This window comes from Ammospiza caudacuta, chromosome 11 (assembly GCF_027887145.1).
Source record: "Ammospiza caudacuta isolate bAmmCau1 chromosome 11, bAmmCau1.pri, whole genome shotgun sequence".
Taxonomy (NCBI): Eukaryota; Metazoa; Chordata; class Aves; order Passeriformes; family Passerellidae; genus Ammospiza; species Ammospiza caudacuta.
Genome location: NC_080603.1, coordinates 20,678,694 through 20,750,201, shown reverse-complemented (window position 1 = coordinate 20,750,201; position 71,508 = coordinate 20,678,694). Strand labels below are relative to the sequence as shown.

The 71,508-nt window shown below is 41.1% G+C and overlaps 2 protein-coding genes across 3 annotated transcripts; one reads left to right on the top strand and one right to left on the bottom strand.

Annotated features, from left to right (window-relative positions):
- Positions 1-27,863: 27,863 nt before the first annotated feature.
- On the top strand, positions 27,864-60,368 carry FXR1 (FMR1 autosomal homolog 1). Of its 2 annotated transcripts, XM_058811934.1 has the most exons (17): positions 27,864-28,045; positions 37,317-37,369; positions 41,414-41,507; positions 41,716-41,787; positions 43,952-44,100; positions 44,540-44,633; positions 46,085-46,201; positions 46,302-46,472; positions 49,639-49,717; positions 50,853-50,962; positions 51,601-51,687; positions 52,384-52,591; positions 54,175-54,378; positions 55,060-55,260; positions 56,007-56,087; positions 58,406-58,497; positions 59,348-60,368. In XM_058811934.1, exons 1-17 carry the CDS (start codon positions 27,995-27,997, stop codon positions 59,516-59,518), a joined length of 2,034 nt encoding a protein of 677 aa, XP_058667917.1. In that variant the 5' UTR covers positions 27,864-27,994; the 3' UTR covers positions 59,519-60,368. The 2 variants fall into 2 exon arrangements, with proteins under 2 accessions (XP_058667917.1, XP_058667918.1); XM_058811935.1 differs by lacking the exon at positions 56,007-56,087.
- A 1,644-nt stretch (positions 60,369-62,012) lies between these two features.
- On the bottom strand, positions 62,013-65,584 carry DNAJC19 (DnaJ heat shock protein family (Hsp40) member C19). Its single transcript, XM_058812334.1, has 6 exons — positions 65,472-65,584; positions 65,049-65,100; positions 64,709-64,782; positions 64,308-64,387; positions 63,542-63,612; positions 62,013-62,315 (listed from the first exon to the last, which is right to left on the bottom strand). Exons 1-6 carry the CDS (start codon positions 65,472-65,474, stop codon positions 62,245-62,247), a joined length of 351 nt encoding a protein of 116 aa, XP_058668317.1. The 5' UTR covers positions 65,475-65,584; the 3' UTR covers positions 62,013-62,244.
- Between the last annotated feature and the right edge of the window lie 5,924 nt (positions 65,585-71,508).

Below are 71,508 nucleotides of genomic sequence, written 5' to 3'. Positions count from 1 at the left end.
ATCTCAGCCTGTGTCTCCAAGGTGTTCAGTTGGCACCTCCTGCCAGGGCTTCTAATGCATCCAATGGTCAAAGATTTTACTATAAAAACAGATCTAATGGGTCTAACCTAACCAGTCTCATTAGTCAGATCTAATGTTTCATTTTCTCCATCAGCCCAGCAGAGATGTGAGAAGGAAGCCACCAGGTTCTGTAAGATTTGGGAGGGCTCATCATCCGGTGCTGAAATACTGACTCCACATGCTACAGCTTTCTTTTCAGGATGTCACTCTCCCGCCTCCACACTCACCACCAAACAAACATAGAAATCTACTACTGTTCTCCCCATGCACTCCATTTTCTTCCAATCTGAGAGCCATTTGTGTGTATAATTGAAAATTAGCAGTGCAGCTGTTTGAAGAGAGTAATTTATCACAGCACATTGTTCGCTCCTGACACTTTAGACCTGGCTCTAACAAGGCAGTGGTTGCTGGGGGTTGAGCTGCAGAAAGTGATTCGGCTGTAATGCTGCGTTTCCCCTGCTTTGTTGCTAATTGTAGCCTCTTTTTCCCCATTGAATTGGGAGTTGAGTAAAAGAGCTTGTTTGCTCTGTGCAACGAGGCTGCCAGGGCCGCTTGGGCTATTATCACAAGATACTCTTGATCTTTTGAAAAGCAGGAAATAGAATTTTTCTCCAACAGGGAAAGTAATTTGCGATGCGTCCATTAGTTCTTCATTAAAGCAAGATTAAATTGCACGGCAAATCACATCTGTGTTTGGATGATTAAAGGGTGGCATTTTAGAGGCCAAAACTAATTACTAGCCAAAATGAATGGGAGTGAAAAAACAGTCATGTTTTTACATTAGATAGTGTGGCTTGTAATTAGATTCAAGCTAATTCCACTATTTCTTCTCATTTAATGAGATGAGCCTGTCCTCATCTTTTTCTAGGCCATGCTAACAGCCCCAAATGTATAATTTTGATAATACTGAGAGTTTACTTTATTGAAATTTCTTAGCTACCTGCCACAAGTGACTGTTCTGTCTAGTGGTGCTTCATTATACATCAACACAAGCTACTGTGCATGATGGCCCAAGCAATATCTCAGGCTATCTCTGTACATTTATATACATGCACATTTACACAGCTATAAGTTTGTGTGTCTGTATATGCACACACATATAAATAAAATGCCCATGATATGTGCATGTAGCCTTCTTAGATGATTACAGAATTGTTTGAGAGTATGGAAGAAAGGAAGGGAGCTCTTTCTGTATGCAGAAAGTACAAATCTCCACATAAAATTCCTTTAATCGTGGAGGTTGTGGAGGTAGTTTTTCTTTAGGCATGAGAAGAAGGAGGTAAATAGGGGCATCAAGTGGTGAATGATTGAAATAACACAGTTATTTCCTAAATTTAAAACAAAATGAGGTTCTGCTTGTTTTTACAGTAATAACTCTCAGTAGATCATTGGAACCGATAGCTTATTCTAAGTGGCCAAGAAATTCATTGACGTTAGGATATATTAGGTTTCTAAGGTCAACATTTCTTTTTTCTCATAAAGACATACTGCCAATGAAATGTGGTGCTATTTCTTCTCTTTTTGGATTCCTGTTTTGAGAAGGAAGGAGGTGTAAAGGGCCACAAATTGGATGACCATGACGCCCAGAAGAGTACAGAAATTGTCCCTTGATTATTCTTCTTGGGGATTCTCTTGAAAACAATCAATTTTTAACAGGAGTTTTTAAAAATAGTTACCTATTCCATAAAATTTCACTGCAGTTACTTCCTGAGAGAGAGCCAGGCATGGCCAAGTGTCTGTTCATAGACCTCAGGTAAACACACTGCTGGGGTGTGTTGAGAGGTAGCTGGAGCAAGGCAGAGAAGGAGGAAAAGTTCAAAGACTAATTGATCGTAGGCCTGTTCTACAAAATCTTCTGGCTGTTGGTTTATTTTCGTGAGCTAATTATGGGTATGTTACTACCTTTAGTGTAAGTGTGTAATCAGTCAATTGCAGGGAATTAAGTACCCTCTTTTGGGCATACATTTGATGAATAAGTGGAGTGTGTATTTCCTTTTTATTCCAGTTCCCAAACTGGTTTTTTTGGTTTTTTTTTTAGATATCACCAATGTAATTCTAAAGGGAATTTGCCTTTGTCTGTCCTTACTATTCCCTGAACCTTTGCTGTTGGTCACAGTCAGGAGACAGAACTACAGAACTACTTTCATTCAGTCCAGGCTGGCAATTCTTATGTTCTTGGCACTATCTGGTGGATTAGTCACTGCAGGATGCCCCAAATATGGGGCTGGTGTAAAGGCTATAAACTAATTTATAATGTAGAGGTGTACTTTGATAAAGTACTCACTTGAACAATATCAAAGAGTTCCCACTACCTTCAGAATTCTTTTCATCCTCACTAATATGTTAGGACATTTTTTCCTAATTTTTCTTTCCATGCCTTACTATCTCCTGTGAAACTTAGAAAAGGTCAGTTGTGGTCCATTTGTTGTCTGCATTATTTTCACTGGATCATTGATTTATATTCCCTATATCAGATTTCCATTAAAGATGATACTTCAAAATAAGAGCCATGAAACTGCCTCCTGGCACAATACCACAGAGGTCATTAAGATCACTTCTAATTAATTTTTAGAGACTTGGGGTTTCTTCTAGAGAAACAATGATGTATTCCAGGATTGGCAGTTTCATCTGAATTTATTATGGACATTATGCAAAACAAATTGTGGAAGTAATGCAGAAGGTCCAGCAAAGGAGAAGATGAAATTCAAATTGAAACTGCAAATTTAAAATACAGTTACAGAGAAGTCATCCCCCTTGACCATGGAGTCCTTTCCTTCTTCTCACTGAGGATAAGGAAATTTCCAACAACAAAGCCGAAGTGATTGGCTTCATTGTGTTTCCCCCCATGACAGTTCTTTTCAGAGATTACTTGTAGTTGCATCCCCAGTCTGCCTCCTGAAATTTCCAACATGAATTTGGGTTATTTTCTTAATTTTTTTCTTCTTTGTTTGTTTGATTGATTTTAGTCTGATTAGAATGAGATTTTAGTGACTCAGTTCTCCACTATGTATTGTTTCTGTTTCCCTGGAGATTGGTTTCGTATTCTCAACTAATGAACATGAGACTCATGGCTTAATTTTAAAGATTATTTAATATCAATGTAATAATCAGGAGTTGCATTTGGCAGAATTTTAACCAACATATTAAAGTTATAGTACTATTTTATTACATGCATAATATAATATGCACATTAGATCTTTCTACTGCAATCCACATCGCTCAACAACACAGATGAAAAGCTTTGTATTTTGAGTGTTTCATCTCAAATACTTTTCTCTATTCTTTATAAATTTTAGGGAACCATGCCATTGCACCTGCATTTGAATTCTCCTGATTATAGGGAACTTTGCTTGCTAAAACAGTGAGAGAAATGTGTTCATTTATCATTGCTTGTACCCAGCAGAACTATGACTGACATTGCTACAGGTATTCTGGCAAGCTAAAAGGTTTCTTACAGCTAATAGGAGGGAATAAAATTCATTTGAAGACAGAAGGGTTCTATTTTGCTCTAAAGGCAACTTATATTTTCTAAATTGGGGATTGCAGATTTCAAAACTTTTCTAAGCCCTCTGCTGACCTTGAATACTTCCTGCAATAATGGAACCAAAGTCTGCAATGACAAGCCTTACATACTGCTTCAAAATCACTTACATATTCTGTACTTTTGGTTTCCTAACCTATTCCTTTAAACTGTGCATGCAGCTGTGGTGGTTTAACCCCAAACAGCAACTCAGCCCCACACAGGCACTCACTCACTCACTCACTCACTCCCCTGCAGTGTGATGGGGGAGAGAATCAGAGGGTAAAGGTGACATAAACCCATGGGTTGAGATAAAGACAATTTAAAAGCTAAAGCAAAAGCTGCATTCTAAAGCAAAGCAAAACAAGAATTAATTCCCCACTTCCCATGGGCAGCTGTTCAGCCATCCCCAGGAGAGCAGGGCTCTATCAGCTGTGACCCAGGGAGACAAATGCCATCACACTGATCATCCCCTGTTCCTTCTCCTCCCCCAGCTTTATATGATGAGGGGAGGATATGATGATGCCACATGGCCTGGGGTATCCCTTGGCTCACTGGGGATCAGCTGTCCCAGCTTTGTCCCTTCCCAATCTCTTCTGCCCCCAGAGCCCCTGGCTGTTGGGATGGGGTGAGGAGCAGGAAGGAACTTGGCTCTGTGCAAAGATAAAATATCCCTGCATTACCAGCACAAACCTCAAACACAGCCCCATACAAACCCTACGTTTTGCTTATCAATCACCCAAATCTATGAATGCAAATAATTGTCCTACCTCAGCCTACAGAGGCTGAAAAGCTAAAGAGAGTATGAAATACAAGAAATATTATTTTGTCCATAAACATAGGATCCATAAAAGGTTGCAAGTAAAACAAATAATAGTAATAGACCAGATTATCTTGCTTCTTCATAAATAAAGCTCAATCATCCAAAGTCCCCAGTGTTTCTCATTGTTTTCCAGGGAAAGAATAACTGCTGAGATGTTAACACCACAACATATTACTGTGTGTGTACACATATAATTATAGAAATCATTGTATATGAAGACTTTACAGTCTAAGGGAAGATAAATATATGAAAGACTACTAGATCACTCGATTTATTCAAAAGATTATAAAATCACACAAAGTTACCACATTTCTGATGGGAGGAATAATATAATCATAGAATATACTAATTTGGAAGGGAGATAGCCAACAGAGGAATTGGTAACCATGACTTCTTAATCTTCTTCATTGTCATAAGTATTTGTGTGATTGTGTCTGTAGGATGGTGAGAAGTTTGGTCATAGCCCAAGAAATAAAATACTGTGAGTTGTAAGGGGAAGCTGTAAGAAAAGAGGTTTTATGGCCTGCAGCAGAAGGAAAGGATCTCTGGGCAAAGGCAACAGGAGTGGTAGGAAGAGGTAGAAGAGATGGTGAGGATGCAGCTTTAGCAAGACAGAGACAAGATTTAGCTGGAAGCAAGGAGAGGGAGCCAGCACCATGTGACTCTCCAGCCAGTGTTTGCTCCCACTGGTATTGCAAAAGAAATCTCAGGAATAAAATTCTATTTGAGGCAGAATAATATATCTAAGCCACGATCTTGGCATTTGGTGGAGATACTATAATTATAAAAACTTGATCAGATCTTCCAGTAAGAAATCCTGCACGATGACAAGTAATATTCAGGTCACACTTCTCCTTTGAAGTTTTAATGGCCACTACAATTTTATGTTAGTCACTCACTCATGTTTGAAGTAGGCGTGCAAAGCCTTGGCTGGCTCCATTTGTCTATAACTACTTTAGAAGCTTCTGAAGGCACTGAACTCATAAAACTGCAGGCTTCAAAGAGCTTATTCAAAGATTCCATTCTGCTGCTGCCATTTATCAAAGAGACACTTTTAAAATATATAGCTCTTTATAATAAAATATTTTTTAAAATATAAACCTGACAATGGGGATGATTAAAACAAAATCTCTGTTGGCTTCAATGGCAGCAGAACTGAGTTCCATAGCTTTAAATGTAATATTTATATTTCTACAAATAATGTTATAGTCAAGCAAGTTCCTAATATAATGAAGCACAGTTCATTTTCCCCTCTTTTTATTTCCCCTCCCCCCAATAATTTTTTGGAACTTCACTGTGTGAATAACCTTGAACTTTAAATCAAATTTAAAATTTAACCCCACACTAAAAGGATTGTCTCTCCTAAAGAAAATAGAAACTCACTGTTTCTAAGTAGATTTAATTCCATTTTTTGATGCAAACCTGAAGGGTCAGTAGAATGCTGTGGTTAGATTATCATTAATTTTTAAAAGAAATCCTAATATATTTTATTTTATCCTGTCATTTATCACTTCCATGATAGATCTTTCTGAGTTCTAGTACATGATTCTAGATAAATCACATGACAGTGAGTTATTTTTTATCCCATTTAGACCAGAATAACAATACTTACCTACAGGACATGATCTCCTGTCCAATCCTGCTCCCCAAAACACAGCAGGAGACTTTCCATTGACTTTGTTAGATCAGTCCTTTAACTCCTCATCTCCTGTAAAGAATCATGGCCTGTGGGGAAGGTGGTAGTTAATGTCTATGGGATGGGTTTGGTATCAGCTAAAAATGATTTTAGAAGTGCATCTTTAGGGTTATAAATGCTACTCCTCCCTTAGGCCTGCTCAGTTGCTTATTTTGTTTGCTCCAGGAGAGGACATCATAACATCACATCTGTTGCCATGGGAATGGCTGTGAGTTTGCACATTCAGCTTCGTGTCTTCATGGAATCAGGCAGAACAAAAGAAATGGGCAATAGGGGAAAAGCTGCTGTTCAGGAACAAGGGCAATTTGATTCCAAATTCAGGCCTAAACCCTCTGTCTTTCCTGGGGTAACTCCCCATCAAGCATCTTTAGAAGTTACTCCTTCTCTGCTGTTTCCTACAAGGTTTCCCTGGTTGCTTTGGGAAAGGAATTCCACATCCAGTCTGCTTGAGCACAGCCTGTGGAGTGGCCTGATTTGAGTCTCTGGACTCAAGTAAACAAACATAAAATGCTGATATTGATATTGTAAACACAGGTAATAGCACTTCACCTTTCCCACTCTGGAGTAATTCCCCATCTTTCCAATTACAAATTATTTTATTCTGAAATAATTTCCCTGGTTTGTATAACAATCATTTTTCTAAAATAAAATTATTACTATTTTAGACTAAAATTCCCTATGACAGAAAATAAACTGGAATATCTAAATGACAAATATCTGGTAGATGCTCTGTTTACACAAAATTCAGAATCCGGACTTCTTAAATAGGTGTATTTTTTTTTCTTTTGCAGTAGCATTGTTGCTTTATCTAATTTAACAGAGGAAGAAATTTGAGGATCGCACTACATCTACTAGTCATTGTTTCCAAAGTGTTGGTTTGAATTCCTGGCTATTCCTGGAATACACATGGAAAACCATGACTCTGTTAATGGCCTGCTTTAGAAGTAACACGATTGCCAATCAATAAAAATTGCATAGTTGATATTTGGGAAATACAGACAATTCGTGGTCTCCATAGTGCAGTTCTGAAATATCAGCGTAAATTATGGACTTTCTTGGAGTGTTGTACCAATTTCTGTTTTATCTTTGCAGAACCATTTAGGAAGGTCAAAATAATGATATATTCCTGCACCTAATGTTTTTGACTGGACTTGTGCATCAGTTAAAGAGTTTATCTCTCTCTTGAGATGGATTTTTTTTTTCCTGGATAGAGAAAACTAAATTCCCTGAGACTCTTGCTTTCAAAATCATTTTTACAAACTAATGGAACTCTAGGCCTTTTTTCCTACATACTCTTCTTTCCTTTTATAGTAAACTTGAGGTATTTATTTGAAAATCCAAAGTTTTGAGTTCTGTAATAAGCCATGAAAGGCCCTCTCTGGGGGACTGACAGAATTGTGAATGCTGAGTACCCTCCCCTACTTCCCCTTCTCCGCATGTTAAACCAAAAATGTGCAAGTTTGGTAAACTCTGGGGTACAAGCTCTTGTTACTTTGAGGAAAAATCTGAGATGGAATATATAATTTATTTCTTAGAGAAATTGATGAAAAAGGGGCTTTTTTTTAAAGTGTGGCTCTCCCAAATTTCCTCAGATGTCCTCAGGTGCTCCCTGCAGTTGCAGTGTGATGCTGGAGATGTGGATGTGCCATAGCTGTGCACAATTTCACATTTTCCAAGTTCCTGCCTGAAGATCAGCCTCTGCATTGTGCTGCCTTGGGGGAGCCCAGAGGGCACAGGGGCTGATTCCTTCTCTGCTGCAGTTTAGACCTTTATGGAGTCAGAGAAAGACCAAGACTGTAATTTTTATGTTCATTTCCAGCCTTTGCTGCCAACAATGTCTTCTTCAACTGTTGAATAAGAGCATTGATTCTTATGGTTTGAACCTAATGAATTTGTGTAACATGAGGTTGGTCAGACCAAATATTTATGAACAGAATAATGAGACCAAAGCAATTGTTGCAATAAATTGACCAAATATTTTGAGAGCTACTGAAGAATTCTTCTGTATAAAAGATGGTATTAGCAAACAGGTACAGACTTGAACTGCAGTCCTGAGAAATGTACACCTTGGCACAACTGCAGAAAACAAAAAAAGGTAAAAAGAAGGACAAATAGGTTTTCAAAACTATGGAGCAACTTGAAAATATTTCAAAACAGCTCCATGAAAGGAGGTGCAATAGTGTGTCTAGCTAAGCTGGCATAATTGTATCAAAACTCAGCTTCAGTTTTTCTGTTTATTTCAAGCCCAAAAACACTATAAAGCTGGTTTTCCCCATTTACAACATTTTTTATAGTAAATTGTACCACCTTTCCGCACTTTATATTGTTTACTTATATAATGCAAACGTGCACCATACAGGAAAAATTGTTGAGGTATAAGAGCAAAGGCACCTCTGAACAAACAGCTTGAAGACAAAGCTGTGATGACATGGGAGCAGTGCTCACTGAGGCTCTGAATGCATTTTCAAAGCAGGATTTTGTACCTGATTTAGTTACTGTTTTAAATTTCCAAATAAATATTGGTGTTCAGTGAAAGATAATTACTAAAGACATTATGAGTCTGAACACAGTGTCAAAAGCAAAGGGTGTGATTGTTTAATAATGTGAACAGAATGGGAACCCTTATGTCTGAAACACTTTGAATCACATCATAAGGAGATGAAAATAGCACTTGAAATGATACAACAGGGATCCAGTGTGAATCTGGGTGGAATCTCTGATGCAGAATCAAACTATCAGCTCTGTGTATTGGGTAAACCTTCTCTGCTGATCAGGATTTGAATGCTTTTCTTAAATCTCATAAGCACTCTCTAAAGTTCTTTGTGTGTTTTTAGCAAAAGATAGCACATTGACATAAATTCCATTGTGCTGAACTGTTAACACCAAGAGAAAGCTAAGCTGTCAAAATCAAACTTACTGAATAAGTTCAGACTTCTCCTAAGGTAAAAATAACTCACTGTTGGAAAAAAAAAAAAAAAAGATGAAGACACAAAGATAGTGGCAGATACACTGAGAGCATTTTGAAATGCAGAAATGTTATTTAACTAATAAAAAAAAGGCATTACTCTGAGTAGAACCAACTTAGAAGTGTTACATCCATTCTTAGTAGATATTTTTTCCCATTTTTCTCTTTGGCCTTAAACAAGCCCAACTGTCAAAAACCATCAAGATGCCCTGATCTGAATATTAGAAGAAATTATTATCTCTGGACTGCTTCTGTGAAGTAAAACTTGTCAGTCTCATAGTATGAGAGAGAGCCTGTACTACACATCTCAGGGACCAGGAAAGGATTAACAAACTACACAGAGGTTGTATTCACTGGAAAATATATCAGAGCACCAAAAGGCAGCTGCAGAGGGTGAGCCTTTAAAAAGAACCATTCCATGCTGAGGTACCTGGGCAGCTGCTGCTTTCCCACTCCCATCAGGCTGAAGCTTAGGGACAGGACAACTGGCATGGGAAAAAACCTGTTGGAAGTTACAGAAACAAATTATTGGGAATGCCCAAGGCTTCCCTTTCCTCCATTGTGTCAGACACTATGGATCTCCTCCCAATGCCTGGACATGCCCAGCTCTGATTTCTTCCTTGCAGCCCCACAGGGACTCTTTCCATGCCCACATCACTCACTCTTCATACTTTATACATGTTGGACCTTCATGGCTTCTTCCCTCCGCACTCCTTTCACACCATTATGAATTCTATTTCTACAATGGGAGCACAAGCAGAGATGAGATATTTTGTTGTCACACTGCATGCTGCTAATAGCTTTGATCTGTGGGCAATTACAGATCCTTTTGTAGCCTCTGGGTCAGCCAGCTCAATATCTGAGCTTCATATATTCCCTGTTTAGCTTTTTTTCTCACTTGATTCTGCTTAAATCTGTAAATACCTATGAATTTATTCCCAGGACATTCTTTGAGAAATGGTGAAGCTGATTGGATGTTTTATTCAAAAGTTTCCATGTTCCAGTCTAAAAGCCAAACGACACCAACGTGAGAATAAAACCCTGCTCCATTTGGCTCCCTCAGCAGCTTTCCTGGGGTGAGCTATTTGGAGCATGTACAGAAGCATGTGGCACTTTCATGTTGCTATTAAGGTGAGGCCATTGTGCCAAGAGCTGTGAGGAGTTTTCATATAGTTTGAAAAGACAAAACCAGGACACTGGCTTTGCTTCACATGTGGGTGAAAGAAGGCAAGGGGCACAGCCAGAGGAACTAGGAACCAAGAACAGCCAGCCAGAGAAAGTTCTGTGATCAAAGTCCAAGAAAAGGGGTTTTTTTTTCATGAAATTTGCCATTAGAGATATTGAGGAGGCCTATGTATTAAATTCCTGAGTTTTGAGGCACTGTAATAGAGCTGTCAAACAAAGATATAGAAAGTGCCACTGTTTCCACGAGACATGACAAGCTAAGGATTCCCAACAAAGTCAGACCACCTGAGGAGGGATAATGAAAGTGATTACATCAGCAAAGAGGAAGGAACAATCCAGGTAAAGAGTTGGTGGATGTTTGATCTTGGAGGGTTGCTGTTACCTCCAGTGCAGTCATCCAAAGCTGTCTAAAAATTAAATAGGCTAAAAGAACAAGAATGCCTAGGATTTCTTCCAGGAATTTCTGTAGTTACCTACTAGGTATCAAAGGAGGCTTCTTTTGAACCTTCAAATATACAAGGAGGTCACATGCATTAGTGACTGCAGATTTGGTAACCTATTATTCATTATTTTCTTTTACTGATTGTTTTACAGTCCCCAAGGCTTGTCTGTTGCTTTCTGTGCCACAAAAAACAACAAAAAAAAAAAAAAAAAAACCAAACAGTAAAATCTTGAGCTTTTTTTACAAAAAAACAAGCAGCTGTCTCTCCTTGGTAATGACAATAGCAGAATATTTTTTGCCTATTAATTCTAATTAGGAGGTCTCATATGAATGTTAAGTCAAATTTGTATAATGAATGACATCATGTAACTGGAAAAAACAAGATAGATCGACCTAAGATAATTTCTTATATAAAGATGACCTTTTAAAATGTAAAATTACAATAAATTAATTACTTGGCTTAATCACTTTGTTAATTTTTTTTAAAGAAAATATGATGCCATGCCATACTCGGATTATGCTGGCATCCAGGACAAAGAGACAAGACAAAGCAATGATAAAATTGTGGAAAAGTAAGGTATCACCCAGAGATATAAATAGCCACTAATTACACAGATGCAGTTAGAAAAATAATCTACTTGTTTTATAACTCTAGGTGGCAGCAGTGGAACAAAATGGAGAAAAGTGTATGATTATGATTATACTTGCTCCCTGTTAATACAAAATACATTAATTAAATACTGCTGATGCTATTGCATGGCACAGTGTTACTTTTACACTCTAGATGGCAGCAGCATCACAAAATACAGAAAAATAAGATTATTGTATTCATGCTGTGTCTGAGAATGCAACCCCTTCAAGTTTTTGGAGGTTAAAGTTGGAGAGGTTGAAATGCAGATTTCCTGTAGGCATTTCCCACCACAAAAGAAGAAAAAAAGCCCTAACAGTGATTGTTAAATATCATGTACAATTACAGTTAAATCCCTTCTGAAGCAAAGTGAGGTTTTGCCATTCTGGGTTTTCCCAGTGGAGAACAGATGTGCAGAAAACATAAATGACAGCACCTCTGCAGGTGTGTGGAGTACAGTGATCCTAAAAAATCTGTGCATGTGCATACCTGTCCTGCCTTTGTGAATTAGGGGAGTTACAGCTTTTGCCAGAGAAGGCACCAACATCAACCATAGCATGTATTCAGTCTTTCCAGTGTAGGTTTGTGCACACATCAGTTAACAAGGGCTTCATGTGCATAAGGCTGGGTCAAAAGACTTTGAGGTGAAAAGAAGACATTTGCTGTAGAAGACACAGAGTTTTGGTAAAACCCATTTTGAGTATTGCTTGACTGACTAGAAAGCATTGTAGGTGCCAGCTCAGCAGAAGGCAGCAGGAAGGCCTGGAGATGGAGCCACAAAACCTCATCTCTCCTGATGGAAAGAAGGTCCCAGCTGGATGAAAAGCTCCAGCAGTCCCATAATACCTTCATATTCAAACCATTACCAGCCAGAGGAGGTTATACAGAATTCTACAGAGCATTATTTAAGTATCTGACTCTGTTTTTCATGTTGCTGTGGGTACTTCCCCTGTGTCATTATGCTGAGCTATGGCCAAAAATGCAGGTACCCAGCAGAGACTGTGACCAGCAAGGTAAGGCACCACCAGCTCTGAACATGGGATATCAATGGAGATCCAGGGTATCAAGAGATTCTTTTGGGGAACTCACTTTGTCCAGCTGGCTGCTGCATTATCCTCAGAGGCCTGTGGAGGGTGGAGAAGGTTATCTCCTGCTTCAGTTGCCCTGCCAGGGTCACACCATGGGGGTGGTTCCCTTGCCATATTTGGGGAATGTGCCTTGTCCAAAGGCACAAATCTGTGCTATCTCACTGGGATCTGTTAGTGTGATCCAAGTGTAGGACTAACTGGGGACCCATTGAGTTTTTCCTTTTCTTTGATCACTTAACATTCACTCAATATGGAAAAGTTCTTGTTCTGTGATGCTTAATTTAATAATGGATTTTTAATTAACTGATTATTTTGTTTTAAAAATTGTTATATCTGTCTAGGAAAAAAATATGAAAGCGGGAAACTAAAATTGGGTGGGTATCATCAGTATTAAGCTAAAGCAAAAGTTAAGACAGTCCACTTACTGAGAGAATACAAACCTGAAGAATTTTTTTATCTAAATATATTTATAAGCTATTGGTAAATCAGGTCTGAATTAAATTATCAGATCATCAGTTCCAAAGACTGACTAAAAACTTTAAACAGTTTATTATGAACTCTTTGATTATAAATCCTAAAGAATTTCATCCTGTGAATCTGTAACTCAGAAGTTACATTAATATTTTGATAGGGAACTGAAAAAAACCTTTAGTACCTGAACAAAACTCTGAGAAAGAGATTGAGTTCTCTTTTCAGTTCCTCTGCAGTGGCTAACACCTTCCTTTTCTCAAAAGTAAGCCTAGCCAACTATTGTTTCAGGCTACTTAAAACTTATTGCAAAGCTTTCTGGCACTTTTCCCAGCTGAACTCCAGTAACTTTTAATAAACAGGCCTGACTGCATTTTCAAATCCTAAAATTAAATTTAAAATATTTTGGATGTCTCTCACCAAGAAAAGCAAAGTACAGGAAAAATCGGATAATGAAGACTGCAAAAAATTTTCAACTCTCTCCTCTGGTCCTGTAGTCTCTTGGAAGAAGAAGTGAAGCAACCAAGTGATGCTGCTGGTACTGTGCCCCTCACTCGGGGCCTTTTCCACAGCCCAGAAAGGAGCCCATGCACGGGAGTGCTCAGGCTGCTCTGGAGCTCTGCCAGTAGATGTGCTGAATTTCTATTTTCTGGTGAATTCCAGGTGCCACCTGCACTGTGAGGCATGGGACAAGCTCCCTGTCCTTGGCAGCCCTGCATAACTCCATGGTCACAAGCCAATGATGTGTCTGAGATCTCAGTTTTCTCAGGATTAGGCACAGCTTAGCCCCTGTGCTGTAGGGAGAAGTGCCTGCTGGGAGGCTGTTTCAGGAGAAATAGTTCCATGGAAACAGTAGGTTTTTCCTGTTAGAGTCCTGTTGAACTTAGCACTGTGGCATTAATTTGGCCAGATGTGTATCTGCTCTAGCCAGATTCCCAGACAAAGCTGTTCCACGGTGGGATGAGAAGGCACAGTGAAACAGAGGGGTGTATCTATCTGTCACCTGGGCTAAAGCTCTCTGTCCCTTCTCTGCTTTGAGTAGATTCTTTCAAGGCTTGGACAACTCTTGATAGCAGAGGTCCCATTAGATGGTGCCAGCTAATTTGTTGGTGGGATAAGGGCAAAGACAGCTGCTGCCTTCTCCTTAGTATTAATAATACATGCAGTAATAGTAGTAGTGTTATTTTCTGCCCACCATTAATTTGTCAGGTGAATAGCAGCTACATACTGCAGGAGACCAATCTGCAGGATTCATTGTTTTATTTCCTCATTATTGCAATGACTTTGAATATTTCTTCAGAAGGAAGTTCCTGTGCCTGAGGCCATAATGCACATACCTGCTGTCTGACCCACTGTGCAGTTGCACAGAGAAAGGACCAAAGACATGTTCTAGAAACAATGCCTTGGAGTGGAGCAATGCAGGAGGAGGAATGACACAAGGAGGCTATAGAATGTGTGTTTTCTCTGGAGAGGAAAATGCATTAGGACACAAACATTTGCTGCATGTGCACGAGTGCCTGTCTCAGTGACACAAAGCCACTTCACTGAAGTGCTCTCTCAGCCTGGGAGGCACCAGCGTCAGGCACAGACCTAAACTATCTCTTGCTTTGTGAGCTCCTGCAATGATCAGGTGTGGAGGTGTCTGAATTTACTGAAATGAGACAATGGCTGAATATGCTGGAAAGCACTGCTGAGATTGTCACAGAACCCTTGCAGCAGAACCTGGTTTCTTTGAAATATTCTCCACCATTTAGGTTATTTTTTCCTATACTTTGTAGATCATTCCTGTGGTTTCTAGCACACAGTCCCTCCTCCAGTGCATACTCTCACTGTGTAGGCTACACCATAAATCCTAAAGAAAGTGATTCACCAGCTCATTGGATTGCCTCTGACAGACTTTCTCTAAAATTAGTGCCTTGGAAATACCATTAAGAGCAGGGAAATTCTCCAGCTAATATTTGAATAAAAAAGAGATCTTTGCTTAATAGCATGTGAAGGTTATGTAGTGAGGAGCACTTTTCTGCAGGTAATATAAACTGATCCTCAGTGTAAATGATCATGGCAAGATCCTTCATTAGAAGTCCATAAAATAAAGATAACTCAGATAAAATTGTATCAGGAAGATAACGTTCCATTTGGGTGAAAGCACTGTGCTGAAACAAATAATCTGTCCTATTGATCAGCATAATGTTTCTGACAGAACTGTTCTGCTCATTTGAAATCACCTTCATCTGCTTTTTGCTGTTGTGGGATAATGCAGAGCTGGGCTGTGAGGAGCTGTGAGCTGGATCTGCTTTACAAAGCCCTGTCACACATCCCCCTCCTCCTGTCCAGCTGCAGGCTGTCCCCTCTCCCAGCAAGCAGCTCCATCCTCTTTCACACAGCACTCAAACCTCACCTGGCACAGCTCTCCTGCCCTGCCTACCCTGCCTGAGCAGCCTCCAACCTTTTCCCTTCCACCTGCAGCAGCTCCTTGCTCATCTGCTGAGAGTTCCTCATCACCTCCTCGTGTGAGCAGCCAGACTGTCCCCATGGCTGAGCAGGCAGCTCCATTCCCCCAAAAGGCCCTGCTCTGCTACAGATCCCATTTTCTGTATCCATAGGGAGCTGCAAAGGGTGTGGGCAGGGAAGGTGAATGGCAGGAGCTATGGTGGGAACACCTTATGGACTGATATCATAGGAGCTGTGTGCTGGGCTGCAATGGACTGAGTGTTCTCACACATGGAAAATGAAGTTGGCCTTCTCCAACTGCAGGTCAGATGTAACCTGACTGAGATGATGATCTTTAGCCCATGTAAACATCAAAAACTTCATGCTTTGAACTGAAGAGCTCAAACCTAGGAGAAGAAAAATGTCTCAGCATTTCATACTGAAATCAACTGTTATCTTTGCAGCATGAACAAGCCGCACCAATAACACTCTCAGCTGAACACGCAGATTCTTAGCTGGGTTTTGCTGATAACTAAAAATTAACAATTCAACATAAGTCTAAATACAGGCATGTGTCTGTCTGGCACGTGCAAGACTTTCCTCCGGTACTTCCTCTTTCTTAATGCTGCAAAAATCAGTAACACCAATGACTGATTCAGCAGCAAATACCTTGAGCTTTGGAAGAGAAACTTGGCACCTGAGCCCTACACAGCTTCAAAAGGACAGTACTCCCTTGGAGCTTACCAAGTCTTCTCTCAAAGGTTACATGTCAAAATGTCTCCAGAGCCTTCAGAAAGAGTATGATCAATCAAAGTATGATTAATTTTTTTGTTTATGATGTTTCTACTCTGGTAAGGGGATAGGCAGATTAAGTTTTTTCATTAAAAAGTTAACCCTTTATGTTCAGCCTTATCTGTGGCATTTAAATTGGATTTTACTTGTGCTATTTTTTCCAGACTCAAATAGGTGAGTGAGAGACCATTTTTTTCACCTTTTTTGTCTTGTCAAACTACAACTACATACTGCATTTAATGTATACAATAAATGTATACAAATGTATTTAATGAAACTGGGTAGATGATACAAGCTGAAATTTGAAACAGAGAAGTCTTGACTAACTGGAAGTAAATGCATAAAATATGTATGCACATGATGGAACACTGGAAACACAAGTTCTAACTACAGTTTCAGCTCCAAGGTTATGGTGTCAGGTCTTGGGTTGCAGGTTTTCCAAGCCCAGTGGCACAAAAAATATGTTCTTTGCTTTTTTTTTTGTGCAGAATCATTGACAGACAGCAGCAATACATCTACTCTATACAGAAGAATATGTAGAAAATCAAGTATGAAGTGTAATCTCATTATCAAAGAGAAGACAAAGCTTTGATGTCAACAGGAGTCCTTCTGTAGACTTTGATATAGAATTAATTTCAGTAATCTTAATGATTTTGCCCCAGTCTTAATATCTTTATTGCACCATGAAATTGTGTTTTTCTAGGAGAGAGCAAACAGTTTGGGGATTTTCTTTTCTTTCTTATTCAATTTTGTTTTGGTTTCAGAGGGAGTATTTGGTGTTGGTTGAGTTGCTGACAAAGAAGTCCTGAGGGACAGGAGAGGATGTGTGTGTCTTGGAATGTAGATGTAGGTGGCATCTTGGCCTTATGATGGATGCAGAGAATTGAGGAGTGATAATTCACCCAAAATCCCCACTTGTAATATTTTGATGTATTATGACAATATAATTTTGTGTATTAATAGCAGATTGTAATATGTATATTTATGGGGTAGCCAGATGAGATTTGCTTATGTAAATTGTGCTACCTGTGTTTGAAACTGATAGTGGCTGCAATTTAATGGTGCTCCAGAAAGCACATTGTAGCTTCAGGCTTAGGTGGGACTGTGTGTTTGGAGAAGTCTCTCAATGTTTATTTGTTTCCTCCCTATTCTCTCTTCAGGATTTTTAGAAAAATGTATTTCCTCCAAGAACTCTGGTCTTCTAATTCATGGTATAAATTTCATTTAGTTGTGTGTCCTGTTATGCAGTCTTGATTTAATGTGTCATTTTCTTCTGCCTCACAGAACAGGGATGAGTGAGCAAGAACCAAAACTTTTCTGAAAACAGCAAGAAAGGCTTTATTATATAAAGCTTAAACAGAAAAGCAAGAGTGACAGGATTTTCATACAACTGAAAGATTATCTTCTTTAAATGTGTAACTCATGTTTGCCCTTTATGGGCAGATTGTTAGACTGTATGTTCAGCTCTCTTGTGAGGCATTTAGGACTTCAAATGCAATAATAAATTAGTTTGCAAGATAGAGACAATAACAAGAGATTCGATTTCAAACCAGAGACGTGAAATTTTGTGGAATTCCCAAACACTAAAAAGCATAAATTACAGCTTTATTTACTTGTGTAAATGAGCCCACCAAGGAGGTAAAACACAAGATCAGCAGTGTTAGGAAGAGCAGCTCCTTTTTCCATCTCCAGAGAGATGTGCCTTACGTCAGTGTTATTCCAGCTTTCCTCCACATCACCTGGCTGCCCCAGTCCCCTGAGAGGCCAAGGCAGCAAAGCAGGGGCAGATGAGAGCCCTGGTGTGTGCAGGCTGCCTCCTCCTGAGATAACCCAGGGCACTCCTGGACACAAGCAGGGGGCAGCTGACACCCATGAGCTCAGAAAGGAAACCATTCGTTTACTCAGAGGCCAACACAAAGCCACCAGATGGGAACAGTTTTCTGTCACTGTCTCTCAAGGCTGGAGCACAGCTCTCCAGCCTTCTGTGACATCAATTTTATGCTGAGAGCACAGCAGTCTCAAAAAACACTGAAGAGCCATTTACTTGTGATGTATAAGAAACATCTGTCAGAGGCTAAAAGCGTTAAAGAAATGCTTAACTGTACATTGAGTTGGCAGAATCTTAGGCTCAGACTACAGGAAAAAACATTAGCAGTGAAAGTCCACAAGATTTATCCTAATTTATCAGATTACTTCCTCAGAAAGTCTCCTTTTGAACCGCTCTTCAACAGAAGAACAAATGTGTAGACTTCAATGCTTAATAAAGCTAAAAGCTTCTCCCTGGGGTAATTGAAATTTTTCTATCAAAGGGTAGATAGACCTGGTTGCAGCTGCAACAAAGAAGAAACATATAAAGCCAAGTGGAAAGCAGTTAGACAGCATTGGTGGTGTAGGACCATTGAACATGGTCTTGCTAATTGGAATCTATAGCACAGGACATTCAACTACATGCTGGGCAAATGACCCTGAAAGTTTCAAGTCTATCTAGTATAAAAAAAAAAGTTCAGATGTAAAAATAATCATAGGAATGATGGATTCTGTATCCTTGAATGGGCATAACCAACCAGAGATCTGGGTAACTGGCAAATTTCTTTTTTAAATAAGGCCCTTTGAGTCCCATATATGCATCTACTTTCACAAGCATTTCAAAACCCGTCTTCTAATAATTTCACACAGAGCTTTCAGAGCAGCAATGTTCAAAAGAATGAAAGTAATGAAACACAGCAAAGTTTTACATTTTTATTTCTGTACTTTGGGAAAATTCCTATTGAAGACAGAAGGCAGTTCAAATTGGAATTGCTTTACTGCCAACAAAAATGTGTGACTCTTGATCTAATGAAAAATTAGAGAGATTGAAAAGCAGAAGTAGACTTAGGAAAGATTTCAGTTACAGCAGGATGCAGCCCTTACTGCATTTGTAGTTCAAACTGTGATCTCTAAGGAGATCTAAATTGCTCTGGAGTGTGGAATTTAGGGTATTTGAGACTTTATTTTCTCAGAGGAACAAGTATGGGTAGTTAAGACATCAGGTTTTATTGTCACACATTTAGATAACATATGTCACTTTAATTTAAAATAAAATGTCATTTAATGATGAAAATGTTACATTCTCAAAACTCTTGTCACGTGAATATAAAGTTGCTCAAAATGGTTTCAAGAAGTGGATATTTTTAAATTTTTTTGAAGCTTCCATTCCAGTAAACTGATTTGGATTAGCATACTTTTATTTTATACTGGAAGAAATGTTGTATTTGTGATTTGTGATTATTAGTATGTAACAACTTCTAAATAGTTTTGTCACCTGCTCTGTACCTTTGTGAGCACTAAAGTATTTCTGGGAAGTGAAACAGGTTCAACAGCAAAAGCTGTTATTACACTTCACAGTAACACACAAGGATGCCAAACACTGTGTCTGTGCTTAGGTGCCCCTCAGGGGTGAAAGACCCAGATGGGAGGTGGAGAATCTTACCTAAATAAAAAAGACAGACAATAAACTCAAAATACAGCCTTAAAAATGATATTATGGGGCTGGGCTTCTTCCCATGCAAACACCACTTCATTCCAGTTTATTGCAGTGCCTTGATGGGATGTGGCGTTGACTGGGAGCTCCAGACACGGGCACACAGTTCAGAGAGTGAAAGAACTGCAAGCCAATTCCTGCCCCAGGGCAGCAAAAAGTAGATTTTAACTTGGATGTTCAAAATACCAGTTACCATTATGCTGGATATGAATTCATCTTATGGGTCTCTATTGTTGATGTTTGCAACCATCTCTTCTACCATTATTTTTAGGGAGAAAAAGCATGTGAATATCACAAGTGACCATTGTGTATTTTCATGTGTTCCCCAGAATTGTTCCTTTTCTTGATTTCCCTCATCTATCACTCATTTTAACTAGCCTCCTCTCTTACCTCATGTTTTTTATTCATCAAACTCTTTTTCATGAAATCCTGAATTTGGAACTTTGCTTCCACTGCTGTTTGAACTTTTCTTTCTTCTGTTGTTCTTTTCCCTCTATTCTTGATTTTTTAAATAATTTTTCTCCTTGTTTCTTTTCATGCATACTTCATCCATTTGCACTAATCCTCCTCAGCCCCTCCATTTGACAGATCTAATGTAGTTGCAATAAGCCACTTTTTTCCCATTGTCTAAAGCAGCATTTAAAATGTTGAACAGAGGAATTCCCTTCCAAAATCCAGCAGGAAAATCCAGGGCTGGACACATCACTCCACTGAGACAGAACAGAACAAGCAGGCACATACAGCTGTGGTAAGAGCAGGTCAAAGCAACCTCAGCTCTCCAGGCTCAGCTGATGAGCCAGTGGCAACAAATCACTGGTGAAATCACGTGCTGCAGTGTCTAATACGCCAGACAGCCAACAGCATTTGGCATCAGGGGATCAAACAACTGAAAAAAGGATGTGGAAGCATGCCAAAGGCATGAAATCCTGAGCACCCATGCAATAATTTTACTGATTAGATCAAAAGAATGGTCAGTTTGGCTGTATTTATCAGAACTGTCTGTTTTATCACCAAAGAAGCTTAACGAGTTCCCTTTTTCATCTCAACAGACAGGCAATCTGGGAAAACACTATGCTATTAATAGAATGGTATTTTTAGAAAGATGGAAAAAAGCAAAAGGCAAGAGTCCAGATTTTATCCCACCCTCTTCAATGGCATCTGTGATACAACTGCAGCACACGTACCAGAGGAAGGTCACCTCAGTTAAAAGAGCATTTACAGAAGCCACAGGAAACATTTGAACTTCTTGATAACTCCCTTCACTGAGCTGCTCTCTGTTCCACACTGCCTCACCCTGTCTATCTGCCAGCACAGATAGGCTTGAGGGAACCTAGATTTGTATGATGTGAGTTACCAGCTACTTCTTGCAATCACAAAATGTGCATGCTTAATCCCTTACTCTGAGTGTTAGTATTTAATTTCTTAAATCAGTGCCTATGACTAAAGTAATAGAAAAGGTTCCTCTATTTTTTTGAGGGAGCTGAATGCAATCCATATTGGAGAAAAACTGATGCTGAATCCCAACACATTCTAGTACTTTGTTTGTAAAATGCTTATCTTTGCTCCTGGAGGACCCAGGCTCTGTATTTACCAAGTTTCTTAACATATGCCCATAATGACAAGCATACAACAAATACATACATATGTCATTTATATGTATATGTATAATATATATCTGTTGCTCTGCAGATGGGACTTTTCAGAGAAACCAGAAAATACATATACACAGAATGCTTTACATTATTGTTGGGCCAACACATTTGAAGAAAACTTTCTTCTCAACTCCTTCCTTTCCAGAAGAGCACAGATTAAGGCAACTATTAAGTCATTCTTATATCCCTTCCATTTAGATGCTAAATAAACACCTGTGTAAGTACTTTGCTGTATCAAAGCCTTCAAAAAGTAGAGTGTGTCAAGTCAGAAACCTGCTTCCAGAACTCTCAACAGCAGAGTGCCTTGAGCTAACAACTGATCTCCTTTTGAAATGAATAATTTTATGCTTTAGATTATATCAGGTAATCCTCTAGGAAAATACATAGGTTTTTCAGTTTGTTTGCTGAGTTTCACACAGTTACATTGCTAACTTCTTCCTACCTCTAAGTTCTCTCTCTTCCAAAACTGCATTTCTTCATTGGGATTGATATGTGTCCCCTTGCTGCTTCAGGTACACCTTTGTTTAACTGCTAATGTTTCATGTTTCCATGCCCTGCAGCACTAAATTTCTGTACCTCAGATCATGTATTTATGGTAGCAACATGCCCACTGTCCACCCTCTCTCACAAATTTTGCTCAGGGCTTCATTGCCTCTTTTTTAAAGCAGGCCCTGAATTTAAGAAATGAAATACAAATACTGAGAACCAGGGGTTAAACATGCACATTTTGGTGATTGCAACTCATAACACATAAACCTACATTACCTGAAACCCTGCTCTGGGTCCAGTCCCACATTAGAAATCCAAACATCTCTTTACATGACGCTGACACTAAAACTTGGCCCAGGTGTCAAGTCAAAACAAAGGTAGTCTGGACTTGCCTGAGAACTAAACAATGACCAAAAGTGGATCAGTTATAAAGAAAAACATTGCTTTACTCTCGTGGTTTCCACTGAAAGTATTCAGAAGACAGAAATTCTTTGGGTTTTTGTGGGTGGTAGGAGTGATAGGAAGGATACAACTCCTAACACTTTAGACAAGAATTCTGTGCTTGGACACCTGAAGTTAATTCTATGGCAGGTTTTCCCACACCATTACATCACCACGACTGCAGAGGAGTACCAAGGTCCCTCTGGAGCTCTCTGCATTTACTTCCCGGCTTGGAACAAAATCAGGCACAAGTTTAGTTTGGACCAGCTGCATCCACACCAGCATCCAGAAGAGGCAGATGCAAAGTGATAATGAAAATTAGCAAACAAAGCCAACCCTATGAAAAGTTGGATTATGAGTGGATGAGCTCCCACTCCTTGCACAAAGTCCATTAAAGAGCAGTGTTCTCACTGGAGTTCATTAAAATTTCAGTGAAATGATTCTGCAGTTTCTTTGCACGGTGCCAGGATGAATATTGAGTTTACAGCAAGCATTGTCTAGTGCTTCTTGTTGCTTTTAGAATGACATCAAACTTTAATTTTATTTTCCTTACTTTCCTGTGCTGCTACTGACAAAAAAGGGAGGACCAGTAAAGCAATGGTAAGGCAGAAGTTCACCAGTGTGAAAAAACAAGGTTCATATGTTGTCATTCAGAGTGAAATGACTTTCACATAATAGTCTGTTGCCTGGATGTATATATTTTTCTTTTGCTGAAAATGCACATTATCTTTTGGACTTTGAACAAATGGGACCTGAATGATATTGCTCATCATTACTTCAGCATAAAAACAGACTGTAATCAAAACCATTTTAAATATTGGTTCCTGATCCCTTCTTTATATAACTTAATTAGCTCAGTGACTTTTTCTGTTTTAGACTGCAGTAACAGGAAGTAGACTACAATAGCAAATACCTACTGCATTCTGTGGATTCTTAACACCTTTTGTCCTTCTAAACACAGATTTTTAACCCTACACATGCAAATAATTTTAAGTTCATTTGGTCCACACAGATAAATGTGAGGGCCATCAGCTATAATACACAAAAATAAATTGGCTTCAGAGGTTTTTTCCTTTAAAGGGAGGTGTAAATGACTGCAAAAGTTCATTTACAATAATAGAAACACCTATGATTTATTCTTTCTCCAATTTCCATACCAGACAGAGGGCTTAAAACTGAACTGCACAAAAATGTTTTTACATACATTCACATAGCAACACCTTTTGTGGGTCCTATTTTCAGAAGTGGTGTCTGCTTACAGCACTTGCAGATGTGGCTGGACATGGATGGGGGGTTCAGCAAACCTCCAGACAAACATTCATTCACTGGAAAAGGTCAGGAATGCAGTTGTGAAAGGCTGATGAGAAATGGTAGCAACTCTTCTTCAGCTCAATATTATAATGGGGCAAAAATCACAGTGAAACATAAAACAAAACAAATCCAATCAAACCACAAGCTTTTCTAAAGGAGTCTTCTACAACTGCAGGCCCTTTATTGAGCCCAACAGGATGATCTGTATCGAGGCCATATGTCTTTATACCAGTGTCCTACCACAAGATATCAGATCCTCTGTTCTACTTGCACAGGTTTACTGGAAGTAATTTTACTTCTTTCTGCCGCCCAAGTACAATTCATAGAGCAAAGAAAAGATACACATAAATGAGCAAACTTGGAAGCAGGTAATTTTTCAAAAGAACTCCTCCATGATTTTGCTGAGTTGGAATGTGGTTTTGTCATTTGTTATTGTCATGAGGCCAATATGACCTTATATATTTCAAATATCTACCTATGTTGTTTGTCACCACTAAGAATTAATGATGCATAATAATTTACAGAGTGTGCTTCCTGTTTCCTAAGCTTCTGCTAAGGTTGGAAGTCTGTGGATGGATGCCTCTCACAGTCATCAGCCTTCTGCCAAAATTTCAGAATGAGCAATGGAACCAAAACGGTTTTTACCCACTTAAAGGCGAAGCTAGATTAATTTTTTATCATTATTTTGATTTTTATGGCATGAGTTGCTAAGTGTCAGCACTTCCCTTCACTGAATGGAATGTAAGACCCAGGTTGTTATATTGTAAGAGCATAAGTCTGAATTTAGTTGAGCTTGAGTTTTGCCTATTTATTTTAACAAAATATGCTAAGAGAGGATGGCTCTGGGTTTTTATTTTACTGAAAGGTAGAAAATGTGCTCAGAAAAACAGAGAAATTACCCTTGTTCTGTATCAGAAGAGGCACTCAAGCTATCTGGCAGCAAAATAACTGATAGCTTAAAACTACAACAATTTTTTCAAACTAATTTTCAGGCTAGTATTATCATAAGAGGAATATCAATGTGTCCATTTTTTCACAACTAAAATTACTTTAAGAGATCACTATTCTAAACAGTTATATTGTTGATTTCAGTTGTCTCACTCTTGTCCAAGTATTTGAAAATAGCTAAAATTTTTCTGCTTTTGGCTGAGGTAAACATTAACAGTCTTATGTCAGAAGGTCCCTGAATGACAGGGTGACCTTCAGTTACATAGATGATTCTGTTAATTCATGAATGAGCTAGAGCATAGTAAATATTGATTTAAAAATTGATAGTGATAGGAATCTAAAAAGGCCTGTATATCTTTCCTAGCTGGAAATAGCAGATTTTGGACGAAAAGTCACTATTTCAAAATATGAAAACTCTGCTATGATAGTTTCACTGTGAGTTACATTTTCAGTGGTTTCATGGCTTTTTCCTGGACCCTCTCTAATATTCCACATACTTCCTGAATTTTAAAAAATGGCATTTGGAAGGATAGGAGTGTGGGTTGGTTGTTTACTTGTTGCAATCAACGCTTGCAAAGTTTTCTCTCTTGAAAATTTGGTTTATATTGCTCATGCTATAGCACCACCACAAATGCTTTTTCCATCCTAAATAAAGTAGGCAGGAGTTACTAACTTTCATTAATTCATTCTGAAAGGCTGTTCCTGGAAGTTTTTCAACCTCCCATTGTAAACTTCTTTCCAGACTAAGTTGATTAATGGTCAGTCTATACATTTTGGGGAGTCCTTTTGGTGTTTCTGTCTTTTACAGCCTCAGTCTCTCATGGATCATTATCCCCTCTGTGTTCCTTGACATATTTGAAGACAACATCCTAATCCTTTGGTGTTTAATCTTCACCCTTCATTTTGCTCACTCAAATTAGGGAACCCTTTCTCTGCTCTTTCCAATCAAGGTCCCACGATAAAGGATCCTGCAACTTCTGCCTGAGTGTCCTTCTGGCATGGTGCAGCTGGCTCTGCCTCCTGAGCTGTGGAGGTTTCAGAGAGGACAGAGAAGGGTTCAACCTCATTTACCCAAAGTATGTCCTGGAGCACGTCAGCTCTAGGAAATGGAAGTGGCAGTTTCACTGCGGGTGTTGCAAAATGAAACCAAAAAGTGAAACGAAAATGAAACCTTACAAAGTCTCATGAAACAAAAATATTAAGTAGCTATTATCAGAGGAATTACTGAGTTCTTGAATCTGGATCCAACCTTTTCTTGTTTCAGTAAATGTTTAAAGCAATTTAATTTAGTAGTTACTCATAATTTACATTCAGTGAAAACTAAACTTAGAACAGATTCATCATCTGGCTGATGTGCTGCAAATTATTATGGCCCTCAACCAGCTAAAGCCTTTTTCTACCCGCATTTAACCCAGGCACAGCAGTCTGCCTCAAAATTAACCTGTAAACAACCCTGTCCCTTTAACCACTATCATCCTCACACTTCCAGAAAAACAAACTTTATCAGGCAAATTCAGTTGCAGATTGCATTTGCTCAAGCCAGTCCTCATTATCACTAAAGCCCATAACTGCCCCCCAGTTCTGCAAATGTGGACACCCAGGCACTTCACACAGTTCTGGAGTAATTTTTTTTAATCTACATCCTGTTTTTTTTATTTCTAAGGTCAGCACCTCATGCACAGTTTATTTGTGGTTTGGTTTTTTTAACCCCAGACACCATTTCTTAGCAGCTGACATTGAGTCTCTGTGTCTTGGAAGCCGAATAAATGAACCTGTCTATGCAATCTTGGAGTGATGAAAACTTTAGAATTTTTGTAGCACAACTGTTTGCTTTATATTATCTGGTTCCTTTATCCTGGAAAATACTGAGCGGACTCTGCCAGCAGGAAAGGAGGTACCTTTCTTCAAGAAGTGCTCTCTTGCCCATGTGTGGTCTTGGCACCATGAGCAGAATAAATTGTGGGTAATTTATAAAGGTTAAAACAAAATTTAGAATAAAAGGTACCTGCCAAAATTCATGTGGAATATTATTCAAGACTGGGAATATTCATGCACACAGCATGGGTAAAAACATTCATAAACTGTTGAACTCATATCTTTCCTTCAGTTATGGCACATCAGGACAACAGAACCATAGAAATGCTGAGCTTGAAAAAGACCTCCAAGATCATCAGGTCCAGCCGTCAACCCAGCACTGCCTTGTTCAGCACCAAACCATGTCCCCAAGTGCCACTGCCATGCATTCTTTGACTATTTTGAGCATTTGCACCTCTGTACCCAGTAGCCAGATTTCTCAACAGTCTTTGGCCTTTATTGTCCAAAATCCTCACCCATCCGACAGACATGGCAGAAAAGCAAGATTAACATGAAGAAACTAAAAATGAAAATATCTGATTGGTAAAATATCATCATGGAGTCCTGGCCATTTGGGTCTGATGCCCAATGGGAAAGATCAGCTGAAACAGCATTTGAAAGCATTGCTATTGAAACGGCCTTAGGCTGAGACGAGAGATTCAGATTAGATATCAGAAAAAAAAATGTCACAGTTAGGATAGTCAGGCATTGGAGTAGTGGCCCAAGGAGGTGATGCTCACCATCCCTGGAGGTGTTAAAGAGGTATTTGGATCTGGCACTGGGTGATGTGGTTTAGGGGTCACAATCCTAGTGCTGGGTTCATGGTTGAATTTCATTATCTTAAAGGTCTTTTCCAACCCAAATGATTCAATGGCTCTGTATTTAAAGCTATTGCAAAAACACACGGATTTGGCACAGGTACAGGCCGTTCATCAGGCTCTGCGTGACTAAGCTTATGTGAGCATCCACCTCGCAGCACAATTCGCTCCCCAGTGTGTTGTGAGCGCCAGCACATCCCAGGCAGTTTTTATTTTTTACTGTTTCTGTCGGCAGCAGCACACGGGGACGGGAGGCAGGGCAGGGCAGCCCCGGCGGGGTGTGAGCAGGGCGGGGCAGGGCGGCCGCCCCGGGGCCGGCGCTCCGGGCGCTGGGCGCCGGGCACCATCTTTATCCCCCCGGGCGGCGGCTCGGGAGCCGAAGGTGCCTCCTCGGGCGCGGCCTTTGAGCGGCGTCCATCGCCCAGCGCGGCCCGCCCCGCACCGTGCCCGCACCGCATTGTCTCCGCACTCAGCGCCCGCCGCCCTCCTCACGCGGCCGCACCCGCGCCCCGCGCTCCCCCCTCAGCCCCGCGCCGGCGGGCGGGGAGGTAACGGCGGGGAGTCCTTCCCGGGAGCGTTTTCCGCAGGGCCCGCCCCGCTCCGCCGGCGGCGGGGAGCCCTCCCCGCAGGGCCCGCCCCGCCCCGCCCCGCCCCGCTCCGCCCCGCCCCGCTCCGCCCCGCCCCGCTCCGCTTCTCTCCGCTCCGCTTCTCTCCGCTCCGCTCGGCGGTGCCAGCCCGCCCGGAGGAGCAGGAGGGGCCGGAGGCGCGGCCCGGCGGGCGGGGGGCGGAGGAGGCGGGCGCGCTGCGCTCCCCCCGCGGTGACAGTTTCTAGAAGCTCGTCCCGGCGTCCTTTGCGGCCCCAACATGGAGGAGCTGACGGTGGAAGTGCGCGGCTCCAACGGGGCCTTCTACAAGGTACCGGCGGCGGGGGCGGCGCGGGCGGCTCCGCTCCCGGCGGGGCTGGGGCCGAAGGGCGGCGGGGGAGGGGACGGTGAGCGGGGAAGGTGCGGGGGGAGCGGGGCCGGGGCCGCGGGGATGGAGCGGAGCGGGGCGGCGGCGGCGGGGGGGCGGCGCTGACGAGGCTGCTGAGGGCTGCGCGCAGGGGAGGTTCGTGTGGTGGGAAGGCAGAGCGCCCCGGGGCCGGGGGCAGCCGATGTGCGGAGCGGGGATTCCCTGAGCCTTCGCTTCGGGAAGGGTGGGTGGGCGTGTGGGGGGATTGGTGCTGGAAGATGCAGGGCTTTTGGGTGGGATGGGGTGAACCGGGGTGATGGTAATGATTTTAAAAGATTTAAAATAATTTTTTTTAAGATTTCGAGTTTATGCCTTCAGAAATCTTCCTTCACCATCACCCTCCCTGGAATGTCAGGATGATACAGGATCAATGCAGAATACTCTCAGCTGTTGCCTGTCAGTCATTTTCCCCTAAGCCTGGCTTCAGATGTTTAAGAATCCCAGCTCTTTTTATGGCAGTAGGCTCCTGTCTTCCTCTCCAGAAGGGCTGATTCCAGCCAGTATTGTGAGCACGCAGCCTGGCTGTGTTCTGGGAGGATTTAATCTCGGGACTCTGTTTAGCTATTGTGCCAAAGCACATGCACGGTGTGGCATTGCACAGGCAGTGCTGCCCTTGGTGTGGGGCTGGCCCTTTCCATGCCGCCTCCCCCCTCAGAATTGCCTGTGTGCAGCTGTGGATTTGGCTTGGCAATCATGTGGTGACTGTACAGTATGCAGAGGCATTTGGGTGTAAGGGATTGTAACCAGCTGACTTCAGGAGTTAGGTCTTTCAGCTGGCCAAGACAGATGGGAGATACCCTTATGAGGAAAGAATGCTGGGGGATGAACTGCATCCCTAGTAGGGAACTCTCTGAAATTTCTACCAAAAGGAGTAGATAATAAATTTTATGCAGTGGATAATTTTTTTGTTGAACCTGAAGTATCACACAGCAACCCACATCAGAATCATTTGCGTCCAGAACAGGATGCTCCTAAATAGAATTGATTTTCTTTCCCCCTGAGCATTAAGAAACCCAGAATTTGGAAACACTTTTCTTAGCTTTCCATTTTATACCTTGTGATCTTGGACAACTTTCCAAATGATGAATCAGTTGCTCTTCTGCTTTAGGGGAATGTCAGACACATGGGAGTATGAGGTGTGATGAATTTTTGGACTGAAGGGATCTGTCTGCACAGAATTTGGTACAATGAGCCTGATTTAAAATCTGCAGGGATGACATCTCCTAAATCAGTGAGAATTATCAGCCTTGGATTAGCACCATCATGTGTTTTAGCCCTGTGAACAGTGACTTAAAAAGGCAAAAGTTTTAATTAACAATGGCATAATGGCTTTGAGATCATTGAAGTGGGGATTATGTCCAGTGATGAAGAGGTGGATGAAGGCAGGTTAGAATGATTGGATGCCCAATGATCAAAGCCCCAACTCGGAGTAATCCACTGTTAATGTGGAGGGGAAAAAAACCACACAACCCCCTTAAATAAGGACCCAAACCAAATCATTCAAACAAACACAACTTCAAAGATTATTCTTGTGAGCTAAATGCAGTGAAGTGTGTGTGTCAGTGACTCCATTTTGTGAGTCTTACTCTTGAGGAAGGCAGAGGTTTTGCATTTATTTTGGAACTAGGTAACACTCCTAGGTCACTTGCTGTTTAAAGTGACCTAAAGCAAAGAGGTGTGTCAGTCTCTTTTAGGAAATGTCCTGTTTTGGGCACCAGTAGCATTGATCATTGCAAGATAATGACAAGAGGCTCATCTTTTCTAACCTGTGTGACACTCCATTTAAGGTGACAAAAGTTTTCAGAAGAGAAAAAGCAGAATTTCTAAGAGGGAGTAAGATTTGAGGTTTGCCTTTAGAAGAGTCTGAATTTGGATTAATTAGCAGAGCATAACCCCAGGTAAATGAGATCAGAAAGATCCTGCTATGTCAACAGAGAGAAAAACCAAAATAATTATGTAAACAGAAGCATGAGAGATTTTCTTTCCAGGAGTTGTTACTATGATCTGCAACTTAACTGCAGTAGAACAAATGTAGTGGTTCAATGTGTTGGAGTATTCTAGTGGGCTTTCTAGAGGTATGACCATGGTAAATGAAACTCTTTATTGTAAAGTTTCTTTAGTTCCTCTTCAGTTTTAACAAAGAATTCTTCCTAAGTGCAGGAAGACCATACATGATATATATATACACTGTGGTTGCAATAAATTAGTATGGAAAATTAATATTCTCTATTACAACTCTTGCATCATGAAAAGCATTTTGAGTTTTCCTGTAGCAGTGAGCAGTTATGGTAAATCCCAAGGTAATTTAAAAAAATTATAAGAGCATATTATAATCTAATTTTAAACTTGTGTACCTGAGTCACCAAACTAATTTGTGGTTTCTTTTTTTTCCCATTTGCTTTAAAGAAGTAATATAATCTGGAGAACAGGACAGCATTTACTGTATATTTTATGCAAGGTTCTCAACCATTACACAGCAGAGCCAGTGTTTAGCCACTTCCTGCAGCTGAGGACACTTTGCATAGATCATAATTTTGAGCACGCATTGTCTTTGGAGAAGAGATGGCACTGATGGGACTTGAAATGGTTGTGGGCTTCTGAAAAATGGGGAGGGTTGTGCTGTGGAACAGGGGAGAACAGACAGGCTTGCTGAAGACCACTGGTTATGGGTTTGCATATATTAAGTGTGCTGTGAGGGCTGCCTGAGAGTAGAAAAGTTAAAGCTTTCTAGGTGAGGACTAGGTGGCAGGAAGGTTTTTGTCTTTGGGACATTAGAATAGACTTTTTTTAATATATGGGATGGTAAAAAATACGTGGATTTCTTTGGTTTCTGAATGTGTCGAAGAGAGTGAAAGCTGTGTGCTCTCAGCCTTGTCTTGGCCTGCCTGCAGTGTTTTCAGGATGAGGGTTCACTGTCATTCAGATGATGAAGTCATTGACAGAATCCCAGGTGCCTGAGGCTGGCAGAGACTCTGGGGGTTCACCTGCTCCACACCTGGCTCAGGTGGGGCTGCCTAGAGCCAGGTGCCCATGTCCAGATGGCTTTTGAGTATCTCTGAGGGTGGAAACTCCACAGCCTCCCAAACAGCCTGTGCTTCTGCTTAGTCACTCTCACAGTAGAAAAAAACATTTCTGACATTCATAGAGGAATTTCCATATTTCCATTGTGCCATTTCCTCTGCACCTGGCAGTTGTGGAGGGTCCTGGAAGAACAAGACAAACCCTTCGGTTTCACTCAGTATCTCCATCAGCTCACTTGTATGTGCTCACTTGTATGCAGATTGAGAGCCCTGCTGATGCACATTATTCATGATTTCCCATGGCAGCTTCCCTGAAATAGATTGGGCCTTACAGTAAGACCAAGGTGCATAAATTGAATGCCAGATCAATTCCCCTGACTGAGCCTTTCAGTGGCATTTGAAGAACTCTGAAGATCCATTGTGTTCTTCCTTGTAGGGCTTTGGCTGTGCTGGAAAATGGGCTCTGGTGTGCTGCAGGCCCTTGTGTTCTTTGCTGTTTATGCAATGGTGAAAAAACCCTGTATATTAAAATGGAGCTCAGCCCTTAATTTGCAGGTTCTGGAGTGTTTCCTTGTTCTGTTCCTCTTTCAAGAGGTGCAGTTGTTCTGCTCACAGGGCTAAGCAAAATGCTGGTAGCAGGAGTTGGCATTGGCCTCAAGGCAGGCACAAGCCAAAATATTACTGAGGGGAAAAAATGATGAATGACAAGTACACACCATTTCTTCACTTGTAGAGCCAAAGCTTGATGAGCAACTCTGTGGGAGTGAAGGTTTATGCACCAATGAAAATACAATTATTTTTAAAATTTTTCTTAAAATTTTTAATTAGTGGCTTTGGAAACAACTTGAGTTGCTTTGAGTGGTTTTCAGCTTGATGGTTATTAAAGTAGGAAATTGTCATTAGGAGTGTAGCTTACACACTGTTCATACCCAATTACTACTCCAGGAAACTAACTGGAATGACCTTTGTTTTTTTTTCTTTAAAGATCTTAACTGTGTTGTGATTGTCAGCATTTTTTTATTACATCTAGCCCTACATCTGTATGGGTGGGGAATTTTAGACATTCTAAAGTTGTTCCTGATGAGTTGAAGGTTGTGAAGTCCTGCAAGAAGTAGCTGTTGGTGAGCTGTTTGCTTGAGCCTTTTAGGCTGATGGGAGGGAGAAGCCAGAGGGAGTGGTTATTGATTTTTGAGGTACCTGGTCAGTGGAGGGTGTCTTCCAGAAGTTTTGCCCTTTTGGAGGATGCATATGAAGAACCCAGTGTAAGAAATGAGTCATTGAGACTAACTCAGTGCTGAGGCTCTTGTACAACTGTCAGAACAACCCTTGAATTTACATGTAATTGTGATTGTGGATGGAAATAAACAGTAATGTCATAAATTAAACTGTGCTTGCTAAAACTGATGTGATAGTTCAGGATGCTTCTCTTTCCTGATACCTGCTTTAGTGTTTGTGTTTTGCAGTGAGCCACAGCTGCTTGCTTCTATCAGTTCCTTGTATAAACAGGTGCAGCTGATCACTTATAATGAAAGTAATACCAAGTTCAGTCTTTCTTGTCAAGTGGTGTGTGTATTTACAAGTTTCTTTTGTTTGCTTTATCTTCTTTCTTTTTTTGGGGGGGCGGGGGCTCAGCATGAGAGACATCTTTAGCAATAATTATTTCATGTGTTTGTTACATGAAGCAGTTGTGTTTCAGTGTTAGTTAGAAATACCAAGGGTTCTAGCATCTGAAAAGGAGTGAAAGGCTTGGTAATTGGATATGGGCTGCTTGACCTTTCTGTCAGTGCTTCAGGAGCAGTTTGTGGTACCAGATGCCGAAGTGTTTGCTGTTAGGAGTTGGCTCAGCAGTGGGTAAGGTGATATTAATGCAGTTTTGGTGTGCAGGTATGTGTGACCCAAAGGCCAACACAGTGGCTGTCCCTGGAAACAAAGTTTGCAGCGCCTCATTTTTACCTTGGATCACCCTACTTGGAAGTCAGATAAACTTACTGAAAGTAGGATATGGAGGGAACTTGGATTGCGTCTACCTGTTTTCCAGATTTTGTGACTTTGCCTGGAATTGGATTTTAAAAAGTGTGTGTGCATATACACACAGACATACAGTTCACTGTAAGGACACTTCAGTAAGTCTTGATCCGTTTATGTTATCAGCAGATCCTAATCCTAAATCCATGAGCAAAACGCAGGTAAAAGGGAGAGAGTGTGTGTGGGTGTCTGTTATGAAATGAGGAGGTCTCAGCTGCAGTGATTTTGGTGCAGATGATCGGTTGAGAGTTTCCCGCCCCGTCGTTCACCCTGCAGCCCCTGCCCAGCCCCAGGCTGGATCCCCTGTGCAGGTGCTGGAGCCGAGCGAGTGGCAGAGCCAGGTCTGAGCCCCGTGCAGCACAGGACAGGAATAGGCTGTAGTACAGTACAGGGCAGGGCTGCTCCAGCCAGGGCATACATGGCCTGCCCGGGATCCTCAGTGAGTGACTGACACTCGGCTCTGCTCTGCCTGAATCAGGCTCAGGCAAGATGAAGTCATGACAATTTTGCTTCCCCTCTTGCCCTCTGTGATTTGTGTGTGGTATAAAACACACATAAAGGTTATGTGTAAGCTCACTTGCTGATACTGCAATTCCTCACTCTTTTTGATGCCACTGTGTTTATTGATGATGTGTTTGGTGGTCTCCTGTTAGCTCTGCCTTGTCACCCAAGGTACATGCAGTGATATGTTGGGAACTTAAAACTCTTCAAACTTAGAAACTGGCATTATGTGTCTTAGGCAACACTTCTAAATTAAATTTCAGTAGCAGGGTACATTGTTCATGAGAGCAAAAGTTAAGGTGATGGATCATTACTTAATTTAGTAGAGAATGTTTTTGACACAGTATCAGGCATGACTAGTGCAAATCTATTTATATAGGTTACCTCACAAAGAGCTCCTTCAAAACTCCCTAATTGAAAACCAGGCTATTTAGTTTTCTGGTTTATGTTCATCATGCCTCCTCTGGAAAAATCCTTTTGAATTTATAGCATTTACTATAAAGTCCTTTTTGAATTGTGACATACCAAAATACCCTAATGCCGCAAGTTTTGTTGTAAAACCTTTATTTTTAAATTTAATTATCATAGGCACTATGAAGACTTCTTTAAAAGCTACACTAAATCTCATCCTGACATGCATGAAATCTCTTTCTGTTTTATCTGGAAGTTGTAAGTGACAGCTGATGATATGTATAGGCAGGGTTGAATGCCATACCAGAGCTGTGCTCGGGAAGTTTTGCTTTTAGAAAATGTTCTAATGGTACTTTTGACATCCTTCTTGATGGTAATGAAATGATTTCTTAGAAAACTATTTGAAAGCCATACTGAATTCTCATTATTTCTGGTTTTATTACAAATGGACCGTACAGTCCATAATACCTCATAGACTGCTGTACTTCAGTTGCTGTAAATGTGATCTCATCCCACAGCTGTAGAGAAATTGATAATAATCAGAAGTAAATGTATACAGTGAGACTCTAATTGGAATTTTTTTCGGGCCTCACAACAATAAAATTATTTAATACTAACATAATTTCATTTGATATTTTACATATGTGCCTTTGTGACCCAAAGTGCATACTGGATAGGTATTGTGCTTGATTATAGTAGGGAGTGAAAGTTTGGGAATAGCAGGAGAGAAAGCTGTGCAGGTGATTCCGAGGCAGTTGCTGCCTACGTGTCTGCCAGCAGCGAGTCTGCATCACATTCTGCTGTGGGAGGGAACTGCAGTGTGCACACTTTGAACTGAAAGACTTCCTTCCATGAAGGAGTTCCTGAAACCCACATGGTGTTGTAAAATGTACAGGCTCTTTGTTGGAATTTGTACTTTGGATTTTATTAAAAATTGTCCCTGTGCAGCTGATGTCTGTGCAGTGTCAGCTGTTGGTCTGCTGAGAGCTGTAGCTCTGCAGTACTGCTCCACTTCAGCTTTGGCATTCTTCAGTGGGCCTGAGCTTGACAATTGGTTGTGACTGTTAAACTAACTGTACCTTGCACAGAAACCCTCACTTCACCTGCTCATGGGCTAATTGTCTTAAATCCTCAAAAGGCAGTGCAGTTGGATTCCTTTTTTGTTCTTCTTTTGTTCTATTAATGAAATTCTAGTCAGTGGATTCATGACTTTCTTAACTCTACAGAGCATTGAGTTCTGAATGTTAATCAAATGTTTTAGGATACCTGAATTGGAATCTCTCTTGATTCTGAAGAACTTCAGTTCTTTCTTTCAGCAAAGGAAAGAACTGAATTTAGTTCTGCAGAATAAATTTTTAGCTACCATAGACTTATCTTAAAAACACATTGAGTACTGTGAGAGCACAACAGGAATAGAAGACCAGGTTCATCTATGAAATAAAGTAGCATAAGGAGGCAGAGACTGGTATTGGATCACAGACTCTGGGAATGCAGATAAATGGCTGTCTCTAGTAGGGAGTTCATCTCTCCCTGTAAATACTCCTGTCTGTTGATAAGTTGTCATGTAGCAGAAAGCTGGACTGCATGAAGCTGGTTCTAAGTGCTATGACTTCAGTGTTTTGTTCCTGTGTAGAATTTGGATAAATTGTAGTAGAGAAACTGCTATTTCCTGCACTGTGTGCCATGTTCATTTGTCCCTGTGCTGGGTGGGGTACATTTGAAGGGAACTGCTGGTAGCATAAATTTGGTAGAAGTTCTGCTTTATCTCTCTTGCTGGCTTACACATGCTTTAGGCAGTAAGATTTTATATGCTCTTTGCATCTTTAAATCGATATTACTTTATACTCCCATCCAGTTTCCTTGAAACTGCAAGTCCCTGATTCTGGATGTATTTTACTTTCAACTGTTTCACTTGCTTATCTTTCAAAGGAGGAGATTTGCCTGCCTTCCCTTGCAGTGGCAGGATGGCCTCTGAGAGGGTTTATTTTATTAGGAGCACACTAGGTGGTTCAACAAGGTGATTTCTGGTGACCTGCTTTGTTGAGGGCTACCAGGGTGCTTTCTGCTAGAACCAGTCTTTTGTGTTGCTGACAGATGGGTTTGAGGGGAGCTCAGGGAGCAGAAAAGCAGGTTTGGAGCAAATTCTTTCAGAGCATTGGCTGAGTATGAGCTCAGGTAAACGGAGATTGGTTTTTGTAGGCCCTTTGCAGGCAGCTGTCAGAGTGGGCTCCTTTACTGTCTGTCATGACATGGAGGGATCGACTGTGTCAAAATTTATCTTTCCCTGAGCTGACACATAATACCTCAGTGGTGCTTGCACAGCTGCCGTGTTCTTCGTCCTCCTCAGTTGTCAGTTTCTTAAATGGATATAATCCATTCAGCAGATTTCCTGGAACTTCTTTCTCTGGACATAGCTGTGCAGCTTTCTTACTCCTTTAGAGCTGCAGGGTCCTCCTTGACCACCTCTGCTTGGGAAAACACCAGGCTGGAGCAAAGGCAGGAATAGTGGGTTTATATTTTAATTTTTTACTTCAGCATATCTGTCCTCCTTAATCAAGAAATTTAGCAGCTTAATTTCTGCATGGATACTTGGGTATAACTCTGTGAGATTGATCTTTGTTTTTAAGTTTTCGGTATAATGAATGCCCCCTAAATGTAAGCACAGAAAAATCCATGAAATACTGTATTCTCTTTGTTTTCCTGGGAGGTCCAGCAGGCTTTTGGCCTCATCCAGTCCCCAATTTAGTACCTGAAAGATGATACCATAACTGGCTGTGTGGCAGCCTCTGCTGCCAAATGTGATTCAAACTGACTGCTGGGGGGGGCAGTTGTTTGGGATTCAGTTTGTGTTGGGAGGAACAGCAGCGAAGCACACAGTGCTGTGCACAGCTATTGGAATAACTGTCCTTGCCTGGATCTCTCTCATTCTGTTCCTGTAAATCACCTGTGCACACCTGTGGGTCGAGTAGAAACTCTTGGTAGTGAGTTCAGTTGTAAATGAGCTGGTCAGATGGGAGCAGTCCCTGTGCTCTGCATGTCTTGGAATAGCCAGCTAAGAATATCAGCAACCTCCTGCAAAGAGTGGGAGTGTGTTTGGGAGCTTTCTGAAAATGGAACCTTGGTGTTAGTGATAGTCTTAGCTCAGGTTCAGGCTGTATTGAAATTGCTGCCTTTTTGATTTCACATGCATTCCTGTAACAAAAATATTTTTGTTCTAGGGATTTATCAAAGATGTTCATGAGGACTCCCTCACAGTTGCATTTGAAAACAAGTAAGTATTTTATTGTTAAAAATAATTATTTTAATATTAGGTTATTTCAGTTTAGAGCTTTTGCTGTTTTTTTTTCTTTTGCCTTTAGGATGAAGCAGATTTCATTAGATACAGTTCTAGAAGTACAGGCTCACTATTGTGTTCAGCTTCCATGAACTGCCTTCTTGAATCTGCATCAGACTTCAGTTCTTCAGTTACACAGTCCTGTACATTCTTTGGTGTCTTTAGTGATGCCCATAGGTGTGACAACCAAATTTAATTAACATAGGAATCAGTGGCACAGGCTTGATTCTCTTACAGAAAAACAAGAAATTATGGAGAATACCAAAGTACACAAATGAGCAATTCTGTGTCTGCTGTCTGGAATGCTGACAGTATTCTCAACCAGAGAAAAGTAAAAATATCCTGATGTTTTTTTTCTTTTAACTATTAGGACGATAAATATACATATATATCCAGTCAAAAGACCTGTTGTTTTTGAGAGGAAAAGAGTGCAAATCTGTTAGCAAATCTTGAAAAAGAATTATCCATGAGGTTCATTTCATTTAATGTATAAGCACAGCAGTGCTGCTGGGAACTTGTAGTGGCAAGCCAAGGATAATCCATGGGCTGGTAAAGTACAAATGAGTACCTGTTGTTCAGTGTCTGACTGATAACACTGTGGATTACCTGGGAGATTTCAGTGCTAATTCCAAATACTCTGTGAGCTGCATCCTCTTTCCTGTTTCTCTCCCAGTTACTAGGTGGAGATCCTATAAAATGTGTCACCTTTGATGTGAAAATTGTTATTACCTTTGCCAGCCCTAACCTGTAGATTAGTCTTTGAGCCTTTCTTGAAGAGAGATTGCTGGGTAATGAAGGTAATGCTAGGGAGTGTGGAAGTGTCTTCATAAACAGAATTTATAATCCTGTGACATAATCCCAGGTGTGTATGTGTGTGTACGTATATACATGTGTGTGTGAAAAGAAATCCTTAGAGGGGAGCATAAGTAATCCTGGGGTTTACCTGCAAAACCCAGTGTTTGTTTCTTTCTGACCTATGCTTTCTAGTCCTTCTTTTATGAAGACAGTTAGAAGATGAGGTGGCAACCATAATTTATAGTAACACTGAGGTGGTTATGGAACCTGTTACTGTCTCCTAGGTTTTCATATCCTCACCCCAAAACCCAACAAACACCAAAAAAAATTAAAATCCTTCATTCTGTCCATGGTCTAAGAGCATGTGACAAATCATGAGTCTCATCTTCAGCATCTATATTACTTTCTAAAGAAAAGTAATTGCTTCTCTTTGCATTTAAAAGACGTGCTTTGATGTCAGAAGCTAAATAAGCTAAAGAAGTGCCAGGGGCTCACAGCAGGAGTTGGATTGTTGGCAAATCATTTCTAGTGTTTAGTATCCATATCATCCATGTGTTCTACAGAAAGTCTGGCAGCAGCAGCCATGTTTCAAAAAAGGATGGGCTGCAGCATATGTAGAGTGTTCTGTTGACTAAAAATAGATCTGATCAGGAAGTGTGTACACAGTCAGATTGTTCTGTGACGTAAATCTGATCAATTGGGATGCTTTTTACAGAGTTAAATTCATGAGGGCTTTAGTGGAACCAAAATTGGCAAGAGTGTCCTGTGCTGAGAGCATCAGTGTTGTGATAGTGATAATCACTAACAAATACACACATCTACCCCACAATAGGCAGTCTAAGCTGTCACTTTGCATTTTCTGCTATTGTTAGCCAATCTTTATCTGCAGCTATTGTAAGGTTCCCAAAGTTAAGTGTACCAGCACAGACTGCTAGTGATGATTTTGTGGCCATAGCAACACTCAGTCTCTGGGCAGGTAGCCTTAACTCTTCTAAGAGACATTTTCTGAGGGTAAGGAGGCAAGGAATGAATGCAGAAGCTTCAGGACCTGGAAACTTTTATTACTGTTAGATGGAAAATGGGATCTTGAGGTGCAGTTTCATGGAGGCTCATTGCAGCTTGAAGCAGCTGTATTGCAGGAGAGGCTTCTGTGTTATAAGCAAGAACCTCCTTTTCTTGTGATTTGTGCTCTGTAGCTTAGGCATCAATTCTGTCTGATTGTCTTTTTAGGTACTTTGTATCCCAAGTAATTTCTTAAAACACCTTGGTTTGCATTTCACCAGTGAGGTGCTCCAATTCTCGACTTAGAAAGTTTTGCCACCAAAACTTGGACTCATATTCTGAGAGTGGAGCCTTCTGTGCACTTTCCACTGTGTGCTTCCTCCACTGGCAGGGAGGGGAAGGAAAAAACCAAACCATGAGATTAGTAACTGTTATATTTGCAACAAGGACATTTTAATTGCAACTGAATTTTTTTTCCAGCCCCCTTCACCATTTCTCAGAAATAGAATGTGATTTAATTAACATTTTGTGGCCGAAATACCTTCCAACCTAAACAAAAGCTATCCATGTTCTAGAATCCTCAAGGCTGGAAATGCTGACACTTGATCCTCTGAGATCAAGTCCAGCTGTTGGCCCTGCACCACGGTGTTCACCACTATGGAAATGCCACATCCATGTGCCCTTGGAACACCTCTGGGAATGGAGATTCCACCACTTCCCTGGGCAGCCCATGCTGATGTCTAACCGCCCTTTTAGTGAAGAATTTTTTCTATTTTTTACTATCAGTCTAAACCTCCCTAGGACAGCTTGACACTGTTTCTTCTCAGCTCCCTCGGAGCGGAGCGTCCTTTTCTCCAGGCCAAGTTCCCCCCAGCTCCCTCAGCAACTCCTCGTAAGATCTGTGCTCCAGACTCTTCACCTTGTCCTTCTCTGAATGTGTTCCAGCACCTCAGCAATAATCTTCATGCATCTTTGTTGTTTTTCAAACTATAATTAAAAGAAAAAGTTTATTATAATGTCCAGATTAAAACTATATGATACATAACATCTTTATTAAGTGAGGTACTTGAGTGTAAGCTGTGGTTTCAGAGCAAACATGGAAATGTATGGAAATTGGAAATGTATCCATCTTCTCATCTGGGAAGTTGCAGAAGTGCCCTTTGCTCCTTATGCTCAGCCTTGTTCTGCTAACCCAGGCTGCTCTTTCTGCAGGATATTAAAAGTCAGCAAAGCAAATGGCTTGCAGTAATCCTGACTGTTACAAGGGTTTGTTCTGATTCTCTTGGTGTTTAATGTGAATCAGATGGGCGGAAGGGATGGATGTTGCAGTGCTTTGACAGATACCATTAAAAGTCCCTCAGATATTCTAAACTAATGTGGGTTTTTGGAAGGGTCTTTCCCCGGTTTTATTTCAACCTTAGTAGAGTCTTTGGTTGCATTTCTGATTAAGAGTGAGGAACAGCTGATGGCATTCTGTGACATATCCTTCACAGACTAGAAGGAGAATTTCAGGAGAACACAGTGGATTTGATTGCTCCAGTAATCTTCATAAAATGCACTGGAAACATACATTTCTACAAATAAAATACTTTTGTACAGCCAACTATAGTAAACAAATAGTCTCGGTGTATAAGGAAGTAAACCTTAATTTTGTATGCCTAGAAATAGTCGGTATTGAGAAGCAGATATAAAGATACATTTTGATCTGAATCTGATACTGGGGAACATCAGGAAGTTTTCAGGTGGAAAGGTTTGTTAGATATGGGAGTCACACTTTCCTGAAATGCATAAAACTTGGGTAAGCAGTTGAAGTGTTAAATATGAGGTGGAGAAATGGATGAACCCCATGGTGGACTGCAAAGTTGAACTTAAATCTGTGTAGCAGCTCTATGACTTGAGCAGTAGGAATGTTAACTACATCATAGAATATCTTTCAGTAATAAAATCCATTAGTTAATTTTTTCAGTTAATTTAAAAATTTTGTTTTATATAAATATCTTCCCAGCTACTAATTTTGCTTTGCCGTGATTATGTTGCTACTCTGCTTACAAGATTTGCTTTCCAGCAATAAGAAAACAGACCTCATTATATGGAAAGAAAGAATTTTAATGAAATAGAATACTAAATTAAAGAAAACAGTAGGAAAATTTGAGAATTAATGTGTAATGCTTCTTCAACTTGCAGTTGGCAACCAGAGCGCCAGGTGCCCTTCAATGAAGTCAGATTACCACCACCCCCTGATATCAAGAAAGAAATTGGTGAAGGAGATGAGGTGGAGGTGAGTGAATGCTCATGAGTTGGGCTGGTCTGGAACTCATTGTCCATTCCAGGCAGTGGTGAGGGGTGTAAGGGCATTCCCAAGGTAGAGGTTTGAAATGGAGCATATCTCCATAGAAAAGTTGTGTGCTTCTTTCTTCATTATACATGCACATAAGTGAATTATGCTTGTATGTGCTTTCAGTGGTTCTTTCTACTTTCATTTCCAGGTTTACTCTAGGGCAAATGACCAAGAACCTTGTGGCTGGTGGCTGGCAAAAGTTCGAATGATGAAAGGAGAGGTAAATGATTTTAAAACTTACTGATTTCATGCTTACATGTTATATACAGTAAATAGAAGTTCTTTGTCATGAAAAAGCTCTGAATAAAGTACTACAAACATGACAAAAGTGACTTATAAGTTGTGACCATTTTGGATTGGCCTTTGCTGCATTGCACAGCAGAGGTCATGCCCTCTGAGCTGAGCAAGTGACTTCCATTATCTGCAGTTTAATTGCTTGAAGGACTGAAGGCATGCACAAGGACAGGATTTCTGACAAACCTGTTTTGTGGATTGAACTTGGTGCTGAAAATGACGTGAAGCACCTGTGGTTAAAAGCTGTTTGTCATCTGTAAATTAGGCCAAGCTATTACTGTGGGTTGGTTTTTGTGTGTAAGTTTTTACTGAGTGTAGTGGAAGGACTGCTTGTTTTGTTTTTACATGTGTCAAGTTTTTATTTTACCATAAATAAATGGTTGTTTGCAGCTGCCAATTAACTTGCAGATTCAGACACTTGAGTGTGTAGAGGTGTGGCAGTGTTTGACCCAGTCTCATTAAAGCTTTATTTTGTGGAATGACAGCAAGAAAATTTAACTTCTAGGGGAAAGAGTCCTGTGTTTTGATGCTTTGCTGTATCAGATTCCTAAAAACAAAGGAAACAGTATTAAAAAAAAATAGTTGTCCAGTTTCTAGTATTGTTTAAAACTGTCAACAAATACCAATTTTGTTGAGCTCTGTAAGGGCAAGGTGGTAGTAAAGACCTACCAGAGGAACAATCTGTGTATTGACCCATGTGAATAAACAGCTCATTAAGAAATCAAGATAAAAGGAGGCAAACTGGTTTGAATGATAGTTTGTCATTTGTAGCTAATAGGCTTTTCTTAAATGCCGTAGAAATTTGAAATTTTGGTATTAGTTAGCTTGCTGTGCTGCTTATTTTCATAAAAAGTCATGGAAGTAAAATTTTTTATTCCAATTTTTAATGTCCAATTTCTTATTCCGATTTTTAATTTCCTAGTTTTTACAAGCAAAATAAGCTTTTCACCCTCTGTGTACAGTGTAGGATTGTCAAATCAGTTATTTTAGGGAATTGTTCCTGGAAAGCACCTCGCAGTTCATGTTGGCTTCTTTATACAGTCGTTAATGCGGTTCTATATTGAGATTTTTTTCTGTAGAATTAATATTGAATTCACAAACAACCCATCTGTCCAAGAATTTGTTGCTTTGTGATTGTTCTGATATCCAGAGTTACCTTTAACTATAGAAGTTAAGTTTTTAGAGCATGTAGTGGTAGATCTCTTAAATTTAGTTGTATTTTAGTGTTTATTGTTCTTTACTATTACTTGAGGTAATAATGACACGTTGATACATTTCAAAGCAGCTTTGTATAATTTGGATGATACTTAAAACTTGTAATTAGAAAAAAGTGTGTCATTACAAGAGTGATTTTGCTTAATATCCTTTTTATGGATATTAAGCAAATTGTGTTGAGATAAACAGTTTTGAAGGAGGAAGAGGTGAATGAACTGCTGCACCCCTAAATTGCAGCTAGGTGGAAGGGAGGAGAGGAGCAGGCTGCATCCCGAGCACAGAGCCAGGCTGCAGGGATGCTGTGCACACAAGCTCCTTTAAACTTGAATCTGTTGGGTGGAAGCGTAGGAGTAGATTATTGGTAACTTAAATCTTCTTAGTTCTCTTGCCCTCCTAAATTTGGCAGTGTGTGTCAAAAAGCTGGAGTTTCTGTATTGATATTGGTCTTGCATGATTCCCAGGTAGTTTGCCCATTGAATCAGTGGATTCACCTTGTTTGTTTTGGTGTTGCAGAGTAGATATTTCTGGGAAGAAGTGTTCTCTGTTTGATACATTTTAGAATTAAAGCCCCAGTAAACATTTTGGGTTTTGGAACTTGAACTGAACTAATGAAAATGTTTGAAAGAGATGGGCATGAGAAAAATCAATCCAAGATGCTGTTGTGGGGGACTGAGACTATGCTGATTACAATGCCCTGATTTCAGTGAGGGAGCACAGGGATGCTGAAATATATCCAGGCTCATTTGTTTAGAAATGTCTCATTGTTTTAGGTTTTTGTATATATTCATATTTTGTGGTTCCTTGCTGGTGCTGGTAATGTTACTATGTCTTTGTTGTTCCTTACTGAAGTTGTTATTTTAAAAAAACTCTCCCAGTTTTACGTCATTGAATACGCTGCTTGTGATGCCACTTACAATGAAATTGTCACTTACGAGCGGCTGCGACCTGTGAACCAGAACAAAACTGTCAAAAAGAACACCTTCTTCAAATGCACCGTGGATGTTCCTGAGGACCTGAGAGATGCGTGAGTAGCTCTGACAACTCAAGAGGCTTTTGCTGTGTGGAAAGGGGAGAAGAGCCCACCTGGCTTCTGTTTTAGAGGCTGATTGACAGGGCCATGAGGAGTCTTAAGGGTGGTTAGGGCTGCACAAGCTCATTTAGAAACTGCTGACTGGGACCCCTGCTGAGCTGCCAGGGGTGGGACAGAAGGCCAGGTCTCAGCTGGGGACTTAGTGTCTGTACAGGTGATTCACTTCACAGTGGGCCTGTTGCTGAGGCTTTCCAGATAACCTTGGTGCCATAGAATCCACAGGGAAACTGGAACCATGTGGAGGAGAATGGAAACTTTCCTGTTTCTGAACAGTCCCTGCCGTAAACTACTGAATGTTCTTGGGTCTGATCATCTTATTACGTGTTTGGTTTTGCTGCAGCTTGTTGAAATAACAATCATTGTGTCTCCTTAGGTGTGCTAATGAAAATGCACATAAAGATTTCAAGAAAGCTGTTGGAGCATGTCGAATTTTTTATCATGCTGAAACTGCTCAACTAATAATACTGGTAAGTAATTGCTTCTGTGTAAATGTTCTGTGAATTCCCAGTATATTATTTATAGGAAATACATAGCCAGCTGTGTGTGTATATGGAAAATGGTTTAACTTGTCAAGCTATGTAAATTGTGAGAGATTTATTATAAGTAGATGCATTTAATCTTTGGGGGCAAGGCCTCCAATGCATACAGCCTAAATTTAGGAGGAGCTTTGAGTCTCATTGTTTGTCATTCTCAGCTGAGTTCTGTTTCACTGATTTTAGCCGGTGGCTCAGAGGTCAGTCATCTCCCTCCACTCTGGAGCAGTAGCTTTCCCCTCATGCCTGTATTACACTGTGCAGTTTGACCCACAGCTGCATTTCCCTGCGGAGAACTGCACCAGCTCAGTGTAGCCATTAAGGAATTGTTCATTTAGATGCCTCTGTGATGGCTTTCTTACTGCATAGGGTTGTCCTAGCTTTAGTTTTTCTGCCTTACTCCATTTACTCAGTATTACTCACTTTAACCTCACTCTGCAGGATTGTGTTGTCCTTGATTATTTCCTTAGCTCTCTTATTCACACACACACAATGACAAGTATGTATATGGTAGAAAGATTTGTTTGGGCACCCTCAAGGGGAAAGGGTTACTGTTGCAGTGTGTTGCAATTTCCTGTTTTACTTCCCAGTCCCTGCCCAGGTGTGGCAATACTCCTCTCCCTTCCCCCTCGCCCCCTTGCTGAGTGAGTTCTGTCAATCAGGCTTAACATTCCAGCAAGGCCTCATGTGGTTGGTCAAGTTCAAAGGATGCTCTTCAGGCCTGGGGGTCATTGGCCTATCTGGGTGTCATTGTCCCCTGAGACCCTGCCCCTCCCACCTGGTTGGTGGCTCACCTGTCCCTTCCCTCCCCCTCCCCCCGGAGCTTAAAAAGCCACTCGGGCCATGCGGTCGGGATTGTGTTGGAGCTGTTACTAAGATTCAGACCTCTGTGACCATGGAATAAACTCTGGATATAAACCCTCCGGCAGAATCCATCTCCTTTTCCTCCTCACCCATCGCCTGAAGCCTTTCCACCAGAGGTAAACTGAGTTTCTAACCTTGCCTGGACTTGTTCCAGTGCCTGCTGCCACATCCAGCCAGCCAAAAGTGTCTCTGGGGTGAAATACCACAGTTGCCGCCTTTGGCCTCACAGCAAGGGTCAGACGAGCCCAGGCACAATCTACCTGGTAATATTGGGATCTTATTCCAATAGGTTACTGTGTAATTCAGCAGCAGTGTCTTTAATATAAAACATGCTGTGAGTGAGAACCAATAGTTGTTGGTGGTGATGAATTTCTCATGCTTTGTTTTGAGGAAAAACAATGTTCATGCAACTTCTGGAAATTGAGATCATGTTTACGACTTAGTTTCAATAGGTTCCTGATTTATCCTTAGAATGTATATTTGCTTACAAAGCCAAAACTTAGCTTCCCTCTCTCCTGTAGTCTGCCAGTGAAGCCACAGTGAAGAGAGTGAACATCCTCAGTGACATGCACCTGCGCAGCATTCGCACCAAGCTCATGCTGATGTCGAGAAATGAGGAAGCTACAAAACACTTGGAGGTAAAGCCACAGCTTGTGGCTCTTGTTGCTTGAAACTGAGCTCAGAGCAGTGCATTGCAGTGAGTGCACGTGGATGAGTCTGCCTTTGTTTTCCCTTCAGTGCACAAAGCAGCTTGCTGCAGCATTTCATGAGGAGTTTGTAGTCAGAGAAGATTTAATGGGACTTGCTATTGGAACGCATGGCAGTAACATCCAACAGGCCAGAAAGGTTCCAGGAGTTACAACCATTGAGCTTGAGGAGGACACCGGTACTTTCAGAATCTATGGAGAGGTAAGGGGGAACTTTGGGTGAATCCTTGGAGCATTTCACTCTGTATCTGCTTTTAGAGTGGTGAGGACTGTACCCACAATTAAGAACAGAAAACACCTCCTGAGGTTTTTAGTGCATGTTGTTGTGTGTGTTGACTCTGTGGCAGCTTCTGCTGCATTTATTTGAAGTACAAGCCTTTGTTGCAACCATAAGGTGTGTTCTGCCCTAATCACTCAATTTTGCTGTATATCCTGGGTTAACCTGAGAAAGGTATCATTTCCTGCTATTTTACTTGATCCTGGGTTTAGTTGGGTTTCTCTTCTCCCTCAGAACCTTATTGGTTCTTCTCCTCCTCCTTTCCCACCCACCCCAACTTCATGTGTGTTTTATTGTGTGGTGTCTGCTTCTCTCACCTCTCCAGGTGTGTTAAAAGCTCTATCTGTTGCTTCTAACTCTTACATTTTGGCAATTTAATGCTGGCTTTGGCAGAATAATGATTTGCTTCAGGTTGATTCCATTTGTGTTACTCTTCTGAATCTCACAACTGCCTTGAAATATAGTTGGTCCTTGGGCCAAAACAAGGATCCATTCAAGAAGCAGGAGGCTAGTGACAAAAATGCCACTGTCACCAGGGCTCTGTCAGAAAATATGTTGAGGGTTTTTATCCCTTGTCCCTAACTCTACAGGTGTGACTGAGTTTTTTATGTTAACAGTTCTGAAAATCTGTGGTTGTCTCCTGTTTCAGGAATCTGAGGTCTTGAATTCTGCTCCATCTATGTCAGGAGTAGCACCTGGTTGTGATCAAAGGTTCAGCTGAAGTTGATCCTCTGGAGAGGAGGTCAAACTTTTGTACTTTGCAGTATCTCTGAAATTGTCCTTTTTTTTGGAAACCTTAAATGCTTCCAGGGTATCAGGTTGGCAGCAGATCCTTCTTTCATCTACTACTGCCAGTAAATTGCATCTCAATTCCTGAGGAAGAATGGGACAAGTTTAAATGCAGTGGAATGTCCAGTGTATTCCAGTTTTGATCTCCTGCATGTGAATGATGTGATGCTGGAACTTGTGCAAAGGTTATGACTGTCACCAGCCTCTTACAGAGGGTCACAGCAATGATTATAAATACCAGATGCCCCCTAAATAAAAATGCCTTTAAGCACATCCAGCCTTGTCCTTCATGGAAGTGATAAGTGCTTCTAAAAATGCCAGGCAGCTTAACTATTCCACTTGATAAGGTTTTCAGCATCTGGCTACACTTGCCTATTCTTTTTGCCTCTCTCAGCTGCAGTGGGCAACCAGCCAGGCCCTGATGGCTGAATGCACAGGCAGACAATTTCAGGCTGAGATGTGTGGGTGTAGTGAGCCAGTGTTGTTGACATAGCAGTCATGGTCTGAAGGTTTCCCGTGGCTGATGTTTTGCATACAAATAAAAGTTCAGTGCTCCGGGCCAGGCTATCTGAGGGAAGAAACGTGAAGATAAGTTTTAAAGACTATTGGAAACCTTTGTGGATAGAAGGAATCTAAACTGTATGGCATGCTGTTTGTGCATTTGTTCCTGTCTGGTCAAGGCCATTTTGGTTTCAAGAGCCTTTCCTGGTTGCCTGAACTTCTGATTGTGATGCCTGTACAGATTACAGGCCTGTGAACTTGTTTGGACAGTGCAGCTTGGACTATTTATGGAAGCTTGTGCTTCCCAGAGAGGGAGAGCTGTGTCAGAAGTAGAAAAGTTCCTCTTAGACCTTTATTACTGTCAAAATGAAATTGCAGTCAATTCTTGCAATTCTTAACACTGGTAGGGATAATGCTGTATTTAGAATATCCTGCATTTAATTTTTCTGTTACACTCTTCGGTAGCATGGACATGTATTGGTTGTTTGGGCTGCTGTGTGAAGTACTGAGAGCATCAGTGGTTGTGTAGGCTGTAAATCAGAGTTAGCAAAGGTAGTTGCTAGTGACTGGAATCCTGTGAGGTCTTTAATCCATGTTCTCCTACAAGGAACTGAGAATACCTTGTCTGAGTCAGCTTTATGTGCTCACTCACGTTGGGATGTGAGTTACACAGGTTGTACTCGTGTAAAAGTCCTGAGTGCCCATGACAAGTGTAGAGAGCCTTATGGGTGCACTTGGAGAGCTGCAGCTCTGGCAGTTGTGTATTTTCTTGTCCTGACTCTGCTTCTGTAAATGCATTCATGATTCCTTTGTCTTTTTTGGGGAAAGAATTGATAAACATACCTGAGGCAGGAACTTTTTGCAGAATTCATTGAGGATGAAGAATTGGCCATTGTGTGTTAAGTTTGTACCATTTGAGCAGTTGCCCTGCAAATGCAGCATAACCTCTGCTCCTCACAGTGGCTTCCTGTTCATCTGTTTCTTGTGCTTTATCAATGCTTTCATTATCTTGAAATCCCATTTGGCCATGTTTCTTTTGCCATCATTTTGACCTCTGCCAGAAGTCGAGGTTTATACATCTTTTAGGATTTTCCTGATTTGATTAAAAGGTGCAGGAGCTGGTGGTACTCTCATTTCACATGTTGCCTAAAAATGACAGATGAAAGGGCTGAGGCATTAGTGTAAAATGGAAATTGTGCTCTTAAGCTGTTGTTTCTGGCTAGATGCTGATATTCTTTCCTTAATTCTACACTTCTGCTGTTGCTAATTTGAAGCCTTGTTTCTTGTTTCAGCATCTCAATTAACTCTCAATTAAATGATTTTCATCATTTAATAATAAAGCTGCCAGAGAGCATTTACAGGAGTTCTCCCCAGTAACCAGAGCCACTGTCCTATCTTGGGAAGCATTGTGGATGAGCTGTGGCCAGAAACCAGCATTCTGGAAAGAGAGTGCCCTGGTTGTAAAATCACTTGCAGTGTTTGCTCAAAGCCCCATCCAGCCTGGCCTTTGAACTCTTCCAAGGATGGGGGATCCATTTTGATATCTAAAAATGTCTTGAAATAACATGGAAAAAAAAAGTTTTATTCCTTACTGATGCTTTGCTTTTCTACTGAATTTTGTCTCAGGGCATTTCACTCAATTATTCCTTTATTATTTAGCTCAAAACTAGATTAATTATGTCTTCATTCTTTTCTTTCTGCAAATAAGTTTGTTTGGAAGACTGGCAGCTGTTGCTGCAAGGTTTTGTTCTTAACAGTCTGTATTCACAAATAAATTCCATTGTTTTAAATTTATTTCCAGACTGCTGATGCAGTAAAAAAGGCCAGAAGTTACTTGGAATTTGTGGAGGATTTTATTCAAGTTCCCAGAAATCTTGTGGGTATGTAATACTGCTGAAACTTGAAAAGTTGGGAAAAGGGAGCCTAATCATAACTTGGCAGAGAGGATTGAGGTGCCAGTACAATATTTGATTTCTCCATTTAAGTAGAAAGTGATTAATCTTTTAAAACTGTATGTATATGAATTATTATGAAATTGGATATATTTATGCTGCATAATACTTTCTCAGGGTTTTAGTACTTAAACTGACTTGATTACAGACTTGTACCACCTTATTTAATGGTAATATTTGAAGTTCAGATTCTAGTGAAAAAACACACTCTACTAAATTGGCTTCTTAAAAGTGCTGAAGCTAAGTTCCAAAGTTCAATCTGGGAATACTCAGCTGAGTTGCAAGAATGACACAAGACAGTTCTCTGTACTGCTCCCTCCTGGGTTGGGGTTTTTCTCAGGTGGTGGTTGGATGCTGGTGAGCTCCTGTATAAATCAGCAGTGCTGATAGGTCTCAGCTTCAGTCTCAAAATAGACATTTTTCCATGTTGCAGCTTTATGAGGGTGTAACAGAGTCTGGTAGGTTCTGTACTGAAAACCACCTGAAGGTGTGAGGTTAATTGTGTTCCACTTGAAGTCACAAACATCTTCCCCTAGTCTGGTCTTCACAGGGAACTTTTTTCCTCTTCCCTCCTCCTTTTTACTCAAGTCTGGCAGCTCCCTGCTCTCCATGCCCAGCTTGTGGGCAGTGTGGGCATGGAGGCAGTGTTAAAGTTGGAGGTGTTGTACCTGATTGAACAGCTTGGATTATCCAGAGGAGAAGTTAAAACCCAGGCTTGAACCTGCTGTGGTTTGGGGCTTGGAGCCTGCAAATTATAAATAATGTCATTTAAATAATTCATGTGCAAACTCTTGTAACTTAGACTTTCAAGGTTTTAGAACTTGACCAGAAACTCTTGTGCCATTTTACTCTTGGTTTGGTTCTATTGGAAGCCTGTGTGCAGTGGTGATCTTCATCACTGCTTGTCGTTCTGCATATAGGGAGAGTTTAATTTTAAAAGTTTTCACCTGTTTTTCTGACATAGCGTGGGATATTCTTTGGGGATTTTATGTATAAAATACCAATAAACATGTTAAAATACTTTGACTATGAGTGCAAAATTAACTATTCTTGCCCTCTGAAGGAAAAGTTATTGGAAAAAATGGAAAAGTGATTCAGGAGATCGTAGACAAGTCTGGAGTCGTCAGGGTGAGAATTGAAGGAGACAATGAAAATAAGCTGCCCCGTGAAGATGTAAGTACTTCATTCTTTCCTGCTGTGACTAGGTTTATTTTCAAACCCAGTTTTATTCAAAACCTGTGGATATAGAGAGCATTAGTTCTAAACTGGCATCTTGTAGTAGATTGTATATAAAGTAATTCAAGGAAGGTTTTTGCTGCTGAAGTAAGAGGTTGTGGGTTTTTTTGCTCTTTCTCCTACATGTACTTGGGCTATATGGCTAATTTGGGATTGCTAGTGTTAAAAGTGTCACATACTTTAAATAGACAAGAACAAAAGGGAAAAGGTTGTAAAGGTGCTTGGTCTTATAAAGTCAGTTTAATGAACCATCTTCTTGGCAAACTGGATGTGTCTATACCCCTGTTGTGCCAAACACACCAGCATGTGTTGCATGAATATGAACATGGGATGTGAGGTTACCTCAGCTCCAGAACAGGTTCTTGGGAAAGTTTGACAGTCTGAAGCCATTGCTGTCACCCCAGCCTGAGCTATTTCTAGATGTCTTTGCAACCAAAGGCTCAGTTGTTGCCTTTGTTTAGCTCACTTTGGTAATTTAAAACAGATTTCTTTATATAATTTAAGCAGAAATTATTTCAGTGATTTCATTGATAATGTTCTCCCTGATAAAAAGCTTTGATGCTTTGTTCCTGTAGGGAATGGTACCATTTGTATTTGTTGGTACTAAAGAAAGCATTGGGAATGTCCAAGTTCTGTTGGAATATCACATCGCATATCTAAAGGTGAGTGAGTGTGTTTTGGGAGAGACAATCTGTAGAGGAAACTTGGGTTGAAGTACTTATGAGCAACTTGGGTGGGATTTGCAGTTGTTAAACTGTTCCTCTGTATATCAGGATTTAAAACTTGGTGCCTTGAGCCCACCCTTGCCCATGGGTATCATGGGCCTGTTAATACCTTGTCATGGTTACTTAGTGCTGTTGGGGTTCAAAGAATCAGACTGTAAAGAGCTGGGCTTTAAGGGACATTGGGGAACACAAAAGTTTTTGTCTGTGTTCTGCTGTTCTCAGGTTAATGTTCCTTTGGGGAAGGATGGAATTTCTAATAGAACACAGTAATACAGTATGGTATTAGAACAATTACCTGTTTAGATTGGGTTGCTTTGTGATGTTAACAGAGTTTGAATTTAAATTGTGTTTCCTCATCAGTTTGCTTATTTTTTCCTAAATTTTACTGGAAAAATTTGCTGAACTGTAATTAAGAAAGGTAGTAATAGTCTTAAAGCCAAGTTTTGCATAGTGGTGAAAGTTTGCAAAACTCAGAAATAACTCATCTTCAGTTTCATTATTTGTAGTCACCTCCCAGGTGGTATTGATTCTCCTGCAGGAATGATTGTTTTCAGTATGACTGGGTGGGGATGATGTTTTGTGAGGGACATTTGTCAGCACTCTTTTCCATGGTTTCTGTTTTGTTGTACGTAGGAGGTAGAACAACTAAGACTGGAAAGGCTCCAGATCGATGAGCAGCTGCGGCAGATCGGGATGGGCTTCAGGCCCTCCTCTACCCGAGTTCCTGAGAAGGAGAAGGGCTACACCACTGACGAGAGCACCCTGTCCTCTGTGCAGGGCTCCAGGTCCTACAGCGGCCGGGGCCGGGGCCGCCGGGGCCCCAACTACACCTCTGGCTATGGTGAGTGCCCTTGGGCAGTGCCTCAGGATACCTTGGAACCCAGAGCTGTCTCTGGATTTCTTTGTGTTCAGTGTACTTGGGTGAAGATAGGGTTGGAAATGCAGAATTTTTTGTTCATAGCTCAAAACACATCCTTAGATTTGCAGTCTTGAAGTTAAGTTTAAAACTGAAGAAATTAACAAACTGAGCACTGGAAACATCTTGTCCTTCTGTGCTAGTTACTTAGTAAGTGACATCACAAAAGCTGGGAAGAGAGCTAGAGATGTTTTTCAGGAGACACAAATTTTTAAAAATCTGAAATGAGCATTAATCTGTTTTGATTGAGAAGGAGAAAAATTGCATGGCCACCTTAGCAGCATATTGCATATGGTTCACTTACACAGAGCAAAGTGAACCAAAATGATGTAAAATGGAGACAGGACAAAATCCTGTGGGTTTTATAATATGGTCAGGAACTAACTGGATTTCTTTTAAGGTGAGGTATTCTGATGCATTTCTCAATTAAAAAGCACTGTTCAGTTCCTGACAGGTGTGCACATCCCCAGCTTGTCCAAGTGAGACACTGCATTTCTATATAGACATCTTTCACAAAGAACAATGTTATTTTTTCAATGCAGTAAATTACTCCGGGTATCTGCATGTAGCTCGTTTCTGTTAAAAAATCAGACACCTTTTGGGTTTTACAGTCTTTCCCTGGCTATAGCTTCCTGGACCATGCCAGGTGTTAGTTGTGTTGATTCTGATGATGATGTTTGTAACTTCATTTTTTATTATTTCCCAGTGAGCTGACTGAACTATAAGAAAACTTGTTCACTTTGCTTATATATACACACACTGTGATTTAGAAAACTTAAAAGTTTTTTTTTTTTCTCCCAAAATGGCAAGAATCACATTTAAGCCACATGGGTCTAAAACTTTATATTCCAGACTGGGTAGTAGGGGGGGGGTTTCTGGATACCTAAAATGAAGAGTAAGTGTTGGGTTTTCAGGTAGTAAAAATCTGGTTGTGTTTGGGTACTTGGAGATGGCCGGGTCTTACAGATGCTGTTTGATATAAACAGCAAAATTGTTCAAGCAGCATTACAGCATCCAGAAGGGGTTGCTTAGCAACAGCCATCAGCTATAAGGTGGCAAAGTTGTCCTTGGGAATTTCAGAGAAGTTGCCTAGAAACTGCACCAAATGCCTGCAGTGTGTAGAGAAAGAGAGGAAACACTGCTAAATCCTTGGTTTATCTGTGTACAGAAATTACAGATTTGGTGATCTTTCAGCCATTATTTCACATGTTAGTACAAGCAAACTTAAATTGAGAATCTCACTTAAGTAACTTCTGATCTATATTTTATGTGTTCATATATTTTTATAAATGTGTGTATATATAAATACTAAAATATATCTATGATTGTATGCCTGTGTCTGTATTCATATTTTAATATATATATGTATTTATGCATGATATTCTTTGTTAAAATAACATACATATATAACCAGCCATGCTGGCTTGGAATAACTCTGTGGATATAAAACCAGAATATAATCCCCAAATTCATATTAATTTCCTGTTTTCTTTTCCTTCTCATACAAGGTACAAACTCTGAGCTCTCTAATCCCTCTGAAACAGAATCTGAGAGAAAAGATGAACTTAGTGACTGGTCCTTGGCAGGAGAGGATGACAGGGAGAGCAGGCACCAGCGTGACAACAGGCGACGTCCTGGGGGACGAGGCCGTAGCATGTCTGGAGGTCGTGGGCGTGGGGGACCTCGTGGTGGAAAGTCATCCATTAGCTCTGGTACTGTGTTCCAAAATGGAGATTTTCTTCCTGGCAGTTTTCTGTATAACGTCATACCCTTTTAAAATACTCCATTCTTACATTATGATCCTAATACCTTGGGATTTCAATGCACTTGTGTGGTAGCTGTATCATACAGAGTGTTTTAGATTTTTGTTTAGGTTCTGTTCACAGTGATCCTCATTTCCTTCCTTTACTGCTCACACATAATAATGTTATTAGCAAACTTGGTAAATCTTTGGCATGTTGCCTAATGCTGCCTTCTGAGGTAAGCTCACGTTTAGATACAGAATGAAAGAAGAAATCATTGATTAGAAGTTAGGTTTTATCAGAATCTGTGCTGATACAACACTGTAAGTGTCAGAAGTACCACACAACCACAAAGTGTAAGGTGTGTTTTATACACTTAGTAGTTTTGAGTGAAAGGTCTCTAAATGTCACCTTGGAAGTCTTTGTGGTTAAACAGTGCAAGGGCAGATTGGGCTGTTGTGGTGCCCCAAACTGTTACTGCTGGGTTAGAGTCAGAGGATCCAGTTGGAGATCAAATACTTCAGCTCTGTGTGTTACACCTTGCCTTAAGATTGCTTTGTAGTTTGAAACTTTCAGCCACAGCTGTAATTCAGCCTGGAAATGGTTACAAATCTCTACAGTATCTTAAGTGGACACTTTCTGTTTGTTTAGTGCTTAAGGACCCGGACAGCAACCCCTACAGCCTGCTGGATAACACGGAGTCAGACCAGACCGTGGACACGGACGCCAGCGAGTCCCACCACAGCAGCAACCGCCGCAGGAGGTCCCGCCGGCGAAGGACTGATGAAGATGCTGTTCTTATGGATGGGATGACAGAGTCTGATACAGCTTCTGTTAATGAGAATGGTTTAGGTATGTAAATGGTTGGATGGTAGTCCCAGAGCAAGCTAAGAAATAAATGTGTTGTCCCTGTAAGTGTAGTGAAGCCCTTGTTTGTTTTTGTAAGTGACAAGTCGATGTTCTGTTCAAGGTTGCTGTCTGATTAAAGAAAGACTCCCTCCGTGGCAGTGCCATGGAATCTTCTGTTTACTGAACTCCTCTAGCCTTTTCATGTGCCTTTTTTTGTAAAAATTGTCTGATGGAGACGCCAAAGACTTGACTTGTTGTTTCCCATTGCACTGCTGCTTTGATAGAAACAGTACTGTCAGATCAACGTTCTGTTTTGTCCTTGGTAACCTCAGTCTTGGTGTGGGAAAGCTCCTTAAGTAGCTGTTAATTTGTTCCTACCCAGCTTCTACTTAAGAACTTTCCTTCAGTAAATTCTCTCGATACTCACTGGGATGAGAATACAATTGTTGCTTAATGTAGAAAAAAAAAATCTGGGTTATGTTGCTAAAATTTGACGTATGGTTACTTAATAAATGAAATCTGAGGTCATTAAGCACGTGCCTAAATGTTTTAATGAACCAAGAACAAAAAGTAAAATCTAGCTTTTGTGTTACTGTGTATGCTTTCAGTATAAAATTTTCTTTTAGCTTTTCTTCTTACTTAGTCTCTGTCTTTAACAGAAGCCATTTTAATTGCCCCATGCTGAAACTGCTGAAGAATTTATTTATTTGATGATCAGAAATAGTTCATTATAAACTTTGCAATTGCAGATGATAGTGACAAAAAACCCCAGCGACGCAATCGTAGCCGCAGGCGTCGCTTCAGGGGTCAGGCAGAAGATAGACAGCCAGGTAATTCGAGTGGAGCTGTGGGTAATCTCAGGTCAAAAGCATGAGAGAATGTTGTGTCTGCTGTTTTACATAGAGCTGCATAATATCAAAAGGTTACTCAATAACTAATAAGACTACTAGATAAAGATGAAAGACATTTCTTCTACTAGGAAAACTTCTAAAATTTGTCTAATGACACTAATTGATGTCTAACTTTTTGCTTGGACATACAAGTTATGCTTCTGATCCCGTTCTCACTGAAGTCAATGGCCAAAGGGCTGTTGAGTTCTGTGGTGCAGGATCACGACAAACATGAAGGTTCATGGTCTGCACTCACCGCATCTGTGCGCTTGCACTGACTGGGACACAACCTTTTCAGCACTGGCTGAGCAGCAGTGATGGAGGGGCAGGATGTGGGTCCTGGCAGAGCTCAGTGAGGGAACTCAAGTGGGCTTTGCCAGCCCCACACCTGCATCACACTGCTGCTCTCAGTCCTTGGCTGTTGGGAATAGTTTAAGTCATCTGCAAATTGAGGGTGGGAAGGAGGAGGAATTTAAGTGAAATTGCATGTTTCCAATTTTTTGTTGTTGTGGCTTGTTGCATTTCTTTTGTGTGTACTAACACCTGAAATGTTAAAGGTGAACTGGCTAATTATCAATACAATGCCCTGTTTAGAAAATGCTTGTACATACACGGCACAGGGTAATAACAGAAGGTCTTCTAGATTGACAGGTTCAAAATTTCACCCATATTTGTTTTCCTTGTATCTGTGGCGCTCATGCAACATTTGATTAAGAAGAAAAAAGTGGTTTATTGTGCTAAAATTTGGGGGAAGGAAAAAATCAAACACCCCACCCTCCTAAAAACCTCAAACCCACACATTTCTTTTCAACATTCCAGTTTTCATAGCAGTGATTTGTAAAGGGGCAGAAAAAGTGAAAAGGATTTCAGCTTTTACTTCCAGGAAACTTAGCCAGCAATGTAAAGGAATGTTAGTCATTTCTAGAAAACCATAGGAATTCTTTTAAATCTTAAGTATTCTAAGAACATAACAAAACTTACAATTATCTTTGGCAAAATACTGTAATGATTTAAAGTTTTCATGAATACCTAGTAAGTGTGAGTGAAATTAAGACAGAAGGAACTTTTCCCTTCCCCCCCTCACAATGCCAGCTACTGTATTTCAGTCACTTAGCTGCATCATTTAATTTACATTGCAGTATGTTATGGTGCCTTATTCAGAGGAATATTAAGAATGCACTTTGTGCATGAAACATGCTTCCTGTTTACTAATATTAGAGGCATTGGGTTCAAAACCTCATTTTAAAGAAAAATTACTTGTGCAGAAACTCCTTTGGCCTTCACAGTTGAGGAAGGACCCAGTTGTAAGTCCAGTTACTGTAACAGAAAATTCATCTGTTGTAGTTCCCAGTCTGATTTGGATTTCATGCACAGTCATTCCTAAATCCAGGAAAATAGCTCACCCAAATACCTTATACATTAAATACAAATGACTGTGCAGTTCAATAGGTAATGCTTGCCAACCCTAAAGTGCTGTAGCTGTCAGAGATACAATTGTTAATTTAAAGTTGCAGTACTCTGCATTCTAAGGGTAGAACTGAGTCTTGATGTAGTTGCAGGAGGGATCAGACAAAGCCAGGCTACAGAACACGTGTTGAGGTGGTGAGGAGAGGTCAGAGAAGCCCTGGCTGTCCCCAGTGAGTGCAGCTGTACTGGCACAGACACAGCTGTGCTGCCCCTGGGCTGGGCTGGCTCTGGCAGCACTGCCTGTGTCCACCCTGAGCCAGGGCACAGTGCTGGTGGCACTGTCAGTACCTCAAGGAGGGCAAGTTCCCTCCTCAGTCACTTTGTGATGTACCAAAGATTTGATGCCACATCATCCTAAGTGATTCCAGGCTCTGACCCACCCCAGTTCTGGGCACTGTTTAAGTGTCTTCATTTCATTTCATTAGTGAAATTTTTCACTACTCAGCTAATAAAACCCCAGTGACACACACACAGTCTGTAGTTCAAAGAGCTGCAGCCAAATCTCTTCAAACTTAGTACAGAAAGCCCTTCTCCAAAAAAATCTGCAATTGGACCAAAATTGGTTTTATTAAGAGTCCACCTTCAGATCATTGTTACCACCGATTTTAGTGAAAATTGTTTTTAACAACAGAAACAAATTGATCCTTGCTGTATGGTTGATAACCTGTAAGTGTGAAGGCCTTTTGTGAGATGTCTCCCAGTTAGAGCATAACTTGTACAGAAAAGACATGAAGGTTCATGCTGAATTGACTGCTGATGTGAGCATCACTGTGATTTTTTTCCTTGAACAGTAACAGTAGCTGATTATATATCACGAGCTGAATCTCAAAGTAGACAGAGAAACCCTCCAAAGGAGACAGTAGCCAAAACCAAGAAAGAAACGGTAAGATTTTTTTAATGTGCATTTCCTCTTTTCTCCTGCCTTTCAGCAAAACAGTAAAGGCATGAAGGCTTCAGTTAGCTCACCCTCATTTGACTACAAGTGCATTTGATTTTAAGAACAAATCATTAAAATCAGAAAGGGCCCGGAGGAAATGACAATGGTTTGTTGTCTGTTTTTGCAGATTTTAGGGACCAAATTAAGTCTGTACACATTTTTAAAATATTATATTTAGTAATGTTGCATTATGTAATAAAATGTGAAAATTGCCCATGGTAAGTCTTGAGAACTATTCCTTAAAACACTTTAGGGAAAGAGGACACTATGTGGCATTTTAAGTGACTTGTATAAACTATTTTAGAAGGAATTAATTTCACAAAGATTGTATGGTTTTGATCCTTTTTCCTTAAAGGATCAGAGTGGCATTACATTATCCTGAAAAGTAATCGGAATTTAATAAAACAGAATTTCTTTACTTCTGAAGTGCCAGTGTATTGCCACAAGTTATGTACGAAAGATCCATTAGCAAAATGTCATCTTGCTACAGTAGACTTCAAAAGGGGTGTAAAGCTCAGCTTTTCAGTAAACTCCTTCATGGGCTTAGACAAATAGAAATAAATAAGCATTCTGGGTGTGCAGTGCTGGGGTTACATTGTCATGTTTCCCTCAAAGTGGCAGATACAGAAATACACCATAAACTACGAGGTAAGTGATCAGATGCTTTAAGTGACAGGATACAGGCACAGACAAGAGATGTTCCCTCTTGCAAAGCTGCTGTGTGAGCCAGAGGGAAACTGAGCTTTCACTCTGTATTGTTATGTTTTTAATACTCCCCTCTTGTTGTTTTTGCAAGGCAAAAGATGCGATTGACGAGAACAGCCCTTCTGAAAAGGCAGTCAATGGTCCTGCCACCGCCTCTGGGGATGAGCCTTCTAAACTACAGCACAGCCCTGATGAAAAGAAAGTCACTGTTCAGGAGGATGGAAATAATCAGGAAGAAGCAGTGCTGAATGGTGTTTCATAAACTGAAGTTCCTAGTTTACAGTTCTTTTACATTACATTTAAAATAGTGCTTGTATAAGCTTGCCAAAGATAGAATATGGATCGCCAGTCTTGACACCGCACTTTCAGTTCCTCCATTTTGGAATACAGAAAGGGGAGGGATCCTGGAGAAATCATATGTTAAACATACTTTGACACCTACTGTGTTATAAATATATCATCAGATGTGCCTTGAGATAGTATATGTAACATTTAAATAAACAAAATTGCTGGCTATAGGAAATGTTATTTTGTTTTCAAAATACGGCAAAGATGTGAGGGGGATCCCTAACATAATACTCTTTATGAAAGCATTAGCTGCTTTTGTTACATTTTTAATAATATGCAACCACTTCTTCACCTGAGGAATACTAGAAAGAAATGCAGTCTAAAATATTTTGCACTGAAATGTAATTTCTCCATTAGTTTAGTCTGGAAACTGGTCTGTTTTAATACATGTTTTTTAAATGCTGTATGTAGAGGAAAAATCTGCAGACCACTGGAATGCATTTGTTAAATTCTCATAATCTGCAGGGATACTGGGTGACATTGGCAGTGACTGTTCTACATTGAGGCTTTGTTTGGTTTATTTATTAAACTGTACAGTATTTAAAAATCAAACATAGCTTTAGTTAACACTAAGCTGAATTAGTCATGTCCATTAAGACATAACCTGAACTACTGAAAAGATCAATTTCCAGAAAGTTTATTCTGTATAAACTACATATGTTAGTCCTTAGTAGAGTATTTTTATTTTTGTTTTTGGTTGTTTGATGTGCAATATGTTTTTTTTTGTATGCTGGTAGTAAAAGAAAATAAACTTTGATCTTCCATCTGTTGACTGTTTTTATCAGAAATTTAAATTACTATTGACTTGAAGGTTTTCAAGCTGTTAACTAACAATAGAAACCTACCTGTGAGGCAGCTTGAACCTTGAACTCTTTTTCATAAGAGTTTCTAACATGCTGATCTTCCTTTTGTTAAGGCAGTGGTGTCAAACACCAATTAACAAGCCTAAAATCAGACTCCTTACCTTGGAGAATTGCATAACCTGACTAACATATATAGCTGTTAATGCAGATGTAGTTTGATCAGTTGAAGCATGCACACCCCCACATCTTTTAGGTACATGAGCCAGAGCAAGGAAGCACAAAACAGCAACAGCTGTGGAAAAGCATCTGGGTAGCAAGGAGGAGTAAGAAGTGAGAGCAAAGGGCAGTGTTTAAGTTGTACTGACTCAATGAAAAAATTGTCTTGCCTGATTTTGTCAAAAGGACAAAACAAAGAGTTCTAAACCAGCTGCTGTACCTGACAGAGCTACAGCCAAGCTGTCCCAAGCAGTGACCTGTGTGTGCACTTTGTCATAGGACTCCAGGGTTGGACACTCAGCAACAGCATTCCCTCTGGGCCAACAGACCCTGTTAAAAGCTGTAACTGAAGTGTGCACAAGTATCTCAGCTGATGGGGCAGGCACAGGAGTGGAGAAAATGAAAAAAACAGAGTTATAAATCAGTAGTGTTTGGCTGGAATATACTTAAGTATAGGAACATTCTGCATATGGCTTGGCCTGTGCTGGTTCCAGAGATCCAGCTGTCCTTCACCCTGCTTTAAATGGTGTAACAGAGCAAAATCACTGCCTTTCTGGGGAGGTTGTAATGTTAAGGATTACTGTGGTAATCCTTCCTGAACAGCCCAGAACTCCTCCACAGCAATGCTGTGGCACAGCAGGCAGCACTCAGGATGAGATACTTCCAGCAGCACTCCCTAGTCCAGGTTCTGGCATGGAAACTTCCAGCCCACTGTATTTATGCCCAGCTGGGCATTAACTCCCAGAGCTGCTGTGCAGAGTTCTGCTGTAGTGGCAGAAGCACTGGGAAGATTCTTGGAGTATGACAGAGCTCCCTGGCCCCAGCTGAGGTCCTCACGAGCTGCTGGGTGTGAAAAGCTCCAGAGCACAAATCCAGCTCAGGTATCAGCAACTGATGTAAAGAGTTCCTGTTTCCTAATCATCATAAATTACAAACCTCCATGTGAGCTCTATTGTAGTGTACAATAATGTATAAAACTACAGGACTCCTATTACAAATATGGAATTTATTAAATGCTATTAAAACCTGTCAAAACTAAAAGCTACTAAAAAAATCTGGGGTGTTCCAGATCCATCAGTAACACTTAACCAACCTTGTTTTTCACAAGGCAAGGACAAGGGAGTACATTGTTTCCTGCACTTTATTTCTCAGGCAGAGACAACCACAGATCTCTCCCAGTTCCTCCTGTCCAATAAATGCTCTTGGTTTTTCCACCCCCTTCCCAAACAGGTTCAGTGTGCTAATTTTAGCAGATGGAAGAGCAGCAGCGTGAACTTTAAGCAGGGCCAGTTCAACAGAAATTAGCTGACAGCACATGAGTCTACCTGTGCCTGGTAACACACACTGGCCACACCAAGTTACTGCTCTCAAGCACTGACAACATTTGAGTGGCAGATTTTTGCTGTTTAATAAAGAACAGCTATGAAAAAAATCTTTAAACTTTGCTCCCCTCACATATTTCCAAGGAAAAGTGACCAAGTGGGGAGTACCTCCCTGGATTTGTATTTCCAGCTTCATGTATATTAAGTCAAAGATTGACATTAGAACCTTTCTTAAGCCATTTATCAAAAATAATAATTTGCAGGGACAAACCCTCTGAATGAGTGATTTTGTTTCTCATTCATTTTTTAGCTTGGTCTTCTAGTAGATCCTTAGCTTCATTGATTTTGGCTGCTACATATGGAGATCCACCTAGAAGAAAAAGAACCTCAGATTAAAAAACTCCAGCATTTGTCTCCTATGTTGATAATAATGCCATAGGATACAGGAAGAAAGAGTGTGGTCTTTCTGCCAGTTGTAGAACAAGCTGGAGATGACTGAAGGCACCTGAGTTCAGTGTCACACCACTCACTCCTGTTAGGCTGCTTTTATTTTCCTGGAGTGTTTTTCCCCTCTGGTTTTATCAGTCATAAATGAATTGGTCACCACTGACTTGGCACAGCTGTGAGTACAGAGGCACAGAACAGATCTGCAGATAACCCTGCCCAGCCAAAGTGCTGCTGTACCAAGGGACCAGTTCAGTTTTCAAACAAGGCAAAAAATTACTCAGGGAGTCTGAGACAGAACCCACAGTGAAATCCAACACTGTAAAGCCATGAGGGACAATGACTGTGTTGGTAGCATATATACCATTAATTGCACTGTAATGTTTTACTTCAAGATTAATTTAACATGTTTAGGTACAATACAAAATGCTATTGTTACCTCCTGCATATGTTCAGTAAGGTTAATTTCTGAGGTAACTTTCACTTGATAATACCTATGAAAGGCATATCCCCATGGATTATTTTGGTCCACAGAAATAAGGAATTCATCAGTTACTTTAAAGGAAGCCATTTTACATTTTAAGCAATGATTAAGAAGTTAAATGTCAAACACCAACACATGATTCTGACTCACTGAACAGAATTTAGAATAGGTATAGATGCCCTGAGTTACTAACTTTAAGCATAGCTAGATTCTGAGCCTTCAGAGTACCACTAACAGGAATATTTCATAATTTAATGTCTCCAGCAGCTGTGGAAGGCTCAGTATTTGCCATTTATGGAGAACTCCTGAGGCATTCCCATGAACTCAAACTTTCAAGTGGCATATAAAACACACAAGGGTGCTCTTGAGTTTTATCTAAATTAAGGTGATTTTAAGTCTCATTTTAACAAACAATATTCTACTGTGGTATTCACAGAAGATAGAGCAGCTGACAAACTGACCAGCTCAACCTGCCTGCTTGGCTTTAGAACATCCACACACATGCTCTAGACTCATGTGGATTAATGCACCCTAAGATTTGTTTTCACTCAGTTTTCTGTGAGTTTTTAGTAGCTGAGGTGGTTATGTATCACTGACTTCCTCCCTACACAGTTCTATTCATCTGTGTTAAAAACATGTATTAACTCAAAGTGGCTTAATTTCCTTACCTTTATCTGGATGATTCAGAAGCATGATCCGTCTATGAGCCTCTCTAATTTTATTTCTGTTGGCTGTAGGGCTTTGAAAGAGAGAGAAAAACTGACTTAAGGGATCCTCATGAAATTCCCCAGAGCATCAAAAGGTGTCTGAGAACAAGTGAGCACTCTGTCTTACCCATAAATTCTCTAGCTAACATGTATGTTTATCTTTTCCTACTACTGATCTGTAGTGTCTAAATCCTGGAGAGGCTTTCTAGGGCTTCTCCAAAACACTGTTTGCTGACAAAGACATGCTACAGCAATCTAATGGGGTGGGGGTCATCCACACAGATAAAAAGAAACAGAATTATGCTGTAACTTTTTTTTTTTTTTTTTTTTTTTTTTGAAAGCTTCTTAAAGGCTGTAAGACAAAAAAAAATTGCTAGATTTATTAAGGTAAAAAAACCTTCAGAACCCCCCAAAAAATTACAGTTGTAAGTTCTTATTTGATTAATTTGTGTATTTGGCCTTAAGTGCTTTGGCAGGGATTGCCACCATGGTCAGATCTACAATGTTCCAGAAGTGATGAATTTATTCCAGACCCAAGAATTTGGGTTTGCAGCACCTTCACACTGCATTCACCTGGAACTCCTCAGCGCTGACAAGAACCACAAGGCCACATCAGAATTATGATCCTCACACCAAGTGAACCCCAAGGCTCCCTGAAATGGCTTATTTGGACCATGTGTGGCTTTGGTATGCTGTTCACCTTTCACTTCTCATCAATTTCCTTTACCTCACTCCTAGTATTAAAGCTGCTTCTCGTTTAGTCATTTTGGGTTCAAATCCACCTCTGTAATAACCACCACTGAAGGCCTGAAAGAGAAAACATTAGTTTAAAACACGCTAATTTTTAAGTATGAGTTAAAACAACTCATTATTGCTTTAGTCGCTGCTGAGCTTCTAGTCTGTAAAAATGGCAAAACTTCACTTGTCATAGGAAATTCAGTTGAAGTAGAGCATCACTATTTAAATTACTTAACCTTGCCCAAACAAGTTCTCTATTAGCCAGTCACCACATTAATTGCTGCACTTAATTGTTGTTACTGACAAAACACAGGAGAAAATACAGCAATGCTATACAGAGACAACAGTCTAGTTATTTCATCAAGTAAAGTTTTAAACAAAAGAACTTACACCCTTGGGTAGGTTGTGAAGGGCTTGTTTTACTTGTGGCTCCATGTGCTTCAAAGCTTTTACTGCGTAGCGACCTTAAAGACACCAGCATTGACTGAGGTTAAATACAGCTCCTTGAACAAACATTCACCAATTCAGTGCAACTGGTAATTAGTGGAGTGGAGGGTGGAATAAACATTTTTGGGACATGCAATACTAAGAACTTTGATCTTTTGTTCCATTACAGCCATTAACACAGGCTCTCCCAAAGGAACAGCTATTAAACCACCTCGATACCAGCCCTGGGGCCCGGCTGGGTACCCCGCGCTGGGTGCTCGGTGCCCGCCCGTGCCCCACACACCTGCGAATCCGGCTGCCGCTATGGCCAGGCCGACCGCCACCATCGTGCTGGCCTGCATGGGAACGAACACAAACACACACACACACACACACACAGAGCGTTTGTTTACCGGAGGGCAGGGCAGCAGCCACCGGCACAGCGGGGCGGACACGCCGCCGCCAGCCCGGCACGGCCCGGCGGGCGGGACACGCCCAGCTGCGGGCACGGCGCCCTCAGGGACACGGCGAGGGCAGCGGGGCGAGACCCCCGAGCTGTGCGGGATGAGGGGATCCCGGCCCGGCGGCGCCGCGGTCACCGCGGGGCCGACAGCGGAGCCAGCGGGCTCTGCGGGGCCCTCGCTCCGCGGCCGAGCCGAGCCGAGCCGAGCCGAGCCCGCGGGATCCCCGGGAGCCGCCGGGCCGGGCACGGACAGCCCTCACTCACCATGTCCGCCCCGAGCGCGGCCCGGCCCGGCCCGCACTGACCGCCCGCCGCAAACCGCGGCCGCTGCCGTAAAGCGCGGGGCGGGAACGGCGCCGGGAACCGCCCCGGTAAGGGGAGGGGCCTGACGGAACGGGGCGGGGACACGGGCTGAGGGGCGGGGACACTGACAGAGGGGCGGGGACACGGGCTGAGGGGCGGGGACAGAGCCTGAGGGGCGGGGGCACAGCCTGAGGGCGGGGAAAAGGCCTGAGGGGCGGGGACAGGGACTGAGGATGGGGACAAGCGCGCACGGGCAGGACAGGGACAACGACAGAGGATGGGGACAGGGTGGGGACAGGTCTGCACAGAGCTCAGAGTTACAGCGTTGTAAAAGTGATAGTACAGACCTTACTGTTAATGAAATCAAGCGATTTCGATCCTAATCCAGGGACTTCTCGCATGCCAAATTCGCTTTTTTGCTTTTTCTTGAACCAAAAGTAGTTTTTCAGTCCCTCCTGAGGTGAATATGGGTGTCCAGTTCTGGGCTCCTTGGTACAAGAAAGAAAAGGAGTTATTGGAGAGGGTCCAGTGGAGGCACAAAGGTGGTTTGGGGTCTGGAGCATCTCTTGTGAGGACGGACTGCGGGAGCTGGGCCTGGTCAGTTTGGAGAAGACTGACAGGGGATCTCATAAATTCATTAAATTTTTCCAAGAGGATGGTGCCAGGCCCTTTTTGGTGTTTCCCAGAAATGGCCATAAGCTCAAACACAAGGAGTTTCACCTCAACATGAGGTAAAGCTGGCACACACTGCGGGTGGCAGAGCGCTGGCACGGGCTGCCCTGGGAGGTCATGGGCACCCTCTCACCTGGACATGTTCCCGTACCACCTGCTCCAGGTGACCCTGCCTTGTTGGAGGGGTTGGACTGGATTATCTCCAGAGGCAATTCTGTGATTCTCTCATTTTTCCGCGTTTTTTACACCAGGGATGACCACCCCATGTCCCCGTTCCTCCCCGCTGCGCTGCCCGCGGTGCCCGGCCTGGCCTGCTCGGCTCCTCATGGGCAGGCACGGGGCTGGGATTGCTGAGGATTGCTGTGGAACGAGCAGCGATTGCAGGCATGGCACTGGTGTTTGAATGTTATTAATAACATAGCGTCGTCTGTTAATAGCACAGTGTCACACACGGCACAGCAGTCGAGTGTCCGTGTGTCTGTCCCTGGCTCTGGTTTGAAGGTTTTGGGAACTGAGTAACTCAGCAGAGAGACCATGCCAGCCTCCGGCCCCTGACCCTTAGTGAAAGCTTTTCTGCCATCCCCTGTGTTTGTAGAACTTGTCACTGACCTCGGGGACTGCCAGAGGACCCAGTGGCCAAAGCCAGCTGCCTTTTGGCTGCTTTAGGTCCAGGATTCACAAGCCCTCACATAAGCAGTTTGGTGTCACAGCTGACCATTGGCTAAGAAACTTGTAATTTTGCTGGCTCTTGAACAGGAAGGCAGAATTTTCCTTCCTTGGTGTTTATTTTTCTGTGAGTAATGAGTTCGCTTTGAACGTGTCCTAATTTTACTTTGCGCTTGAATTGTTTTTCTCACTAAAACTTCAAGTGCCTGATTTTATATCTCCTAAGGTAATGTTTGCAGGTGCCTCCTGCCTCTTTCCTTCCCAGTCATTCTAGTAACACTGCAAGGAAATAACCTGCTTTAAAACTGATGGAAGAAAGGTTTTGGTCAAGATACTTGTCCTGTTGTACAAGTGTTTCCTGAGGTGGAAGTAAAAGGAAACTTTTATATTTGAAAACTTATTTGAATTCATTCATGGCAGAGCACTAGGGCCATGACAGCCTGTAAGACATGTTCAAATATGGAAAGGGGAGCCAGGAAGAAGAAAACAACTAGATGATTTACTGGGAAAAAAAAAAGTTCCTTCCATTAAAGTAAAGGTGTACAGGTCTAATATATAGAAGAGGATTTGGTTTTAAGATGGTTTCTTCTTTGTGCCTTTTCTAACAAAAAAGGCCATTCAAAAAACCCCAAAACCACCAGAATGAAAAAAGAGAGTAATGAGTTTACTAGGGTATGGCTAGGATTTAATTTTTCATATCTTCTGAACAAATAAGGTTTTTGCATGAGGTTTAATTCTTTTATCTTGAAAGAACCTTCTAGATCCAAATCTTGATGACCTTCAGGAGAAAATTATCTGAAAGGGAATTTTATTTCCTTTCTCTCTTTTCCCAGTCCCTGCTTAGAGGAACTGGTAGCTTTACTGGTAAAGGGGCTTTTGCAAATTTATACTTAGATGTTCTTTCTGTAGTGAAATTTCTCATTTTTAGAGGGAAAGGACAAATGTAATGAAATGTGCAAACCGGGCTGGGAATGGGGTTGATAATGTACCTTATTTCTTCTCCTGTAAAAGCCCTTTAAAAAATCCAGAAAGGGAGATCTTGGGATATTCAGCAAGCCTGTGCTTGCTTAAGAGATTTCATCTTTATTAAGGAGAAAGGAAAATTAGTGGGAAGAGCTGGCAAGAGTGGAGGTGGGATGGAGGAATTTGCATTATTGGTATATATAATATACCAGCAACTGGACAAGACTGAGCCTAGGGGTGGAATAATTTGAGATTTATTATTAGGTGAAACAATATAAGGTATCAAGATGAAATGCCATAATTCCTTTAAAGCATGCTGTATTTATTTTTACACTTAGACAACTGAAGCTTTGTTTCTTCCCTCAGTTGTGCCTCCCTCTCAGAGCTAAAGGAGAACTAGATGTGTCCCAGCTTGGACATCATGGAGAGTGAAATCAAAGTTCTGTTTGCTTTGCCTGGTGAGTTCATTTTACAGCACTTTATTCCTCTGCATCTTCTATTGCTCAGCCTTGTGGTGGGGTGGGGAAGGTCATTCCCAGGGGAAAATTAATAAGTTCTAATGGGCTCAAGTGAAGCAGGCGCACTACAGTTCTTATCCACTCTGAAGAATGTCTGTATTTGAAATCAGGAGGGAGGCAGAATTATTCAGTGTTTGAGAAACACACTCTCAGTTGGAGTATACAGCCTTTTATTTTGCCTGTGTTCCTAAACTGTTCCCTTTCTATTAGCCAGAGAAACCCTGAAGCTTTTGCAGTTTCTTCTGTTAAGTGTTTTACTGTACTGCTTTCTTCAGTTTTCACTCTGGGGCTAAAATGCCTCATGGCAGAAGATTGTTATTGGAAGCTTTATCTTATAGGATGATCCAAAGCAGCTGGTACATGATATATAGAGAAACTTTACTGTTTAACAGACTCCTTCTGCAGAAATCTGGCTGAACTTCCTCTTAGCTGTGTCTTCCACAAACTGAACAGAAGGTGAAATAGATATCAGAAGGTTTGTGGTGTAGCTGTCAAATGCCTTCAAGGCTGTTAAACATTTGTTTAAGTCAAAATCCGAGTTCTGTGTTGGCAAATGGACAACTGGCCAGAGCTTACACTGCTTGCTCCTCTATGTGCAGTGACTGGACTACCAAGCTGTTAAAGGCTTGCAAAACTTCTACTTGGGGAACCAATTTTTAACACATTTTAAAATATATTTTAAGATACCTATAATAAAAATTTAATTTAGGTAGAATGTCTTGGGGATTTCTTTTTCCCTGTGAAATTTGTTCCTGGTTCTTCCCCTACTTCACCTTTGGCTATGCCAGTCTGCCATTTATAATTTTCTTATCTCTTTTCTTTTTCTTTTCATTCATCCCTTTTAAATTCTGCTCTCTTTTTGTGTGCCCAGCATCTGTACCAGAGTACAATGCCACACTCTCTTACCTGTGGCTAAATGACCTTGGTATATACAACATCACTCTGTCATTACACTGGTAATCATAACTATTAGAGCATAGTGTGGATGACACTAATTATAAAGTGAGATTCTCTCACTTGGTAAGAATGGTTGTGGATTTTCTAATCAAACAAAGCAAGCTTTCAGTGTACCTTGACAGCAGGTGTGAAGTGTGTGTGACTGGCAGGCAGCATATCCATGTTCATGGTACTCAAACAAGAACTGACACCAGAGAATCTGACTTACAGGGGGCATTATTTGACTCCCTGGCTGAGCTATAAGACAGGTAAGATTGCTGGAAAGTGGTGCAGGGGCAAGGTTTGTTATTGTGAGTAAATCAGTAACAAAACTCCCTGAAGCTGAGCTGAGGAATACAGAATCTAGGTGTGAATATGTTTTCTTGCAAGAACTTTTAAAGTCAAGTTTGATATTTACTTTTTTACCTGTATTGTTCTGGGTTTTCTTCATATTGAGGGCCCAGTGAGGACCATGAGAGAGCTTGAGATTAACAGGGAATCTTTCTAATGACTACAACACTGAAATTGTGCATAACAAGTGGTCTGGAAAATTGCAGCTCCTGCTGGAGTGACACTGAGCTGGCACAGGGCACTGACATGCAGCCCCTCTAGTTTCAGAGGCTTTTACCAGGGACCTGTTTGTGAAACAAAAAAGCCACAAAAGTTTTGGATTTACCTAGACTTGGCTTCTGTTGCACCCTGAAGTGTTTCTTCAGATCATGACTGTGGCATCCCTTCTGAGAATCCCCCAGTTTCCATCTGAGGCAGGCACATGCACTTTAAACATTTGCAGCTACAGTAGAAGAACCTTTGTCCTCCTTTTTGCTCCTCTAAACCAGTGTTTGCTGCCCTCACACTGTGAAAGGCAAGGTGTAGTTTGGCATAAATTACAGGAATATTTTATTATAGAGCGTGTTTGTAAGTTCTGGTCTCCCTTCTCTTTAGGAAAATGGGATGGAGGAAGGGGGCACAGGTATCACTGATGGTATTGCATGTCCTAAATTCAGGGTTCTCCAGCTTTCCAATTCTGTCCACTCTGCACACCTTTTTGATTGGTACACAACCCCTAGTTTGCTGTTGATGCATCTCTCTTGGATGCATTAACAGACTGTGAAATGTGCAGAATGTGCAGCGTTGTTGCCCCCACAGAAAAAAGAAACCTCAAAAACTTCCATGACTTGCTCCTTTGAATTCCTAGAGCAATTTGATGGATTTTCCTGCTAATTATGCTGTTCATCTGCTAGGAGATGTGTTCTTGTTCAGTCTATATTGTTAAACTCATGCAATACATGCCTGAAATCTCCATATGCATCAATGCACTTGTGTGGAAAGTGCACTGACAAGTGTGAACAACTTAAACACATTGTCAATTAAATTTGCAGTGTCATTTGCTTTAAGTCTAGCTTAAATGTACAACCCTGATTTTTCTGTAAGTCCTTGTTCTGCTTCTTAATTCAGAGATCTTTTCATTGTATATATAAATTGCTTATTTACAATAAATTTAATATCATATGCACAAAACCTTTCCATTATACAGAACCATGGAAAAAAATAAAGTCTAATATTCCCCTGCATGAGGATGATTAGGGTCATTTGTCCTGCTTTGTAATACCAGGCCAACACTTCTCCAAAGACATAAAGTGTGAGAGGAAATACCATCAAGCCAGGATGTTTTCCCCCAATTCACATACTCCTAAATGTCCATTCTTGTGTCTGAGGCCCCATTCCATTCCTGGTGCTAATTGAAATATTTTATGAGCTTCTCAAATAGTGTTCTGTGATGGTGTTCTTTCAAATAAGGAATACCACTGTGAAATTTGTATCAGTTGGGTTGTGGAAATGGGATCAGCTGTGTAGTAATGGTTCATGTCATCATGGCCTGATCCCTCCAGGAGATCACCATTGCTGCCAATGCTCTTCACATGAAAAGGGTGGTGGGATTCAGTCAGCAGCTTACCCAGAAGGGCTCTGGTACCAGAGGTAGTGATTCCCATGAGCAGGAATCCCAGTTGCTTAAGTTCCACTGCACTTAGGAGTGCTTCATTTCAGGAAAACAAACCTGGGATGGGTAAACCAAAGCTCAGCCTCTAAATTATATTGTAGAGTCTTTTATTTTAAGCCAGCTGGTGCTGAAGTGTGCTTTCCCCAGAAAGGCTGAGTTCCTGCTCATTGGTGTGACCATTCAACCACTGAAGGGGCAGAATCTCTTCATTAAATTATGGCAAATAATGAGCCACAGGATA

Bases quoted from the DNA above. Each gene is read 5' to 3' on its own strand.
- FXR1 (XM_058811934.1), top strand. From the start codon at position 27,995: ATGGAGGAGCTGACGGTGGAAGTGCGCGGCTCCAACGGGGCCTTCTAC. The intron at 44,101-44,539 runs GTGAGTAGCTCT...GTGTCTCCTTAG, and splicing joins CCTGAGGACCTGAGAGATGC to GTGTGCTAATGAAAATGCAC. The intron at 51,688-52,383 runs GTGAGTGAGTGT...TGTTGTACGTAG, and splicing joins ATCACATCGCATATCTAAAG to GAGGTAGAACAACTAAGACT.
- DNAJC19 (XM_058812334.1), bottom strand. The intron at 64,388-64,708 runs GTAAGTTCTTTT...TTTCTCTTTCAG, and splicing joins TTCACAACCTACCCAAGGGT to GCCTTCAGTGGTGGTTATTA. The intron at 63,613-64,307 runs GTAAAGGAAATT...TCTCTTTCAAAG, and splicing joins GCTTTAATACTAGGAGTGAG to CCCTACAGCCAACAGAAATA.